The 72,089-nt window shown below is 38.9% G+C and overlaps 4 protein-coding genes across 4 annotated transcripts; 1 reads left to right on the top strand and 3 right to left on the bottom strand.

The window, feature by feature from the left end:
• The first annotated feature begins 6,789 nt into the window (after positions 1-6,789).
• Positions 6,790-10,093, top strand: LOC144666871 (failed axon connections homolog). The gene is made up of 2 exons (XM_078528278.1): positions 6,790-7,217; positions 9,619-10,093. The coding sequence occupies exons 1-2, from the start codon at positions 6,790-6,792 to the stop codon at positions 10,070-10,072; spliced, it is 882 nt and encodes a 293-aa protein (XP_078384404.1). The 3' UTR covers positions 10,073-10,093.
• A 16,002-nt stretch (positions 10,094-26,095) lies between these two features.
• LOC144666010 (N-acetyltransferase 8F1-like) lies at positions 26,096-28,882 on the bottom strand. Its single transcript, XM_078527347.1, has 3 exons — positions 28,737-28,882; positions 28,586-28,651; positions 26,096-27,398 (listed from the first exon to the last, which is right to left on the bottom strand). Exon 3 carries the CDS (start codon positions 27,396-27,398, stop codon positions 26,673-26,675), a length of 726 nt encoding a protein of 241 aa, XP_078383473.1. The 5' UTR covers positions 28,586-28,651; positions 28,737-28,882; the 3' UTR covers positions 26,096-26,672.
• A 4,940-nt stretch (positions 28,883-33,822) lies between these two features.
• Positions 33,823-39,249, bottom strand: LOC144664930 (uncharacterized). The gene has a single exon (XM_078526128.1). It carries the CDS (start codon positions 39,247-39,249, stop codon positions 33,823-33,825), a length of 5,427 nt encoding a protein of 1,808 aa, XP_078382254.1.
• Positions 39,250-53,835: 14,586 nt separating this feature from the next.
• Positions 53,836-55,803, bottom strand: LOC144666031 (N-acetyltransferase 8-like). The gene is made up of 3 exons (XM_078527386.1): positions 55,497-55,803; positions 55,062-55,176; positions 53,836-54,783 (listed from the first exon to the last, which is right to left on the bottom strand). Exon 3 carries the CDS (start codon positions 54,730-54,732, stop codon positions 54,061-54,063), a length of 672 nt encoding a protein of 223 aa, XP_078383512.1. The 5' UTR covers positions 54,733-54,783; positions 55,062-55,176; positions 55,497-55,803; the 3' UTR covers positions 53,836-54,060.
• Positions 55,804-72,089: the final 16,286 nt, after the last annotated feature.

Raw genomic sequence — 72,089 nt, 5'->3', positions numbered from 1 at the left:
AACAAGAGTCTTCCTCCCAAAACTCAGAAAGCGTGTAAGCATTTACAATAATATAATTACGGCAAGACACATAGCAAAATATGTCACCAAAACGAAACTAAAGGGAACAGAAACAAGAAGCAAGCAAATGGACATTTCTAACTGATTGCTGGGGCCCGCCATGCGGGGTTTTCCCCCTACCAAACGCAATATCAGCTACCAAAAGATTAAAGCTCGAAAAAATACCGCAACCACAAGATCAAAACCGAAGTGAGCTCCCCGGAGTCAACCAGGACCACGAAAATAGTATATAAACGGTGTATCAAAGATAACATACAACGACTTGGAAGGGGAAAAACCAACCACACGGCGAGCCCCGAAATACCCCGTCTAGGACAGAGTGCAAGGTTTTAGATAACCCCTTTCGGGACAAGCCGACGCGGCGGTTAATCTCGCCTCCAGATACAACGATAATAAGTGATCTTTTTATGTCTTTCCATTTCATTTTTCCTCTTTTTTAGTTCTCTTTTCTTGTTTTGTTTTGTTTTTTTTAAGTTTCCCATTTCTCTCTCATCTTGTAATTTGAGTCTTCTTTCTCTCAATATCTTTTTGTTAATCTCTTCATTTCTTTTCTACTTTTTTCTTTTTTTTTTCCTTCTCGTTTCTTTTTCTTACTTCTTCTTTCTCTTATTTTTATCTCTTCATCTCTTTTCTTTATTCTTTTTTTTTTCCTTTTCCTCTTTTCTTTTTCTAACTTCTTCTTTCTCGTATCTTTTTTATCTCTTCATCTCTTTTTTTTCCTTTCTTTTTCTTCTCTCCTTTTCTTTTTCTGACTTCTTCTTTTTCTCATTTTTTTTAACTCTTCATCTCTTTTCTTTTTCCTTTTTTAACTTCTTCTTTTTCATCTCTTAATTTCCATTTTTTTCTTTTTTTGTACGTTTCTCCCATCTTTAAGCTTCTCCTCCTTCCTCCTCTTCCCGTTTTACGCTTTTTATTTTGTCTGTTCCCTAAATAATGTAATTAAACAATAACACAAGAAATGACAAACAATACCGACAGCTAACGAAGGGACAATAGGAAAGTAGAACAAAAGGTGAGATCGCAACGCAACCAAAAAGGTGTGACAAACTAGTTGAAGAGGTAAACAACAAGCAATGAAATATAAAATACCAGAAACCACACCAAAAATAAACTAAATACTGAAATACCATGCAAAAATACCGATAAATAAAAAATGCAGAACAAATACCAAAGAAAACACTAAGGGGGGATGAATGAAAACACGTGGCGTGAGACAAAGCGACGAAAACTAAAGGCCATGAAACGAAATATAGGGACAAAAAACCGAGTAATGAACAAAACCTTGAAAATAAACAAACAGACAATAAAACCAGATCGGATAAGTAGAACCCAACTAAAAATACAGAAAACAGGTAAAGGGAAGAAACGAAAAAGCGAGGGAAAGGCCGCGAATGAGACAAATACACCATAACTCGGGACGCGAAGGTAGCTTCACAAACACCGCAAACAACACAATGCAAAATAAGTAGAACAGGCTAAAACCGTATAACAAACTAAACCTGGTTGAGGAACGGAAGACTAACATGCGAGCGAAGACCCAGATAACAGACCTCGGACTCTTCTCTGTAGGAATTGCTAGAGCGCTAGCGGGTGGTGTATTTGCAGTTGGCACGCTTGAAATAGAGAAGCAGCGGTGAAGTGAGGATAAACATGTTGAACGTATAAACGAGTCAGACGAGTAGCCAAAACTCCAGGATAAGAGCACCAGGACTTGTGTAATGGGCAGAAGGAGGGCGCAGCGATGACGCTAGAGTAAACGAGGAGCCGATGCAAAAGTACGCCAGCACTTCACGAAAAGACAGAATACACGTGTACTGAGAAGCTATATATATATACCTGCACATAGTCAGCGGCATGGCTTGCAGTTGCCAAAGTAACTGGGCACGTGGAATAGGAAATTAGGGTGTTTGTTCGCGCGGGCCCCGTTGAGAATACTCACTTATGAACTCGCTTCTTGAGCACGTGTTTTCTATTAATTCAGCCATTACACGTGTGTGAACTGAGTGTAGGACAACTACTCCTTGAAGATTCACATCAAGACTTATTTTAGTCCAAACAACACGTCACACAAACGCAGGACTTGCCCCCTTTTACCTACTTTTTAGGCAGTGGCAGTATTTTTGAAAAAAAAGGCCGCTGACGAATGCACATGACTTTCCGAAGAAAAAATGTTTTGACCACTCTTGCAAATGCGTGTCTTTTATTGCACTTTTGAACAGTGTTGAGACCCAAAGCTTCATGGTTGTAGACAAGTGTTTTTCCTATAAGTAATATTGGTAATTGATAAGTTTGCTCATTTATATTCCAACTATTGTATTGTATTTTCTATATTTTAATATATTATTGTCTTTTTATCGTTATTTTGTTTACTGTAATGTTCTGTATTGTTTGGAAATCCGCCAGGACTTCGAGTAGTTATTGGAAAAAATTATGACCCAAAACTATTTACACCTGATTGCAAGCTTTTGTGTTACTGCTTCAAATATCTTATCGAAAGAAATCTTTTCTAACAACACCAAACATTATAAACAAATTTCGAAGTTCCACTGAATTCCCATGAATCGCTTAAAAGATGTGAGGTTTTGCCCATAGCTTGTGAACTTTGAATATCATTTTCTCAGACTCTGATAAGAAATTGTTGTACCAGAATTATTTCCACCTTATTGCAAACTTTTTTTGTTACTGCTTCAAATATCTTATCAAAAGAAATCTTTCCTAACAACACCAAACATCGAAAACAAATTTCGAAGTTCCGCTGAATTCCACTGAATCGCTTAGGCGAATTTACAAAATGGCTACACGTGAGATTTTGCCTATACCTTGTGAACTTTGAAATTCATTTTCTCAGACTCTGATAAGAAATTGTTGTTGGTGTTATCATGAATAATTACTTACATCTTTACCTTTTATTAAGGGTAGGAAATAACGCAATAGGATTTCAATTATTCTGGCACTTGATTTTTGTCCAACTTTAATAAATATTACTCGACTTCCTAGTGGATTCCGTCTTAACATAATTGTAACACTGGCAGCCTGCCATTGTTAACTCTATAGTTATTTCAGGCAGCCACCCCAGCCAGACCCTTAATACTTATCATTTTTTTCTTTTGTAAAATATTTCGGGGTTAATAAAGTTGTTGTTGTTGTTATTGCTGTACACTGTATGTGTAAGTCCGGGACTCTCGTAGATTGATAATGCTAGTTATGACCGTTATGCTCAGGATTTAATCCTGCTGCTTTCGCAGACTTGTTTTTGTGAAGCCATTACTCGTGAACGTCCTTTCACGTACACAAACATTTTAACTTTTAATTTTCCTCTAATCTATGGTACATTTATATTACCGTCAATTTAATCTTTATGCATGTATTATTCAATACGTTTTCGCAATTTTTTTGCAACATCTTAAGGGTGCTTTTTAAGTGATTTTTTTGTAATTGTATATCGTTTTTGGCATGGTACAGCTTCTAAGCCTTAGAAGATTAGAACCAATACTTGCAAAATAATTTGCAAGGATACAGTTTATGTCATTTGATTACATTCTGCATTTCTGAATCCAATGCAAAAATTTCACAATTTAAAAACTGCGGGGTGTTGTCTCGACCTACCAGTAAGGTGAATAGCACCAAATGTGGCCTAAAGCGTTTTAGTTATTTCGCCGCGAAACACTGAAACGCACTTCCTGAGAGCATATTGCAGCTTAGCTGGAACTAAGGATTTTATCCGCAAGGTTCAACGTTTAACGTTTTAAATTGTAAGTTTAATTCTCAGGGCTTTTTACCGCGATGTCAGTCCATTAAGGACGTTCTAATTTTTATATTTTTAATCATGGTAATGATATTATTTTTGTAGTAGTTAGCATCTTTGTATGTTATATTTTAATTAATTTAGATTTAAGGTTTTAACTTGTGGAATTTCTTTAAGCTAGCCGTATAGCTAAGTATATTTCACGTTAATAAAGTATCTATCTTTATTATCAGTTTTTCGCAGAATTTTGAGACTGTTAAAAAATTGTATTGTGTTTTAAGTCGTTTTTTATCACCAAAACTATTGATATCAAATTTTATATATATCTTTTTATAGGTATGATTCTTGCTTTTCATTATTCTAGACTCGTCCTAATGAATTGGCTTGGAAAGATTACAATTTTTGCATGGATTTGTGATTGTTTAAAAAAAATTATGACTTAGTCATGGTCAATTATTTGCGCCCATTAACTTTTAATTTTGGTCAAATCGGAGAGAAAATAGGTTAAGTGCGGGAGTGGCCCATCAGTCCGAAGATTATCCCAGCAGTCCGTAAGCACGGATCGGCGGATTTGCGTACCCCTATTAAGCCCCGTCCAAGTGGCCCATCAGGCCGCGGAGCTTATCCTGGATTCCGTGTCATGAAGTGACCAGGAGTATTTCTTCTAAACCAAGGATGGGATGCTAGTCCATCGAAAGTTACCTCTAGCATTTAATTCGCCGGTACCACTTTATAAATCTGTGAGGAGAGAGCGCTATGAGAGTTAAGTGTCTTGCCCAAGACCAAACACATTAACCCCGGCCAGCGCTCGAACCCGGACCGCTTGATCTGACGTCCAGCGCACTAACCATTACGCCACAGCGTCTTCCAAAGTGCAGGATATCCCTGTTATTATTCAATGAATGCGCGCGTTACCCATTTATGTTAAGAATGTTATTGTTATCCGTCATCCGCACATAAAAGATATCCTGCGATATACATAGTTTGCCAAGATTGTCCAAAGTCTTGTAAAGCTTTGAATAACCGCAGTTTCTCAAGCTGCAAAATGCGTCTCGTTGACAATTTGTTGAGCAATAAAACAATTATCCTGCTCAATCCGTGGATTGTCGTCTAAATATAGCCAACTCGGCCTACGACCACGTCTGCTAAGTATTAGGTGTTATTATTTTACTAGCTCCGTGAGCGGACAAGATGAAACGAATTCCGTGCTCTGATTGGCTACCCGAGCGGTCAAGATGGAGCCATCTTGACCGCTCGGGATCGCCCGCTGTGTTCCCGCAAGCGAAAAAACTTTTCAGTCCCGTCGTCGCTACTTCAAAAAGCTTTTCAGTCGTAAATTTGAGCTATGAAAGTATTTTCCGAAACAACACAAGTATTTTCTGTCTGTTTTTAGCGAAATGGAGTCCGATAACAAAGAAATAGGTATTAAAGTGAAATAATGAGAACAAACAAATTAATCAACAAAAGCTAACGAGTTTCGTGAATTTTATTTGCCACAACAACCACTTAATACAAAAATTAAAACGCAAAGCGACTTGAAGACATGTTATCGGTTTTTTTCGGCGGAAAAGGGAGAGAAGTCAGTGACATACCTGAAGAATAAAGACTTCGGCAAACTGTGAAAATCTTCAAAATGGAAGAAAGCGGACGGCACGGCAAACCAGGCACTGAAAGCTTTTAAAACATCCTTTCACCGAAGCCTGTAACGCTCACGTCGAATAAGGTCGGGTCGAACATTTATATCAACGATGTAGGAAAGCTCAAGCTTTTCCCGTGAAGTGAGTAAGTCCCAAACGCTTTCAACAATCACAATTTCAATATTCAGCTCGTGTCAGGGCAGGTTTGCACCACAAAAGCGCCAGAAGCGAGCAAATACTCTGCAAAACGTCCAATCTCTTGCCAATAATCAAAAGCTGGCAGCCAGATGGAAAGGACATTTTTGTTTTAAGGCTTCAAACTCAACGTTGATTCGCAATTTTAGCCATTTCAATATTTCAATGTTTTGTTTATCCGTCATCCGTACATAACACATGCCAAGATTTGTCCAAAGTTTTGCAAAGCTTTGAATAACCACAGTCTCTCTAGCTGCAAAATTGCGTTTCGTTTACAATTTGTTGAACAATAAAACAATTATCCTGCTCAATCCTTGGATTATCGTCTAATCTTAGCCAACACGGCCTACACGACCTCGTCTGCAAAGTATCAGGTGATATTCCACGTGATTTTCGCAGGAGCTGACAAAGTTGTTGATCTTCTAGAGGTCATTGGCAGCTACATGTGTAGGGACAAAGCCACATATCCATGTATACACACAAGGAAATGTACAGAAGGAGGGAAAGTCAGCAAAGAGATGCACTTTTAAGAGAGAAAATCTTATTATTAATCGACCTGGGTCGATAACTCGATTGATCTAATAGCTCAACTTATAGAGGCATCAGATTGAATTCGAAGTTGTTCTTAACTCGAAGGAGGGGAGGGATTTCACTAATTAAGGTATCGGAAAGAGTAGGAGACATTACATTCCGGTATTTCAAAGGCTTTTAAAGCTATTTTTAACTGACGCATCTAAAGTTTGATTCATCCGTTTAAGGGTTCCCCATGTGTAAAATTAGACATGACGAGCAGTACTCTTACTCCTTCGCCTAATCTGTAATCTATCAGCAAGTTACGCAAGTGATAAGTGTACTAAACCGATCGTTTTTAAAACATCAACAAAAAATAATAGCTATTCGCCATTGCCTGGCACATTCACTTATGAAAACTTTGTCGATAACAGTCCTCAAAGCCTCGCGATCGTATTAATAAGGAGGAACTGATTTTTTAAGCTGCCATTAAAAGGAAGGGATTAATTAGCACTTTAAGACAAAAATAAATATGCCCAAGGGAGAGTCGCCATGGTCACCACGAAAGCGGAGTACTCCACTGTCCCGTGACAGCGACTTAGAGCCTCCAGCTGCATACCTGCACGAAACGTGAAGATGAAGATGAAGATGTCAGCGTCTTTTCTGTATGCTGGCATTGCTGCTGTTGTATGTCTTGTTATCTATCTCCTCGTGAAGAGATTTACAAAGGCAAAAAAGAACAAGAGGCCCACCAAGCCTGGCACTGTTAACTTACATCAGTTCCCTGTGTTCGATGGATGCCCGGTGGTGAGTGTAAGTCCGCCATGTTTAAAATTGGAAACTTTCCTTCGTATGGCAAAGATCCCGTACAAAAATGAGTATGGTTTCAAGTTTTCCAAGAAGGGAAAAATGCCGTGGATCGAGTTTAACGGGCAAGAAGTGGCTGATTCAAATTTCTGCATTCAATTTCTGAAGAAAGAACTCCAAGTGGATATTGATTCTCATTTGAGCGCCAGAGAAAAAGCCATTGCTCACAGCGTCCGTACAATGTTGGAGGAAAACACTTTCTGGTAAGCCGATAGAGTTTTTATGTTAGGTGTTTAACCTCTTGTTATACTGTTTTGGTTTCGCACTTGATCTGCGGTTTCTCGAAAAACACAAAGGCAAACGACTTTGAAAAAGTCTATCTTGAAAAGTGAGACCTTCTAGATGTCTGGATAATTCAGACCCCCCAAAAAATAAAACTGTTTTTCCTATTTCCATCACGAGAATTTCTCGAAGTATAAAGACTTCGTCAGGTTCTATCAAGTTGCGAATATCCGCTTCTGTAGCGTGACGCAACCTCGATTTAACAAACTTCAGCAAGCGCTAAGTTACAGTAAAATGTATGGAACAGAGCTTCGAGATAACGATAATAATAAATAAAAATAAATATAACGAAATCCTCGTTTAACGAACACAATCCGGAAGCCCAAACGTAAAATGCACCCTGATATAACGGATTATAGATAACATGCGACATAAGATGAATGTAGAACAGATCAACAAGGATAAAAATATTTTAATCCAGTAACAGGAGAACAAATCCAAAGACTTGTGTCCATATCTATGTAACATTGAAGCACAAATGTTATTTTTGACAGTCGTTCAGATCTGTAAATGCATTATGCTGCATCGGTAGTACAACGTAGCAGCGTAAAAAACAATTATTAACTATACTTCGATATAACAAACATATTGGTTGTTTCTCCGCAAATTTGTTTATATATCGACTTTTTTGAAATAACGGACCCTCGATATAACGAAAAAAACTTCCCAGTTCCTTGGTACATCATTAAATCGAGGTTCCACTGTACTTGTTCTTTTAATTTGCAAAACCATGCGTATATAACGAGCCTCACGTTGAAGGATTCGTCCGACTGAGATGCTGTAACAATAAATTGAAAATGATCGAAAAGAATAAGAGCAATTTCAAGTTTATCGTTAAGATCGCGGGGGATACCTACAGCATGAATAAATTCATGAAGTGAAATTTTGCTTGACCTGCATCTTTTAAAACACTTACTTCTCAGCTGTTATTTGTGCGATTAAGCTCAAATTTTACAGACATGGAAAATGATAAAAGATTATGAATGTCATCTTTTCTTTGGTAGATTGCACTCAAAGGCGATGTTAGAGCCCCGTTAGTGCCAAATTGGGAAGAACATGATTTTGGGGCAGAGTTTGCAGAACGAGTAGCAGACAGCACAATTTGATATTTTCGGTCAATATCTCTAGGGTGTCATTACAGAAGCGGGTTTTTTAATTGAAAGTCTACCAGCAACTTATGGCGGTTTAAATGCGAAAATTTGAATTTAATTCCTTCTACCTCTTTCTAAAAGCGCTCTTTTAAAATTCCGCTTTTGTTATGACACACTGCAGTATTCATAGTTTACCAATCTGCAGTGAAAAGTCATGAAGTTCTGTATCTACACTTTATTCTCTGCACCAAAATTGTCGGAAAAGTCCAAACTTTGAGATTTCCGAAGGTGTCTCAACCAAAACACGATCAGTTTCCAAAGGAGAGATGTAAGGTAAATATATTCCACGCTTTTATGGTGAACACGATTGTTTATGCTGAATATTGCTGGCTTGCAACCACGTGACAAAGCGGCCATGCGGGGGGTCAAAACAATAAAAATAAATCTTTGCAAAATTTGCATGATAAAAAAAGTTAAGTCCCAACGGAGGGAAACGCTTTGTTCTAGTCTCCCAGGATGGCCGCCGTGACGTCAGTTGCAAGTCAGCAATTAATGTAGCTACAGTACTCTGAATGGCAGAAATATTCAAATTTGAATGAAAATTAGCTCATAGACTTCCTACAATCTATATGACGTGCACGGCAAGTGTTGTTTTAAATTGGTTAAAATAAAACAGGGATATAATCACGCGCATGCGTCCATATTGTTATCCAGTTATAAATATCTCGTAAAGTTGTCGATGTCAGTCATTGTACGTCGTGTAAACGCTTGAAAAAAATGCATAATAAGGTGTCCTAAGGTGTCCTAAGCCTGTAGTATGTTTATCTCGCCATGTAAACCTATTTAGCTAAACATCAACCACATCCCAACTGTCTCAACATTTCCCGTTAGCTAGACAATTTCTCGACAGGCGTTACATCCCTAATTTGCATTGCTTGTGACAGATATCCCCTACTGGCTAGACATCCCTTACAGAATGAAATTCCCGTACAAGCGGGACATCCCTAACAGGCCAAACATCACTTACAGCCTCGCCATCCACTAGAGGCTAGATATCCTACAACCCACGACCTTAATTGTTTGAATACTTTCTTAAACTGTTGTTTCATCTATTTGTTCAAGGTCCAAGTCACGTAAAAAAGACAGATTTCGAACAAAAGCAGACAAACAAAAAAAAGTCGCAATGGCCAGATTTAATGTATCCTTTTTCTGTTTTTCTGTCCATCTACAGGACCATGATTTACTGCCGCTGGTGTTCTGACTATGCACCGATGTTTAGAGAAAAGTTGTTTCCCAAGCTGTTCTTGCCAGTCAAATATCTGGTATTTAAAATTTTCCAAAGGCGGTACAGAAAATATATGTGGTCGCACGGCATTGGCCGACACTCCGAACAAGATCTGTATGGAATAGGTGAGAAAGATTTGCTCGCGGCGTCGGAAGTTTTGGGCCACAAGAAATTCCTGTTTGGAGAGAAGCCTTGTCTAGCTGACGCAGCACTGTTTGCCTTCATCGCTGGGTTTACCTGGGATTGTCCAGAAAGTCCGCATGCTTTACTCACCAAGTCTAAAGCGAAGAATCTTGACGAGCACGCCAAGAGAATGAAGGAACTGTACTATCCAGACTGGGATGAAATCATTTCAAAGAAACATAAATCTGGTCACGTAATTTTTGTTTTTTTAAATTAGCTTTCTGTCGTCCCAATGAAATCTGCCCTCGGTCTCTAAAGATACTGCAGCCAATTGCAAATCTCTATAGCTAGTTACCTGTGATATGCACTTGTGACCAACACATCATAGTGTAGGCTAGTAAGGAACTTTATGTAATGTTTGATTGCAGTTGCGTTTTATCAGTTTTATCAATATTATAGGAAAATTCATTACCTGACGAGGGAATTCCACGTTAAATTTCACGCGAAAAACCGATATCGCACGAATCGCGAAGCGATGAGTGCGATATCGGTTTTTCAAGTGAAATTTAACGTGGAATTCACGAGTCAGGTAATGGATTTTCTTTGAATCGCATAGCCTTTTTAAAATGTAAAGAAAGTTCAATTTCTTTTTTTGTTTATATGGCTGAATTTTTAACGCGCGCTCAGAAAGCCATTCCAAATCAACTGTCATGAGCCAGAGAATCGGAGTCAAGCTAAAATCGATCACAGAAGTTCATTTGAACCTCGCAGTTGACACTAAATCATAGTTTTTCAACGGTCCACACAAGCTTTTTTAACTACCATTTTAACTACGGAATGGTAGTATTTGACAGAACATTCTTGTTTTTCGAACATCTATTTCAAGTTTTCGTCTCATCAGCACAAGACAAACTTATGAAATCTTTTATCTCTTCGGCCTGAAAGAAGTAGACAACACGCATCCGTAGTGAAAAGCACTGAACATTTAACAGCATCAAGAAAAGGTTAGAAGGAGGCGTGGAACGATGAAGTAAGTACCTTGAAATAACTTACAATTAAAATTCGACATTTATAAGTTAAAGGTCTAAGTCAATCGCAGACAATTTCTAGGAAAGAGCAAGGCTGCTTTCAAAAAACCCGCTATTAGCGGGTCGCTATGCAAGCAAATAGTTCGCTGGTTTGCTGTGTGTACGTTTTGTTCATTTCCAGAAACCGCTTTTTGCATCGTGAGAATCAGTAAAAGAATGTAAGAGGTCATTCTTTATCGAAAGTTTGGAGCTTTTCACTGCATAACAATTTCTATAAAACTGTCTTTTGTTTTAATCGAGTGTACAGCACGCAGTAATTGTCATAATTTGTTTTCTTTCGTTTCGTGTAGATTTTATTGTACAAACACGGCATTACTGTCGAACTATCAACAGTATTTAACACTTTAACAGAATAAACAGCTGTTTTTTATACGAGAAATTTGTAGTTTTTCTTTCTTTTAACGTTTCTACAGTGGTCATGTAAGCGTAACTGCTATTTACTCGCGAGTTTGTCCATACGGTACGGACATTTATATTTTCCGTTTCACTTATGCGGTGAAAGAAAATGTACTAAGTAGCTCTGTTGTAAACATACGCCTGACTTTGTAAAAAAATGTAAAATCCTGACATAATGAAATGCCAAGGGACTGGGAAGATGCGTTCATTACAACGGGGTTCTGTTCCAATACATTTTACTGTACGTAACTTTGGCCGGGCTAAAGAATATAGCTCGTTATATATATACTGGAGACCTCATTATAAAGGTGTTTGTTATGTCCGGGATCGTTTGGGCTCCATTGTAACGAAATGCAAACTATATCCAAACCATTATAAATAAAGTGTGACATTCAACTAAAGGATGGACCATTATTTTCTTGAAGGGGGGGATGAAAAAATTTCCTCTGCAAACTTTTTTTTTAGTTTATGCACCTCTGCAAACATTATTTTCGAAATTCTTACTATTTTTTGTTATATATATCTTTTTTGCAAACAATTTATTTTGTCTTTCCAGGCCCTTCAAACAATTTTTTCAATATTTTTACACCCCCCCCCCCCTCCAAAAAATAATGGTCCGTCCCTAACTGTTAACAGGTGTCTGGTAGCATCAAGTTTTGTGGAGCCGGGGGGGGGGAGTGGTGTGCAACTTCATTTAAAGCCACGTTTAACCCATTTCCAAACTTGCAGGTTATTGCTGCGTAGTCCCCTAGGCCCGGTTAAACCATCAAACATTTCCATCCAACATCGTATGTCTCGTATAAAACGTAAAATGGCTACAAGGGCAATCGATGTTTTGATCAAATGTCCAACAAAGTGACTCCGCAATTTTAACCGCTAAAAACATGATGTGCACAAACATTTCCCCACCTCGCGCAAACTTTTGAGGGTAGAGCAAGATGAGACTAAACTAACTACATAATTACAGTCGACTCCCGATAGCTCGAACCCTCGCTAACCCGAACCTCGCGCTAACTCGAACCTCGCACTAACTCGAACCAATTTTCGTTTTCCTTCAGGTTATTTTCCATATAATTTTACCCTCGATAACTAGAACCATACCTGTGATTACCTGACAAGTCAAAACAAACTTGATTCTTCCGTTTTGCCCTGGCGTCCAGTTCTCTTGCTGTTCTCACTGCGCGCTCATCGATGGAAAAAACACGAAAAAATAGAGGGTTGTGGACAGTCTAAACAAACAGTGTACTGTAGTCCAAAACGTTGAATTAATTTTGAAAAATAAACGTACACAAGTCAGAGCCGTCCCCGAAACGAAACTGTGCCACGCCATTGACGTGCTACAGACGTTCAGTTTGTGGAGGTTAATACCGATTCTTTTGAATCCAACCTTAGAAAACTTTTAAGGATTATCATCAGGACGAATTAACTTACTATTTCCAGAAAAAGAAATCGCATAAACTCTGCAGCAGGAGCCTATAGTGTTGTTCTCTTTGAAACCTGCAACGTTCGCAGCTGATTCGCTTTGTTTTACCGTACGTTATATATTGTTCCTTTTTCCTTTGGCTTCTCTATACTCTACTTAAATTTGTTTAAAATGTACACTGGTCTACACTGTATGGATAGATAATCAGTAAACACCGTTTTCTCCCCTCATTTCCGGTCATTTGTTTTCAACTCTCAATAACTCGAACCATTTTCAATTTCCTTTGTAGGTTCGAGTTATCGGGAGTCGACTGTATTTATTTAATACGAATTCTTGATATCATGGCCGAGTAATTTAAAATAGCCATTGCTATCGATACTGTCTAAATTAATATGATTTCAGTGAGTTTATTTCGCTAAGACGCTCTACGATCAAAATACCGAAAGAAGTGAGTAATGCCATTCGTCAGTCTAAATTTGGGATATTTGTAAGGTGTCTGTTATATTAAAGATAAAGGGCCGATTATTTAAACGAAGTTTAAACACTGTTTATGAAAGTCATTGTCTAACCGATGTTTAAACCATGAATGCCGATTATTTAAACGTTGTTTCTCCATGACATTGTTTAGACGGCGTCTAAACACCGACTAAGAAACAATAATGAGTTAGACCTGCTAAGACGTAGGTTTAAACGCTGTCTAAGAACAACTTTGTTGGTCAGCCATTCTGAAATAGACGGACTGCTCCGCTATAAACAGTTAAGAGTGTACGCCAATCGACGTAATACACATGTGAGACAAATTCTACGCCTAAGGGACAGATTTAACCTTTTAGAGGAATACGATGGCGAAGAGTTTCGAATTCGTTTTCGACCACCTGTTTTTCTTGATACACGGCGTTGCAAATCATGTTCTTTCTTACTTTGGAGTTTAATTCGTCTCCAGAATCCTTGGAGCTGACTCATGTCCCGTTTGATTAATTTCGTTTGGATTTTGAGGATTTCTTCCCAATTAAGCTTTTGCCCTTTTAGTTAATGTTTTACTGTCGTATCCTTTGTTCTCCACATCGGATGTTCTCTGCCCAATCACCCTAATAAAAGCTTTTCTTCTTCGCTAAAATTGATTGTTCGACCGGTTTTAGAACTCATATTGAGTAAAACGTCTAAATTCAAAATGATAATGGAATTACGTGTGTTTAATTTATGAGAGAAGAACTCAGAAAAAAATTCCGAGTTCGCAGATGAGACTTGAACTCACGACCTTCCGTACACTAGTCGGATTTCAAAATGCACATACAAGTGACTCAACAAACAATGCACTCTCTGGTGAGACATTGTTTAGCCATTGATCAGAAGAAACACGGTTCAGTCGCGTTTTAATAATGCATATAAAACATCGTTTAACCGTTGTCTAGCCAGATAGCGGCTAAGCCGCGTGTCAGCCGTAAACAACGGCTAACTTAGACTTCGTTTAAATAACCGGCCCAAAGTCTCTCACCTGTCCGTGGTTAAGTCTGCGTTCGAGCCTGGTGGCCCATCAGGCCGAACTTATCCCGGTTTCAGTAGCATGAGGCGACTAGGAGTATTTCTACTCCTACCTGGACGGGATGCTAGTCCATCGCATGGTTACTTCCAGCATTAAATTTGTCATGATCAGCAGTCATTTATACGCCTGTGTGTAGAGAGGCACTATGATAGTAAAGTGTCTTGCCATTATTCTTAAAAATAAAGTCTTAACCCTAAGAACGGGCAGTTCAATGTTCAAAGAGCCAACCGAACTCTGGTAGGGTATCGTCTAACAGGAACATGTTTAATCTGGCTCGATTGGCTGTTAACTGAAGATTCAGCCACTGGACTTCATGACTGACAATATGGGGGGTGTCGAATGGTAAATGCGAGACTTTGCGAGACAGCGAGACTGATATCTTTTCTGCGAGCTCGAGACCTTTTGAGAGCCTTTTAGCCTTGCAAAACAAATCGAGACTCCGAGAAGGCGTCAAAGAAAAATTCGAGACGACGAGACTCTTGTAATTTGGCTAAAATTTTGCGAGACACGCATTTTTTGAAAGACCATTAATTCACCACCCCTAATATGTTTCGCTCGAGACAGCTTCTGTCTGTTCGGTCGGTTCAGCTACTTAGTCACCGTGGTTTTCGCCTGGGGACGAAAAAGGCAAAGGGTGGAGAACTGGCGTATGGCTGCCTGCAACAGGAGTACTGGAATCTTTGAGTTGATGTTTGTGTCGATGCCAATCTAAGTTAGGCCCAATCTCCACTTCATCAGACAGGCGTCCTAGTTCTGCGCGGACTATATTCCTGGTACCCACTTTTACTTTCCAGTGTAATTTCGTGCTATCACTCTCTGGCCAATGGAAAAATTTCGCGTTTCAGAACAACCCCTGCACATTTTGAAGGTAACAGATCGGTTCATGTCGTTAAGCTTCGTTAAGGTTTGCGCCAAAGTTGCAGTGGATTGTTAGGTCAAAACGTACGTTTTGATGCCGATCATGCTTTACATGATTGGCACTTGGTGGTTCTCATCGAATTATGGCTAAGCTAAGACTTTCTACCAAAGTAAATTATTTTTCCTGTGTACGCAGGTGACTATTCCTCATCTGACTGGTCTTGCAGCAGATCAAGAAGATAAACCTTACTTTCTCCAATTTGTTAAAGACACCCTTCATTGTAGATACGAGGACTAAAAGTACTGTGAATTTCAGGTGAACTAGCTAGAACATCTCCTCCATAATAACCTAAGAGATTGAAGTATGTAGAGTGTAGGTCAATTTTACCTTGGCAATGAACTTTCTGAAGAATGAAGGTGCGAACGAAATCAACGTCTATATATCTGAGAGAACGGTCTATAATTATTGATAAATGCACCTATGAAACACTGAAATATGCACCTAGCTGACCTCAACTTCTTCTTGCTGACAACTGCACTCAAATAATATATATAAGTCAGTTCTCTAAGTGATAACCCATTTGATACACGATGAAAAAGGCTTCCAAACATGAGTACATATATAATCTCCAGGCCTTGACTTCGTCAACTCAGGTCTCCGGAGAAATCGACTTCATGTTCTCCAAAGATCAATGAAACAATAAGCCGCACCTAAATTTGAATTAAGTGATTTGGTCGTTCCTTTAGTTCCTGAAATGTTTGTGGTTTAACGTGTAATTGTTTACAAGCGTTACGTAATCTGTTTTTTTATAGAGTGTGACTTGTTAATTCTTATTTTTCCTTACCTTTAAGCTGCAAAACTTACGTGAAATATCCCTGGGCGCGTTGGCTAGGCACAACAAAGTAAATTTGCCAGAAAGAATTCACCAAGAAAAGCCAGATATCAGAAGGCTGTAACATAAACCTGTTACATTCCCAAATTGACATTAATTCCATGTAGCCCAGAACGCGTATTACAAATGATATGGCACGACCTTGACGTTTAATCAAACGGTGTTTGAAATATAGGACAGTACATTGTATTCAACGTCGTACCGCAGGACATAGCTGCGACCAGTGGTATGAACAACTCACTGTCCATTGTACAGCGAACGGGATTCCATATGTCGAGATATTCTCGCGTGATCAGGTGTTATTCTGTCCAGGAAATCCTCTTGGAATACTGTCTGTGCCTTGTTTCGTTAGTTTCCGTTGCTTTAGTTACTTTCACCTTAAGTTTTCACAGGAGCGGATTACGTGCTGGAGAACGTGCAGCGACGAACCTCTCGAGTGCACTGGCATTACTCTAGCGTCGTGAGAAAGGGCGCGGATTGATTTGTTCTTCAATGAGCTAATAATCAGCAGGAAAGTACATTATATATACTGTACATGTTAAGGGAAATACGATGAATTGGCGACAGATTGGCGTAGAAGAAAATCGTGGAGCGAAACGGCAAAGGAGCAGTTCCACATTCTGCGATTCACGGACAAAGAAGCTTAGAGCAGCTCGGCATGGAAAGAAAGAAATAGACTAAAATTGGATTTTTTTGCCCAAGTTTTTTTTGAGTTAGTAGAAGAGACCAATAACTTATTTCAGGACACGCTAATGCTGGACAATATTGTTGGTTTAAATACACTGGGAAATATATTGAAATTTCAGTAAGTGGAATACCATGCAGTGTGGACAAACGGGTTCGACTCATTACCATGTTTAACAGCGGAGGATTTAAACACTGTTTGAGGTACTTTGAAAAGATAAAACGTTTCTGAGTAGATAGCCTGTCGTCCCCTCGAGAAAATATTGTTATTTATTATTTTAGTCCTTGCTGGAGGTAAGTGATGTGTCCGATGTTGTTCGCTTGAAGTAGAAACAAACAAACAAACAAACCAACAGACAGGAAACGCCCGCATGAATGAATTATCAGTTCAACGTAAAATTCTTGAGATATGTTAACCCTATTCAGACCGGGCTTTTTTGGACCTTAATATTTAAGCAATCACCATGAAACTTATAGGAAGTATTGTATGTCCGAAACCCTTTCTTTTGGTAAACGTCACGTGGGATGGTGACGTCACATCACCTGACAATTACATCATGATGTCAAATCAGCCGCAATCTTGGATCTGCCATCTTGGATTTTAAAATTTTTCCAAAATGGCAGAAAACCACCCAAAATTACTGCAAAGTACTCAAAATAAATAAAAATGTGCTTTAAACCCGTAAAAATGGTAAAATAATTCCATTTAAGTTGATTTTTATTAACAGAAACACGCAAAATTACAAATTTGGGAAAACACGCCTGTCAAAATGCCGTTGCCATGGTGATGTCAAGTTCCTGACACATCATCCAACCCAGCCAAATTGTTGCCAGATAAAGTTTAGGAAAACTCAAAAAGTTTGGCAGCGTTTGGTTAAATCTTAAAAAAGTTATAAAAGTTCAAAGTTAGCGCGGGCCTCAAAAGCCCCCCCCCCCCCCCGGTCTGAATAGGGTTAAAGTATCACATATTTTAAGTGAGATAGCGCCGCCACTTTCTTTGACGTTTTGTTGCTACTGTTAATGTGAAGATATTCCCACTTAGCACTCATGTTAATCATTCTGCTTTTGAGCTGATTCTGTATCCCAAGTTAAAATGAAGAAATAATCGTGCTGTGTTGACCTAAATAATAGAATATCAAAAAGCTGTTTTCTATTGTTAATAGGTGCAGAATGCTGCTCTAAAAAGAAGCCTTGATCTTGGAGTTTTCTAACACCCTTGACCTTTTTCTTTCTGATTATAAAGAAAAAAAGGATCATGAACCTTGTCAGTATAAGAAAGCATCTGCTGTAAGAAATCTGTTCAACATACAAACCATTAAGTGTAAGCTTCTAATTTCGCCATTTAAACCAAAGTCAGTTTGGCAGTGAATACCACCCTTGCTTCCACTATAAACAGTTTATATAATCATCGGCGTAGAACGTTCGATGAAAGAAAATAATTAATCAGATAATTAGTGTGGAATGATTCTCTGGAATGTAGTGTTAGTTTGATGACAAGTGCCATGGATTTTTTCTTAATTTTTTTTTAAGAAAACAAAACTTTACAACTCAAGCTTTCCACACCCATGACCTTCCTTCCTCTAGAATAATCTTCTTACACTACAAGTAATCAGTTTTAGTGACAAGCCGTCAATTGTCTTCCGGATCACATTCAGCAGTTCCTTTCGCGGATTTTTCCATCACCCTCTTGACGTCATTTAAATAAAACGTTATGTGGCAGGTCACAAGGGGGCCACGAGTAGGAACATAAAGAAAATTATTGCTATGTAGACATAGAATACCTCCAGGACTGGACTCTGGACTGGAACCGGCAGTCTGAACAGCTCTTTAACCCAGTCTCTAGACATTTGATTCTGGGATTTCGATTATAACTTGCCTTGTAACCTGCACGGCTTATTTAGAATAAGTTGGTTGCTTCTCGGTAACCTTCGAAGTGTGGATGGTCGACAAAAGAACGAAATCATATCACTTTGGCAACTGCGGCTGGCATTTGTAAATTTTGCATTTGAGAGACTACAACAACAACAACAAAGCTATATTACGGTGACACAAATTTTAGAATTTTATAATATGACACAACATAATTGCAGATAATTAGCCCCTTTTGAAATATGTCTGTGACGTACTTTCCTAAAAGCTTGGCATCTCATTGCTGTCAGGCTTGTGCCAACAATCAGCAACCAAGAAGACTGAGACCCAGTGGTAAACTGTTGACAGTCTGACGTTGAACCCCACTCAAAAAAGCAAACCTTGCGGGAAGGAATAGTTTAACGATTTAGTTGTATTTGTCAAAAAGCTGAATCTTGTGTAGTAAATAATAAAGATGGTAAATTTCAAGCTCGGTGATAAATAGTGAAGAAATTATTCAACATGACACGAGCGTGGGACAAAGAAAAAATCTGAGTCCCCGACGGGAATCGAACCCATGGCCTCTCAGATACCGGTCGGGCGCTCTAACCAACTGAGCTACGAGAGACTCGTTGTGAGCTGGGCCATTTACTAGGTTGATATGTGACACGCTTCCTGCATACTGCTAGGATCAGCAATGTCGAAATCATCAAATGTGTAGTAAATAATAATAAATATGGTAGATTTCAAGCTCGGTGACAAGCTGAATCTTGTTTACTTGCGATTCACGATCTGGCAAACATCATTTAATAGCAGTTTCCATAACTGCAGTCTATCTCAAAACATGTCACCTGTATTTGCAATCCGTCAATACAAGGTCAAGGACTTTTTCGAACGCTTTGAACAACGATCAAAGGGGCATGGTCACGCTTTTTCATGCAGAAGATAAAACACAAATGGGATGTTAATTACCCATTTTTAATACCAGCAAAAAACAAATCGTTTGAGACGAAGGGGGACGACATGCTACTAAATTCATAAAATTGCTAAAATTTTATGCCTTAAACATATTTTTAATGCATGCACACCAAAACTAACGGCAAACACCTCTCACGCTGCACAGGATATCACCAAGTTAACTTTGCGTACTACACCTTCTCATAATGACCATTCAAGTTTGTTGATCTGAAGTCTGCCTTCTCTTTTAGATCAAATATTTTTCAGGGTTAATCTGCAACAAGCCAAGGCGAGCTCAGCGAAAAGGACAGTTTAGAAGCTCGGGTACCTGATTCGCAACTGCATAGCCTTCTATAAGGCTTTACTTATATTACTATGAAATTTGATTATTTGTCATGGCTTCTGATCAGCCCAATATTTTTAGATAACGTACCGTGGAACAAAATGTCTGTTGTTTTTCTTCGCCTGCTAAACTGATACGTTATCATTTTATACGCGAATTCAGGCAAAAATCAACAGAAATCAACTTACGTTAAGAAGTATTAAAATAGAGCAGGATAAAATACATTAGCCAGCTAACTGGTTTCCAACAGCTCCAAACACCGAGAACGCAATTCTACGCACATGTTGATTTGGTACATGAAATATATTTACAGTTTGCATTGTGTTTAATGTCCCATATGTTTACGTCTCTTCCAAGGACTTGTCAGGGAAAAGGTCATGCGAGAACACTTGGTTTCTCTTGTCGAGGATTTATCAGTGATCGTCTCCACAAATGGCAACGCACTTGCCAGTACAGTATTTTAACAGGTAGGTGCTGATTTTGCAAAGATCCGGATTGAAATAAAAGCTGCGTCTAGGAGTTCATCCAAGAGATGGTTCCTTAAATAAGTTCTTCTCGAAATATCGAAGTTCACTAAAACATCTCTACATCCAGGAGATCTCATCTTCACAAGTGGTTAAGGCTCGAAGCCCCTTTATAGGTAGTGACACCAGGAAAAAGCACCCCAACAAAATGATAACCAAGCTGTACTCCAACAGCAGTTCCTGAACTGTCATAAGTCTCTGGACTCTAGAATGGTTAAGGGACGAGTTTATGTTATCACGTGGCATGTACTCCTCCATGGATTCAGGAGACTGTGGCGATGAACGCTCCAGACGTTCAAGGTCGTGATTTTCTGTGGCCGGTTTCATGCTTGACAACAGTTAACTGCTAACATGTACACCTGATGCAAAGAGGTCTTCATCTTCTTTTCTATCCATTCATTCGTCAAGTGCAATCCGGTGATCATATAATGGACTTTCACCCTGGGTGGGTGTGGAAAGACTATTAATTTAACAATTAACAGTAAAGTGAGTTCATAGCGGGGGCATTATCTTACTCTGGAATAATTGTTGTCAAGGAAATTTGATGCACCGTATCTGTTTATTTAGGCTAAATGCATGCAAAGTGGGAGGACCGTAATTGAGATCACGCGATGATTTTATTTTATTTTTTAGTGAAGTGTGAACACACATGCATGTAATATATTTTTGAAGGCTTCTCTGGAAAGCACTTATCTTTTTATTCCACTCTTTATTTATTTCTTTTGTGCAGAAAGCTTAACATCAAACCACTGTTAAAAGGCAAACGAACTGTTTGTCAAGTGGAATTATCAAAAACAGGCTTTGTTGACTTTGTCAGCAATGGCCTCATCCACTAAAGCCTGCTTTCAAAAAGTCTTTATAAGGTGATTAAGCGTTCAAACAAACTGATGATTGATTTTCTTTAAAGTGTAGTTTTTCATAAAAGCTAACAATGAGCTATTATAGCTGTCGTGCAACGACGATGTTTGCGTTTGCCACAATCAAGTTATGACAAAGAAGGTTACTTTGATAAAAATCTTGACCTGAAACCATGACTTTCTGTTATACGATGGCGAAGAACCATTTCAGGGCCGGGGTGTGTTACACATATGGCAGTGTTTCAAAATCCATTTTCTGCAGGTACAATCCAGGGTTTCGGCCTGGTACATCCAAAATCGTGGCGTCTCTGGACGATTTCATCGCGGATTATGCACCCATAAATTCTGTAAATCAAGATAGGAAGGTTAATAATTTAAAGATTTTGTTGACCTTCAAAATCATATCCGATTAACGATTATTTTCTCACCTTAACTGGCTAGCATCACGATATTGACTAAACATTCCTTGGTTAACCCTAACGTTCAAACAGTAGCTGAAACTAAGAAAATGTAAATCGCCTCCGTCAGCATTTACTTTACGTTAAGTACATTGAGGAACACAAAATAAAAACCGAAATGAACTTAATTAATGTGATTTACGTGATTGAGTGTCGTGTTCAGGTAATATGCCAAAAAGGAAACAGAAACTCTTAAATGGAGTATTTAACTTTAAACCTTTAAACCCCGCATTTGTATCCGATAGATGAAATGACAAGATAACATCGGTTCTCAATACTTCTTTTGGCACGAGGCGGAAGGATGCTGGGAAGTTATCAATGAACCCTTAAATTTCTTTAGTGTGGAAATATTCTCCAAATTCTGACCCCGTTTCAGGCCAAAACTCGTAAATTCTCTATACCCGATTTCAGACCTCTAAAATTCAAACCCTTTCCTGATCAGCCTTTACTGGTTTGCGAATCTGCTGAAAATTTCTCTTTCATCCTTTCTCCCTTAAAGTGCTCAGAAAAAAGAAAAAAAAAGCTCGTTTGCGTCGGTATACGCTGTTAAATTGTTTTCAGACAAAACATTGTAATCACAAATCGCGAACAACCTTACAAAATAGTTTTGAGTTTTCCCCGAAACTGTACCATTTATTTGTCTGCATTACTTCTTGAATATTTCATGCACGACGCCTGTTTTTTACTTTAGTTGTTTATAGATTTAAATCCACTTTATTATAGAAAATTCCTTTTCATCACAGCGCCCGGAATAAGATAAACATCATTAAGAGACTAATCGGTTTTCAAATTGCTTTTAATTACTTTAAATGGAGACAATAATTCAAATCAAATCACTGAGTAAATCACTGAGACGGTTTGCATTTTCTTAGTTTCACCCAAGGTTAGAATTTTAGGGTTAACCAAGAAATTCTTAGTCGACATCGTGCTGTGAGCCTGTTAATAGTTAATCGGTTTAGCTTTTTTAAAGGTCAATTAAATGATTTTATATAGATAAAAGTTCTGCCACGTAAAATATATCTCCACATATAGGGGTAGGGTCAACCTTTAGACTTATTATAAAATATTGGCTCGCTGAAGGTTATTTCGTTTTTTCCACATGCATGACAAAAAATAAAAATATTTTTCAGTAGAATCCCGATAACTCCGGCTCGCACTTCGCCACTCAATTTTGCCCTCGATAACTCGAACCTTTTCCGACTTTGAGTTATCGAGATTCAACTGCGGCTGCCACTAGACCGAACTTTCCCGAACAGTGGTGAAAATTCTTGTGGATTAACGAGCGGCCGAACTTTCCCGAATAATTACAAAAGACGGTATCGTCAGCTGTCGCCAGTGAGCTGATAGCCGTACGTGACACAGAGGTAGTCACGGAATTTTAAAACTAAAGAAAGAAAAATAATGAGGGACGTATTTGGTTAGAAGTTCGGTACTAATTAATACTGCATTTTTGATTTCCGGGCAGGACTTTCCACGCCGTGGAGAGAAATACAGAACAAAGAGAAAAAATTTCGCATAGCAGAATGGATTGCGGATTACAAAATGTAAACAAAGAAACTTATTTTTGGGGTTTATCCTATTGCCTTCCGTGCCCTCTATAAGTGAATTCTTTAGGGCAAGTTTATACTCTCACAACATTGAATTTAGTAAGGATTAGTAATTATCTTGGATTTCTCGGCTTTTCGGGAAACGTTGGTTGCAAATAACGGGAGGGGAGAGGCAATGAACATGTTTGAGATGTGCTTCCTGAAAGTATGGTTTTCTTAATGTTTTAGTCCAAAAAAATTGTCGCATTTCTGAGAAAAAACTCCTTCGTTTTTTTTAAAGAAAATAATTATTATATATCAAATTAAACTGAATGACCTTTACGGCAAATACCCGGTATAAAACACACAAATACTCTAGTGTGATTGAATGGCATTTTATGAAAGGGGAAGTGCAGATTGATAAGAGGAAATCGTTTACGGATACAGCATATTAGCTCATATTGACGTCGCATAAAGCCGAGGTTTTCTCTCCGGAGGCTATCTGAAATAGTTTAGTTGTCTGGCAGAATATTGAATTAAATTTTGATGGGGTACAGCGCCTGCCAAACTGGGCATCTTTTATCATAGTTTTAAATACTTTAAAATAGTACACCAGCACCCTTGAGGGTGAACACCCGGAACTCTCGACCATGTATGCGTTTAGCACAAACCACCAGCCTGAGCACGGACGTGACCTCACCCGGCCCGCAACTACGCACGTCACGCATCACAACATGACAGGTGAAAAATCGTATAAAAGGAACTCGAAGCCGGTGGAGGAGCATTAGAACAAATTAGTCCTATAGCGGCGAACGGAGGGCAATTCTGACAAGGAGCTTGACTTCGCTCAGTCTTACTGAAAACTGAAATGGAACTTTCTTTGTTTAGAAGACGGTACTCCGCATGGGAGGTAATACTGAAGTACAGTATTGTCACCATTGTATTAGGATGCTTTCTAGTGTTGACATGGTCTGCTAAACTTCTACGAACAGCACAGAATGGCTGGAATCTGGATTGACGAAGAAAGCTAAGCTGGGAATTTTTCTGGATTATCGGTTTAAACAATGAAGACAAGAAGATTCTGCTGCGCAAGATTTTTATTATATTAAAAACTCCAGATGTTTGTATATATTTCTGTGATGACGGAGTTATTTGAGAATGATGTCCTTTTAATCAAATTATTGTCCACAACAAAGACCCAAGATTTTTATGGGGCGGCTTTGATGGAACAAGACTGAAGCCAGCCAGCTGAGCCAGGCTCAAGCAAGCTACTAGACAAGCTGAATGTTACAGCTTACAAGAACTGATCGACAAGTACTCCTTATTCAGTACGCATTTTTATCTTTGGTAAAAGTGATCTTTAGAACTCGAGACCTGGAAACCGGGTCGTTCTCGTGAAAAGATTGAATAATTGCTGTGTTAATTAATGCTTTATTTATGGAAGTGCCCCTAAAACAGTACTAATTACGCTTAATGTGATTTTTATATAGATGGGTTAATATCTAAATATTTAGCTAAAAAGGGAATTTCTAATCTTATCGATCGATATATAAGCTGACATATCCGCACAGAGAATGCTCAAGTGTTTGTAGCGTTCAAAGTAAAAGGAAATGGGAAATCGTGAGTTTTAGGGAAGAAGTGCAAGATGTCCGAAACATTTTTTTCGTGTTTGGTACACGATGCTACAAAAAATGTAGATTTGAGCATGTAAGTTATTTCCGTATGTCGGACAAGGATTTGGTAAAAAGAAATAAGTTGCATATATTATTTTAAGTGTACTGAGAGTGTGCTGAAAATTAAAATTTATAATTAAACATGTTTCAAAATCAGAAGCTTCAGTATCATTCTCAATAAATTCACCGGCACAATGAAGTACTGCGAGGAACTCCTTTCGTCTCAGCTTCAAAGGTAAATATTATTTTCCATGCACCCTCCTCCCCCCTCCTACCCCAAACAATTCGCACAAAGCATTTCCTTATTTTGCGCCTACGGTGTGAAGAAATTGGTGAGTCGGAAATGACGCCATCAAACAAATATTGTGGTCCTGGCCGAAAAATATTCTCAGCCCAGGAGGTCATAACTTGTCCCGGCATGCTTTGCGGCCCTGTTATAGCAGATATTTCTATCATTGTAACTAAATTAATGAAATGTAACACGTGCTGCATGAATCGTCCTCCTCAGAAGAGATGCCAGTCCAAGGGAAAGTATGTAGAACCCCTCTTGGTTGAACTCAATGTCACTGGGTACTGTGCAACCTGTGATGGCTGCTCAGAAACTTTTGGCGGGAAATAGTTTTATTGATGTCATGTGACCTTGAAGTCAAAAAGCGCTGAAGTAGTGAGGCCCGTCCGATATTAAAGTATTAAAGTATTTTCCGCCCAGCCCCTGAGGAAGGTTTGTATCGCAAACCGGAATATATATATAGGGCAAGGCTTTTTTAATATATTTTAGTTTTTTAATCCAATTTGTTTATCTTTGACCTTTAGCCGTCAGGATCAGTTTGCCGTCTATATTTTCCGTTTTAAAGCATAGAAAATATAAAATGGTGATGAACGACAAGACTTTCGTTGAAATGGTGTTAGCGAAGAAAAGAATTAAAAAGGACAACTACCGTGCGAAACTCTCGGTTTCTTAAATCTTCGACGGCGAACTGATGTAGTCTCAAATTTCCTGAATCATCAACAAGACTATTGTAGGTCAGTAATATTCCTTTAGACTGCCCTGGCAAAAATTCATGTTCTACCAATGTTCTTGTAGAGGGTGTTTTTTATTAGATTACTACGGGACTCGAGCAGTGACACTATTTTTTTTTCGGGGAAGAAACGACTCTTCCCTAATTATAGAAGGCAGGACGAGGTCCCAAATTCATGGAGCGAGAACTGTTGACTGCACAGCAGACTACTTTCGTTATCATTTGTTTTTATTACGACACATACGTCAAATGTATTTTCTCGAAGTTATAAAGATACCTTTATCAGAGAACTGTGCTAGTTTGATAAAACAGCCGGGATTTCTCGCCTATATAGTTGTTCTCATAACCAACAAATACAAAGAGGAATAAAACCAAATATAAATCCCAACCTACTGAAAAAAAGAAACAAGGAATAAGTTTGAAAGTTTCTGTGCACTGCACAGTACATAACTAACTTAGATCGCGTACATCAACGAACCCGGTGTTGAACTAATGCTAGGGGATCTAATAAATCCCATTGCCTAAACTGCATCTACATCTATCATCTTGAGAGAATAAACTTTCTTTTTGACAAGTCCGGTTCTTAGTAAGTGAGAAGCAGCCCAAAACTGACTTCTCTGGCAAGCGTCAGCCGAAGAGTGGGTCGACTAGACTGCGCTTATGGAATATTAGATGTTTGCCATCTTGCAGTACTATCATCAGCGACTCAGTTGACCTGCTCGCTGCATCAGTGCTGGCAGCATTTCCTTTGGCTCGGTTCAAGGACAAAGCACCATGCAGGGTAGCTCTAATCGTTCAACCGAAGATCAAAGCAAGTGTATTGCAGATCTGCAAGAATCTTTTGAGGATAAGGAAAGACGGTCATGAGTTTGAAGCCGTATTTCTTGTACAACCGAATGGCTGGTGTTTGCGCACTGGTGGTAGTCAACACAATCTTTTCGTAGTGTTGATCCCTGGCGTGGTTGAGCAGTGCATCAAGCAGTTTCCTGGCGATTCCCATTCGTCTACAGACTGGTGATACAGACATCCTCTGAAGTTCAGCGACTCCTGGCTTGTGGCTTTTATTATGAATCAGTCCCACCATGCCCACAACTTTGCCGTTACACTCAGCTACCCACATGTGAGTGCCATCGCTGGACATGTAACTCTTTTTAATGTTCTTTAAATCCATTTCTAGGCAGGAGTTGATGTACTTCCAGCACTCCAGGTACACATCGACATACAACAGCGACAGAAGAACGACGCAAGCAAAGATGTACAGAGGAGCAATCCACAAGTTGTATTTAAAAGCGGCAAGGAAGACAAACACGCTAAGAACTGCAAGAAGCCAACAGTATCTAGGGAAGACTACATGTGTCACAAGGCTGATGAGTTGCTCCATTCCTTGTGTAAATATTTCTCTACAATCTTGATAATCAGAGCTGTGGTACGAACGTATTTTCACCTCCTTGGAATCTGCTGTTGATGGGGACATATTCTTTTCAAGAGGAAATTCGTTGGTGGATGAAGCCATCTGCAATAAACAAAGAAACGAAGACAATTAAGACAATGTGGTTGTTTTTTTAACCGCCTCGTTGCCTTTGGGCATGCACCTTGTTTAGATAACATTTGTGTTTCCCTTTATAGCCTTTACAAACCTCAGACAAGCTTGCTATAATTTCCTTTATCTGACTCAATAGCAAGGCGTCAGATTAGTGCGTCTGGCTACCCACGCAGTTCATGCTCCTATATTTAACCAGTGTGTCGATTTGCTGATAACATAGCGTGTATTCCTCATGCCTGCGGTTTCCAACTGCAGTTTTTGACAGAACGGTCAACTTTGTTTTTTGTTCGGAACGAATATTCGTACATTTTTGCCCGATAAAGTGGTTCTTTTCCTGATTAATTAATGTTAACGAAATGATTTCTTTCTTTCCATGTAATAACAACCGAACAGTTAGCTGGTGTAGTGAACGTACAGACCGTAATACGGTATATCTTTTGTCCTGTTCTCAAGAATCTTTTCGCGATAAATTTATTCGACGAGTTTTGTTTTCTTATTACAGACCTCCGACAAATCCAAAAATGTATTTCCAGTACAGACGGAGTTGCAGTTCAAGAATTGTGTACCTATGCTCTCAACGTAAAAAAAAGGAATAAAAAGCAACATAATATTTTCTTTTCCTCGTCTAGAAATATTACAGTTTTACTAAATGCGAAACTCGTACTGAATACAGTTACTAATTTATGAATAAAAGAAAGTGTGAAAAAAGTTTGAAACATCAAATACTGAAGTGGAAGTTAAAATTTGCAGAACGCTAGAAGTCGCTCTTTCTTTGTTTTGTAAAAATCGAATTATCTGGAAAGGGGCTCATGATTGTCCTTTCACCATATTCATTTCTCGTTCTTGTTTCACACAGATACAGTAATTAAAGCTTATTAAACTTCTCTCGTGTTAAGTTCAGGGTTTGTAAATCACTTGAATCCAGTGTGGCGGCACGCAAACTTCCCCAAAACGTTTTCCTATAAAGCACAAATGACTTTTATAGAAAAGTCCGCAGTCTGCAAAATTGGCTTTTGCTGAACCAACAATAACTTCTTGCTATTTCGGCTACTGATATGCTACATAGTCATGTTCGCATCAACCTTATGTTCGCTGTATTTTTATGTTTAATGTTGTAAGAATATAGAGAAAATCTTCATGAGTATGTATTTTTTTACCTTTATGGGATGTTCTGTTTGATTCCAGAAGATTGCGAGCGCTTTGTCTGGTTTGGCTCTGATTTTCTGCAAAGGAAAAGGAAAATAAGTTCCTGTATCTTAATTTGTCAACAAAAGAACAGTTTTTACCCAGAGAAACTGACGTACTTACAAGCTTGAAAAGCCCTTTTTTTCGCTTTGTACACAAACAAACTCGGAGTTTGCACTAGCAGCTAATGCAAGCACGACAGCTATACATGTAGAGCAAAAGACAGAGTTCGCCTTTTGTCTTCCCGGTTATAACGCTGGAATACGTGATCTCGATGTAAGCTCTGTTTACAATATTTACGACTATACGTGTTGGTATTGTAAGTAGATCGGCTCGTGATTGGCTCCTCATCACAGCTTGAAACACAGTGACGTATAAGTGGCGCCTGTGGACCAATCACAACGCTTTATGATTTCAGACGTGATGTTGATTTCGAAATACATAGACCGACGATTGTCTTTTTGTCGCGTGCGTCTCTATTGCTTGTTTACTTGTTTTCTTCAATGTTAGAGATCACGAATACTCTATTATTCTAGAACATCGATTATGTTACATGTTTTTGTATCATTCAACTCTGGCGAAATGAGCAAACCGTGATAAGTCAGACATTTCGAAGGACTGTGACGTGTATTAAATTACGAGTGGGACGAGTTACCGCTTGGATGTTCAGACTATTTCGTCAGTCAAAAATTTGTACTTTAGTTAATTGTTTGAAGTAGTGCACGTACAAGAGATTAACGAGCACAACAAGTTTCTCGCTGCTTCAGCGAGTGATTTGATGTTCTTTTCCATACACGGTCATATCTACGTCGGCAACCAAGTCTAAATTTTAAATGGAGAAAATATTACATAGGCCCGGGGGGGGGGGGGGGGTACTTGACATAATTTTGGGTAGGGAGGTGCGGTCCGGCCTCCTAAATCCTGACCCTGTTTAAGACACGAACCTCTGATTTTCCTACCCTCTTTAAGACAGAATGCCAATTTTTGATACCCCGTATAAGACATAAACAAGTACCTCACTGGCTTGTTGTGATCGTGAATTAAGCTAAGTATCAATGCCAAAATCAACGTGAGTCAGTAATACGGAAGAATTTGTGAAAATTCGGTTTGTTACACCTCTACAGGCATATAAGCCTATCCTGTTGGACTTTGGTCCATGCAAAGATACCCTGTTTAAGACAAAAATGAGTGAAATATATACCCCGTTCAAGACAAAAAAGCCTGAAAACCATACCCTATATCGTGCCGCACGTCCCCGTTAAGCCCTAATAAGGGAGTGCCCCCCCCCCCGGGTACATAGGATACGAGGACCAACGGTTTAAGGTTTGTGACACTGGCGGCTAGTCATGTCCGTTTTATCAAGTTGCACTATTTATAACTTTTTCCGCTGCCAGATCCTAATAGATTTGGAACGTAACCTACCATATCAAGCAATATAATATTTTTGTTAATGGTCAATAAATTATGCAAACGAAAGGAGAGAAGAATTAATACTTCATTTGACCGTTTTGTTAAGTTAATTGCGGGCCCAAGAGAGGCCCGCAACCCTAATCTTGACAGTGACCAGCGGATTGCGTATTACGCGTGCGCGCCACGTTTATAAAGGCTATCTGCAAACCGGAAGTTGAAAATTTTGTTCTTCCACTAAGAACGATCGGAATGCAAAAAATGTGTCAATCACGACAGTTTGTCGTAACACCGGAAGAGAACAATCTTGTCTCCAAGAGCGATAAGAATGCGAAAAATCAACAGTTTGTCACATTAGATCGAGGCTTCTGTCTTTCAGACATTACGTTTTGCAGACGTTGTTTTATAGGTGTTGCTTTTGAGAAGATCTGCTGTGATTGTATCACAGAAAAACTACGGCAAAGCGAATGATTCCAACAACGGTTATTCTCGAGAAATTCCTTATAACACTGACAACAAAGCGAGTTTGCCGACGGAGGAAAATCACCTCTCAATTCACACCGCATGCTCGACTACAGCAGGAGGGCATTTTGCGTGCGCATGCGTCGATATGGGCTAGTGCGCACAGCAGAGAAGTTCTGCTATCGATTGTTTACATATTTTCCACGATTTATGGCCTAATTTCTAGCTTAGAATGAACGGTTTTTAAGTTTTAGTTGCTGCATACGATACTAAGAGTCCTTGCCTAATCCTCTGACAACAACAAGCGTAGTTTGGTGTTGGCGTGCAGTTCATCAGATCGACTTTGGCTACGTGTATTAAACATTGCGGGTGGACAAAATGGCGACCGAATGTCGAGAACCCAAATGCCTTGCCCATGTTTTTAATAACCGGGAGATCTAAACGGACAAAGCGCTACAGCAACTTAGTACTAAGATGTAATGTAACATTGTTAACTATATGATGTTATAATCAAGTATCCCCGGTTTTGGCGATCGGTCATGGTTTATTTTAGATTTGTCATAAAACTGCAATTTCATCGTTCTCACGATGCGAAAATCTCAAAATCTAGCCTTGATCTCCAGCGTCTACTGATGATATATGGAGCCTGAAGTACTTAAACTATCATCACATGCTGCAAAGGTAGCGTTAAAAAATGGCCAATTGTGAAAACTTTTAGCTTTCTTTAACATACGTTCTCGCTGGTTTATTTAAACAGAGAAACTATCCTTTGTGATTTTTTCCTTAAACTTGAGCATTGCTCAAAATAACTTCACATTTCGATGATGCCACAATATTCCGTAGAACAAGAAAAGAACGACTGCGATCGGTCTTAATTCTAAAGTTTTATGGTAATTCTTTGCCGGTAGACTGTTTGTTTACATTTTACTATGTTAATTAGTGCATTTTTGGCTCCTTTATCAAAATCTAACCTTGATCTCCAGTCCAAAAATAGCACGAAACGAACAAGCGATATATAAATTTTTCAGAAACGTTCTAATAACTGCTGCCTAAAATGTCTTTAGAATTTTTTTTAACTATAAACAATGTTATTTTCAATTTTCATTCAACGTTTATTTCTTTAAGATTGATGTTCATTCTGTTATAACGACTGTTTTCTTTCTGTGTCGCCTAAATGTGTTTTAAAGAACTGCAGTGCTTGTTCCAGGAAACCCTGTTTGCCAGTCGAGGGCAAGTTGGCTTTGCTTTGGAGTCATGTCCTTCCCCTCAGGGAAAACCCTTTCTTTGGTGGCCGTCCCTTAAGTCGGAAAAATGTCCCGACAAGCTATAATATTGCGCGTACTCTGCATGTATTACAGCAATTGATTTGAATGATGTGAAGTTTCGATCCCAGCATATCACATACACGTGGATAATTTTTTTCATGGGCTGTTTGACGTTTGTCGATGAAGGCTTTCCTACTTGTCTCACACATTTTTTCATGATTTGCAACAACGATTCCAGAGCTGGCCAGAAAATCTGCTTGATTAGAGCCTTGCCACACGCAAAACATTTTCCCTTAGCAAAATTTACATCTATATTAAATTTTGTACTGATAAACAGAATAAAAAAAAACACAATTTGAATCTTCGGCACGATTTTTTATTCCTAATGTACAGCGGTTGCACGCATGCGCACGCAAAATGCCCTCCTGTTCTCGACTACACTTCGCAAAACTGTCAATCAAAAAAACATCTCTGATTGGTTCGTGGCAATAGGAAACGATAAAAAACATTCGTGACTTAACCCTATTCAGACCGGGGGGTGGGGGGGGGGGGGGGGCGGGGCTTTTGAGGCCCGCGCTGACTTTGAACTTTTATAACTTTTTTGAAGATTTAACCAAACGCTGCCAAACTTTCTGAGTTTTCCTAAAATTTATCTGGCAACAAATTGTTTGGGTTGGATGATGTGTCAGGAACTTGACATCACCATGGCAACGGCATTTTGACAGGCATGTTTTCCCAAATTTGTAATTTTGCGTGTTTCTGTTAATAAAAATCAACTTAAATGGCAATATTTTTACATTTTTACGGGTTTAAAGCACATTTTTATTCATTTTGAGTACATTGCAATGATTTCGGTTGGTTTTCTGGCATTTTGGAAAAATTTTGAAATCCAAGATGGCGGATCCAAGATGGCGGCTGTTCATGATGTAATTGTCACGTGATGTGACGTCACCATCTCACGTGACGTATACCAAAAGAAAGAGTTTCGGACGTACAATACATCCTATACGTTTCATGGTGATTGCTTAAATATTCTGGAAGTTACATAGGGGGGGCTTCCGAAGAAGGTCTGAGTAGGTCCAAAAAAGCCCAGTCTGAATAGGGTTAAGCGTGACGCGTTACTCGACCTCACTCGGAATAATTTTTTTTTGTCCAGTGATTTATCGACACTGTCTGAAACACTTCCCTCCCAGTACCTTCTCTTAACTTCATCGAGGCCCGCACTTTCTAACCTGTGGTTACCACTAGTAAGTATGTTAAACAAGCCAGAACATAAGCCCGTACGAAAAATTAAGAGGCCTCCGCGGAGGAGAGTCTGTAATAAAATTATCGGTATACAGACAAAGTATCAGACAGGACTGGACTCAGCAATTATACCTCAGTAACTGGACTGTGGACTGAACTTTACAACATATATCACCCTTGGAATTTGCAATTCGCATGTTCAGAAAGGCCAAATTTCGAATGCATTTGTTAATACTCGTAGAATATTATTTTTTTTAATTTTTTTTTTTTACTGCCGTAACTTTTTGCACATAAAGGAATATACAAAACATCAAAAGGGTAAGAGTCTATTACCTTATTCTTACTAATTTTCGCGCGTAATTAATTTCGCGAAACTTCGGGAACCGAATTTCGCGGGTATTAATTTTCGCGATTGCAAGAAAAAATTAAAGCAAGAGCGTATTAAATTTCGCGATTTTCCCAGGAAGGAACTACTGGAAATACACACAAAGGTCTGGTTCAATGTAACTACTGTTCAAGGAGCCTGTTGCGAAGATAGGCAGGCATCTTGAAATAACACAACTTTAATCCACTAAAGACACTAAACTTGTCTTGTTTTTTAACATCATGGCTCAACATGGCCGGAAAACTACTCGACTCGAAACCTTACACCTCACCGCATGCACATCCAATCTTTTGACATATGTCACTCAAATAACACAACGTCACGGTCACGCTTAAGTCACGCTTTCCTCCTGAACATTCCCCCTCCCCGCACTGAGGGGACCGCAGTGTGTATAACACGAAAAAATGTAACAATAAATGTTTTCAACTGAAAGTTTCCTAATGTTCTACGAGAGTGGTACCAATTTATGAATTGGTCGCACCACAGTCTTCTCTCCGCACTGAACCTTTGCGACTCGAGAATGTCCATCTCTCCCTGGATAGGTTTCAATGATACGGCTCAATGGCCACTTCCCCCGTGGCAGCTTTGGATCCAGAACCAGCACAACGTCTCCTTCCTTAAGGTCCTTGACAACTTCGGTCCACTTTGGACGAGTGTTTAACATGGGTAAGTACTCCTTTAACCACCTGGACCACACTCGAGAGATCAGCTCTTGAACCTTGCGCCACCTCTTCCGTGGGTTGAATCTCGTAGTATCGACACTCTCTGGCGCGAACTGTCCACCCATCTGCCCGTACAAGAAGTGATTGGGTGTCAACGGCACATCATCTTTAACATTTGCTGACTGATAGGTGAGTGGCCTAGAGTTAAGCAAACTCTCGGCACCTGTGACGACTGTGATTAGTTCCTCATCTGTGACATCACTGCTACTCAGCACAGCATAAATCGCCTTCTTGGCTGCCTTCACCATAATCTCATGGGCCCCACCAAAATGAGGACCTCCTGGGGGGTTAAACTTCCACTTTATCCCCGTCTGTGCAGTCGTTCGCTGAATCTTGTCCTTGTCTAATTGACCCACAAGTTCCTTAAGTTCATTTACTGCTCCAACAAAGTTAGTGCCATTATCACTAACCATTTCCTTGGGAACTCCTCTCCTACTGGTGAATCTGGTAAATGCATTTAGAAAACTATCTGTGTCGAGCCCCCACGCCACTTCGAGATGAACAGCACGAGTTGAAAAGCATGTAAATACACACAACCACCTCTTTAACCGATGACGCCCACGCCCTTGTATAGTGGTGAACGGGCCTGCGTAATCCACCGCTGTCTGGTCAAATGCCCGAAATGTGAAGCGCAGCCTTACTTGTGGCAATGGACCCATTATCTGTGTGGCTGGTTTGTTCCTTCGTCTCTTGCACTCGTTGCATTCATTCTCCCGCGCTCTTATTTCCTCTCGGGCTGCGACAATCCAGAATCTTCCACTAATCTGTGATAACACAAAATTTGTCCCAGCACTGTGGTTAGACAACTCATGGTAATACTTGACTATCAGCTTTGTCACCCACTGACCCCTTGCTAGTATTACAGGAAACCGGACATCGTAAGGAAGACATTCAGCAAATTGAAGTCGACCCCCACACCGCATTACACCTTGATCATCCAACCAGGGACATAACTTGCCCAGTGAACTCTTCTTAGGAATTTCCTTTCCCCTCAGCAATGCCTCATATTCTTCAGGAAATGCCTCCAACTGTGCTCGACTAATGATTTCCTCCTCGGCATCTTCAATTTCTTCTGGCAACAGTTCCCGCCCATTCACCCTGTCCTTTGGGTTACGCATATTGTAGACGACTCGCCACACCCTGGCTTGTAGCCGTACCAACCGTATCCAGCTTGAAAAACGGGTGGTTTCAAGCCTCCAATCCTCACACTTCCCTTTTTTCTCTTCTCTATTCGTCAGACTCTGTACACGACTGGTAAGAACACTTGCAACATCTTCTACCTCTTCCTTGCGATTTGACGTCTTCATTTCTGGCAACGAAGTGGGACGACTCCTAAGATCCATCTTAGGCCAACTTTGCTTATCCTTTGACAGTAACCACTCTGGTCCATGCCACCAAAGTGAGTTCTCCATTAGTTCCTCTGGTGTTGCCCCTCTTGTACATAGATCAGCTGGGTTTTCTCCTGTGGCTACATGTTGCCACTGCGATGGCTCGGTCAACATCTGTATCTCCCCGATGCGATTGGCAATGAAAGGACGAAAGTTCCGCCCATGACCCCTAATCCACCACAACACGTCCATACTGTCAGAGTAAAATGTTACAGTTTGCATGGGAAGTCCAAGTACATGCGCTAAACGTTGTGTCAAGCGCAAACCAAGTACAGCTCCCATAAGTTCCAGGCGAGGCACAGTCACTGGCTTTAATGGTGCTACCTTGCACTTTGAAGCAATTAACCGACTTGTAGTGGTAGCATCATTGTATACACACTGTAAGTATACAACAGTCCCATAAGCTTGTAATGAAGCATCGACAAATGTAACAACTCTCTTAGCAACTACTTCCTTTGCTTCACGAAGACACCTAGGCACCTTCACATTACCCAGGCTCTTAAGCTGCTCATACCAGCTCCCAATTCTACTCGCGATTTCGTCATGTATGACATCATCCCAGTCATATCCCCGCGACCACAGTTCCTGAAGCAGAATCTTAGCTTTGACGACAAAAGGGCTGACAAAACCAAGTGGGTCAAATATAGTAGCAACCTTCCTCAGCACATCTCGCTTTGTCGGCTGAATCTCCGTAGGTACCTCTGCAGTCGAAATAGTAAATGTGTCCTCTGTACTATTCCAGGCAATACCAAGTGTCTTAACAACAGGTTCTTGCCCCTCAGTGATCTGCAACTCAGTCGCTCTGTCAGCTTCAGGCGTGGCTGCAACAACCTCTGGAGAATTGGATATCCACTTCCTTGCCTGCATGCCTGCTGTTCCCCACAGACTGTCCAGCTCTTTGTACAACTGAATACCCTCCTGTACAGTTTCCACACTATCAATCGAGTCATCCATGTAAGTTGATTTGAGTACAGTTTCAGCGGCCATTGGATACACATCCTGGTGCCTTCTAGCATTCTCTTGAGCGACAAACTGCGCCTCCATTGGTGCAGAGTTCTTACCAAATACTACTCTACTGAACTCATAGACATCAGGTTCACGACTGGAATCGAGGTCTCTCCATAATATTCGAAAATAAGGACGATCTCCCTCTTCGATCTCCACTTGCAAATACATTTCCTTAATGTCACAGGCTAAAGCTACAGGGTTCCTCCTGAACCGAATAAGCACATCAAACAAATCCTTCTGCAACTTAGGACCTGCACAAATGACATCATTCAACGAAACCCCATCTGTTTTCGCAGAACAGTCAAACACAATGCGTACTTTAGTGGTAGTTTTGTCCATGCGGACGACTGGAAAGTGAGGCAAGTACCAAACTTCCGGTGGCGATGGTTCATCTGGTTTAACTCTTCTCAAGTACCCCTTCTCAACATAACCCTTGATAACTTGAGAGTACTCTGTCCCAAGAGCACAGTCCTTCTTCAATTTATTTTCTGTGTTGCACAACCGAGATAATGCTGTCTGACAATTATCAGGTAACCGAGGTTTATCCTCCTTCCACGGTACACCCACTTTGTACCCTTTCCCAGTGTAACGAATTGATCCCTTAAGTTTCTCCAACACTTCATTCTCCTCTTCAGTAAGAATCACAGTGTCATGCCCCTCGATGCCACAGTTTTCTATCTCCCAAAATCCCTTTAAAGTACGATCAATGTCACAACAAACACCATCAACGCTGACATTGGGCTCCCGGGCAAACAAAGTGCGACTAACATGTGCCCTTGCTCCTGTCCACTGCTTTCCTTCTGGTGATCCAATGCATGTCCAACCCAAAGGTCCAAGGCGAGCAACTGGGCCTCCTTCCTCACCACGTATATCGGCTCTAGAATAATGCAGCTCTGCATTGTCCACACCTATTAACAAATCCACAAGTCCATCTTGAGCAGGCTCAGCAAAGTCACATTCCTTAAGATAAGGCCATCTGTCCTTACTTTGTTTCCAGTTCTCTACCTTGTAGTTTCCAGTTACCCTTTTAGGGCAAGTCTTTACTTTAATATCCTTACTAAACTCCCCATCAAGGCTCTCAATTGTCACATCTAATGGCATTGATTGAAATGTTTCCACTTCATTGTTCAAAACATTAACTGTAACTGTCTGGTATCTCTCCTTGAGACCAAGAACTCCTGCGACTTCTTCGTTAAGAAAAGTCTCGTTAGAACCATCATCCAAAATAGCATTCACCTTTACTTTGCGATCATTTGCCTTCAACCACACTGGCACTGTACGAAGGGAAAGGGCCTCGGTTGCTGTCTCCTGCTTGGCGGTCGATGTGTGTGTATGAGTAGGTGCCCCCTCCCGTGAAGTCACCACTCTCCCATCCTTTGTATTATCCTGTGCGAAGCCATGCAACAAGTAGTGGTGATTCCGCGTGCAACCGTTAATGTTACATGGTCGAGTCTTGGTACAAGCTCTTCCTTCATGATCACTTGCCAGGCAACGAAAACAAAGCCGTTTTTCCTTTGCGATATTCCAACGCTCTTTCACTTCCAGATTCTGAAAGCGTCTGCAGCTCCACACTCCATGGTATCCTTTACAGTATGCACATGGTGGCTTGCTTCTCAGAAAGGGTGTTTCTTTACCAAAGTTACCATTTTCACCGAAACAACTCCTGCTTCCACGACCTCTATCACCATGCTTACCACCATCCGCAGCACCTCCAACAGGCTCAGCCTCAATGCCATGTGCCATTTCCACTGCCTCGACTCGGACCCTCACTTCCTCCTTCAACCAATCCCTCAAGGTTAACACCGACTTGTCTTTCTTATGTTCTCTCAACCAGCGACTGTAACTTTCAACCTGACTGTCGGCCAACTTCTTAACTAACAAACTGTGCAGTGTACCATCACCAAGCTCTCCACCACGCCCTTCTGCCTGCAACTTAACAACTGCTATTCGAACAAGATCAGCAAACCGCTCAAAAGATTGGACATCAGCACTCTTCAATGGGGGCATCTTTTCGATCTGGTCCATGTATGCCTGTAGCTTTCTTCGCTCTCCACCAAACTTCGACTGAAGAATATCTTTAGCTTCATTATACTCGGGTTCTGAAACCCCTAGACCCCTAATGGCCTCAAGGGCAGTTCCTGTAAGACTCTGTCTCAATCTTGCCATTTTAATAGTTGACGGCTCCCCTCCCTGGTCGACAAGACTCAAAAACATCTCCCAGAAATCTTCGAATTTACTTTTCTCACCATTAAACACTGGAACTTTTAAAGGCTTAAGTCGCTGACTACAGTTACCTGAGTTTTGAGAACCTGACAAGTGGCTGTAAGCAGGCGAATGTCCTGACGGAGGAGGTAAATTCATCAAAGGAGTTTGCGGCAATGCCTCTTTACTTGCGTCCACGTGTTTCTTCTCCAGGATTTCCTTCGCCACACGTTCGGCCTTTTCGATGGCATTGTTTATTTCGTTCTCCACAGCTTCTATTTCTTCCGCGACCGACTTTTTGTTGTCGTTGTCGCCCAAGTGTAAATAAGCCTTCTGTAGCTCGTCCATGACAGCAAGGCATGCTTCTAGTACCTTCCATAAAGTGTCAATTTCGTTTTGAATCAACTCGGGATCTTCGCCACTCGCGCAAAGCCTTTCCACATTGTGTCGCGTTTTCGTAAGTGTAGTCTTTCTGTTCCTCTTTTCCCGTTTAAGTTCTATAATTCGCTCTTCATTATCGTCAACTTCTTCTGACTCTCCTGGGGGCGGCATTATCGTGCGACGTAAAACAAAACCCTTAACACACGCTCTACAACCTCGAAGACCTTCTTGTTGATTTGATTTCCTTACGAACGACTCCGACGAATAATTGTACGTCAAGATAATAAACAACCACAAAACCGTGAAACGAAAATACATGCGAAGCGATAAGAATAACAAACGTTGACCTCAACTTTCCTGAACTTTTACCACCGAAAACAGTCCAAATCCTGTACGAAGTTCCACAAGCGAACGCGAAATCCAAAATGGCAAATCGAGACGATGCGATGCGATGCGATGCGAATAAATCAACCTTGAGCTCCCCTTGAGCAAGACAATTCCTCGAATTTCCACTAGCTCATGTCTCCCGTCGTGGTCGCCAAAAAATGTTGCGAAGATAGACAGGCATCTTGAAATAACACAACTTTAATCCACTAAAGACACTAAACTTGTCTTGTTTTTTAACATCATGGCTCAACATGGCCGGAAAACTACTCGACTCGAAACCTTACACCTCACCGCATGCACATCCAATCTTTTGACATATGTCACTCAAATAACACAACGTCACGGTCACGCTTAAGTCACGCTTTCCTCCTGAACAGAGCCTGCAAACGGAAACTTTGGTGACTGTACAAAAGAAGTCTTGGCCGATTAAAAACAGTAATCAGGGAAAGGGTGCTAGTCGAAAACAAGACGGAAAGATATTTTCAAGGATAGATAGTGTAATTTTCAAACATTTCAAATTTTTGTTTTGATTTAAAGTTATGGTATTAATTTTCGCGTGTTTAAATTTCGCGCAATGTTTTGTTCGCGCGTACTAAATTTCGCGATTATTTTTAAATCGCGAATATCGCGAAAATTAGTGCTCGCGAAAATAAGTAAGAATAAGGTATTTTACGTTTTAAAGGTACCGTATTTACTCGATTAAGCGCCCTGGGCGCTTATTAAATTTTTTAGCCTCTAGAGTGGGCGCTTATTCGAGGCTTGGCGCTTATTAAATTTTCACCATTTTTAGTAAGAAGTAAGTTTATTTTGTAACAAAACAATAAATAATAACAAAACTTGAAGATGTACCAAAGCAGAATTGTAAAATACTAAGAAAACTCGCTCTTTGGAGAAGTCTCTTAGTAGTACTTAGTCAATTTCAATAATCATTACTCCCCTTGCGCACTTCTCTTATTTTTGTGGGGAGGGGGTGGGCGCTTATTCGAGGCTGGGCGCTTATTAACTTTTTTTACCTTCAGGGTAGGCGCTTATTCGAGGTGAGCGCTTAATCGAATAAATACGGTATTTAACTTCTCTATATTGAGAATAATGTGGTTGCTCCTTGGAAATATATTAAGTCACGTCAATTTAACCCTGTTTTTAAGACTAATAGTTTTATTATCTTTAATGTACTTAAGTTTGGATTTTAATCACTCTTGTATACTTTTTTGTCATTATTACAACATAGTGACGTTGTCATGGAGAACCCAAAAAATGTAAGCCTGTCTCCTGCTGTAGAAAAAAATTAACATGAATCTGTCGTTTCTCGAACCAAAAAAACGAAATAATACAAATTCGTGACTGCCGCCTGTAGCAATTTTAACCCTTTTACTTTTTTTGTTCGGCTGTAAACATTATTATTTTGTAAGCTAATGCATGATATGCAAACAAAAGCAACAGAAATCAACGTACATTGAAAAGTATAAGAGCAGCATCGCATTACCTATTTGTACAGTTTGACAGATTGTCACATGAAGATACTGATTTTGCAAAGATTCACATCAAAATAAAAGCCACGTCTAGGTGTTCATCCAATTAATTATCCCATCTCGAAACATCGACGTTCACTTAAAGATCTCTGCATCTGGGAGGTCATGTCTTCACAAACGCTTTTTTAAGGTAGTCACGCCAGGTAAATGCACCCCAACACAAGGATAACCAGACTATACTCCAATAACAGTTTCTGATCAGTCAAAAGTCACTGGACTTCAGAATAGTTTTGAGATGAGTTCTTTCCATCACGTAAATGGGGTGCACTCAATCGCTACAGCGGACTTAGCTGCTGTTGAACGATGGTGTCGTCGAAGGCGTTTTGCGGTCAGTGTCATATTTGACAGTAGTTATCTGCTTACATAACCACCAGATAAAGCAGCGGATGTATTGCCTTTTCTATCCATTCGTTCTTCGACTGCAATCCAGTGATTTACAGTAAAGCTAGTTCATAGCAAGCGGTATGAGGTAATTTAAGGCCCGGGGGTGGGGGGGAGGTACTCCCTATAATGGCCTATACGGGGAGGCTCCGCCCGAAAGGCTTCAGGTATATAAAAAGGTAGGGATTTCACGAGTTTAGGTATATGAAAGGGTATGGAAATCTGTCACTTAGGTATTTAAAAGGGCTTTTAATTAAAATATTTCGAACGGACGCAATTTATGGCTGTATTATTTTAATTTATTAAGCGCTACATGAAAATGACAAGAAAACGTCCTCGTTTTAAGTCCACGCCACGTCTTTTAGGTATATGAAAGGGGTACCTTTTTTCAGTTAAAGGTATACGAAAGGGGTACAATTTCTGTAAAAATGGTATATAAAAGGGTAAGGGGTTAAAACTCGGGGCGGAGCCTCCCCGTATAAAACTTTTTTTGAGTACCCCCCCCCCCGGGATTTAAGGCATCTTATCTGTTAATTTCTGCAATTGAGCTCACGCAATGATTTTATTTTATTTCATTATTATTTTGTTTTTAGCAACGCATTCGAAATGCATAAACAGACTTACATGTGACATCTTTTTTTTTAGATTTCTTATTTTAGTAAGTTCTCTTCGTTTCATTTTGCTGCTTTATTGCTTTTTTCCGTTGTGTAGAAAGCAAAAGCATAAGACCTGGGTCAATTCATAAGGCAAACGAACAGTTTGACAAGTGGAACTACCGAAGACAGGCTTTGTTAGCAATGGCCACATCCTAAACACTAAAGTCCGCTTTCACAAAACCTTGTAAGGTGATTAGGTGATCAAACAGGCTAACGATTGATTTCCTTTTAAGTGCAGCGTTTAGGGAAACTCCAGGGGGGAAACTAACAATCGGCTATTACGGTTTCCGTGCAGTGATATTTTTATTTGGCAAAGTCCAATTATGGCAAACAAGAGTACTTTGATATAAATCTTGACCTAAAACCGTAACTTTCGTTTTTATGATCACGAAGAATGGTGGATCCACCTTCCAAGAACACTGCAATTACTGTTCAGGGATTAGGTTTACATGTACACTTTTAAAATCGTGTCTTCTCTGACTGTTTTATCGCTACAGTGCAGGCCCAAGCGTGCTAAATGATGAATTTTAAAAGCTGACGTGTAAAGTGACCTCTCCCGTAGACTATTGTTCTTCATGCAACCAAATGGCTCGATCCAAAATTGTAATCCTCCTACTTTCCACATGAATCTTATAGCCGTCTTATTTCGTTTGCTTTAAAAAAAAAGAAAAGAAAAGAAAAACAAGAAAGAAAGGGAGCGTTTATCGAACAACTCTTCGGGAGTGAGCAGCTTAAATACTTATCAATTAATAATGTACCTGTAAGTACTCGAACATCAGACAAAAAATTTGACGCGAACATTTTGAATTGCTAAATATCAGTAATACAGAAAAAAAACCAAGAGACTATATTCCAACGTAAGAACTCCTTGATCGAACAATACTTCTTTGCAAATTAATCATTAAGTTTCTCTCCGGGTTTTTACCGAGAAGTCAAACAGTACGGGTGAACATAAGCTAACATAAAAATTCAATTCAAGGCTAAATTGCTGTTTGCCGGGACTTGAATTATTGTTTCCATTTGAAAAAAGTAAAAGCAATTTGTAAACCGATAAATCTTTTAATGCTGTTTATGTTATTCCTGCTGAGTTGAGAAGAAATTTGCTATAATAAAGTGGATTTAAATCTATAAACCACTAAAGAAAAAGCAGGCGTCTTGCATGCAATATTCAAGAAGTAATGCAGACAAAGAAATAGTACAGTTTCGGGGAAAACTCGAAATTTTCTGTAAGGTTGTTCACGATTAAGGTGGCCCGCGGGTATTTATGAGGCTGACAGTTCCCTTTTTTAAGCGCGTTTTAAAGCGAGAAAACGTGAATCGATTGCTTAGATTTTTGAGAATCTGAAAGAATAATGCTTAAATTATATAAAATGATAAATTTTATGGCGATCAAACGCGATTAGTTTAAGTTATGGGCGATTTTCGGAAGCCTTCGTTTTTCATAATTTTTCTATAATTACCCCAAAACGCTGCCAAACAGTTGAAGTTTACTCACAACAACTTACAGGAAAATCCACTCCTGAACGAGCGACATCTTTATTTTGCCTTTAAAAACTGTTGTGTTATGCGTCTATCTTGACCGTCGCATAAATTTAAACAAATCCTAGTTTAAACAAATCGCGTTTGATCGCCATAAAATTTATCATTTGATATAATTTAAGCATTATTCTTTCAGATTCTCAAAAATCTAAGCAATCGCTTCACGTTTTCCCGTTTTAAAACGCGCTTAAAAAAGGGAACTGTCAGCCTCATAAATACCCGCGGGCCACCTTAAATGATTACATTTTTTTGTCTGAAAACAAGAGCGTTTACCGCCACAAACAAACTTTTTTTCCCCATGAGAACTTGAGGGATAAAAGAGTGAAACAGAACTAACCAAATTTGATTTGCGCAATCAAACACAATTTACTGCAGCAGATACGCAAACAACAAAGTCTGGTCAGTAAAGGATTTGGATTTTAAGGGCCAGATCTGAAATCTGGTATGGGAAATTTACGAGTTTTGGCCTAAAACGGGGCCAGAATTTGGAGAATGTTACCACAATAAAGAGTTCACTAATTACTTCCCAGCATCCTTCCGCCTTGTGCCAAAAGAAGTATTCAGAACCGATGTTATCTTGTCATTTCATCCATCGGATACAAATGCTTTGAAGGTTTAAGGTTAAATACTCCATTTAAGAGTTTCTGTTTCCTTTTTGGCATATCACCTGAACACGACACTCAATCACGTAAAACACATTAATCAAGTGCATTTCGGTTTCTATTTTTTTGTTCTTTAATGTACTAAACGTAAAGTAAATGCTGACAGAAGCGAATTACAAATTCTTCGTTTCAGCTGCTGTTTGAACGTTAGGGTTAACCAAGGAATGTTCAGTCAACATCGTGATGTTAGCCTGTTAAAGTAAGAAAATACACGTTAATTGGATATGATTTTGAAGGTCATTAAAATCTTTACAGAATTTACGGGTGCATAATCCTCGATGAAATCGGCCAGAGACGCCACGATTTTGAATGTACCAGGCCGAATTCCTGGATTCCACCTGCAGAAAATAGATTTTGAAACACTGCTATATTTGTAACACACCCCGGCCTTAGAAACGTTTTTCGCCATTGTATAACAGAAAGTCGTGGTTTTAGGTCAGGATTTGTATCAAAGTAACCTTCTATGTCAATATTTGACTTTGAAAATGCAAACATCGTTGCACGACAGCCGTAATAGCTTATTGTTCATTCATGAAAAACAACACTTTAAAGGAAATCAATCATCAGTTTGTTTGAACGCCTAATCACCTTATAAAGGTTTTATGAAAGCAGGCTTTAGTGGATGAGACCATTGCTGACAAAGTCCACAATCTTATTTGATAATTCCACTTGCCAAACAGTTCGTTTGCCTTTTAACAGTGGTTTGATGCTTAGCTTTCTGCACAAAAGAAATATATAAAAAGTGGAACAACAAGATAAGTGCTTTCTAAAGAAGCCTTCCAAAAAATATATTCATGTGTGTTTATTCTTCGCTACTGAAATAAAATAAAATCATCGCGTGATCTCAATTGCAGTCCTCCCATTTTGTATGCATTTAAAGCCTACATAAACAGATAAGGTGCATCAAATTACCTTGACAATGCTTCCATAGTAAGATAATGCCCCAGCTATGAACTCACTTTACTGTTAATTGACAAATTAATAATCTTTCCACACCCACCCAGGGTAAAAGATCACCTGATTGCACTTGACGAATGAATGGATATAAAAGAAGATGAGCACCTCTTTGCATCAGGTGTACATGTTGGCAGTTAACTGTTGTCAAGCATGAAGCCGGCCACAGAAAATCACGACTTTGAACGGCTGGAGCGTTCATCAAGACAGTCTCCTGTAGCCATGGAGGAATACCTACCACGTGACAACATGAACTTGTCCCATAACCATTCTAGAGTCCAGAGACTTATGACAGTTCAGGAACTGTTGTTGGAGTACAGTTTGGTTATGATTTTGTTGGGGTGCTTTTTCCTGGTGTTACTACCCATAAAGGGACTTCGAGCCCTAGCCACCTTTGAAGATGAGATTTCCTTGATTTAGAGGTGTTGTAGTGAACTTCCATATTTCGAGAAGGGCTTATTTAAGGAACCATATAGTGGATGAACACTCAGACGCAGCTTTTTTTTTTTCAATGTGGAGCTCTGCAAAATTAGCGCCTACCTGTTTAAAAAACTGTACTGGCAAGTGCGTGGCCATTTGTGGAGACGAACACTGATTATCCTTGACAAGAGAAACCAAGTGTTCTCGCATGACCTTTTCCCTGACGAGTCCTTGGAAGAGACGTAAACATATGAGACTTTAAACACAATGCAAACTGTAAAAATGTTGCATATACCAAATCAGCATGTGCGTAGAATTGCGGTCTCAGTGTGTAGAAGTTGGAAACCAGTTAACTGCCTTTAATAAAGCAGGATCATGTATTTAATGCTACTCTGACTTAATACTTCTTACGGCAAGTTGATTTTTGTTGATTTTTGTCTGAATTTGCTTACAAAATAATAACGTATCAGTTTAGCAGGCAAACAAAATTTAAGCAGACATTTTGCTCCATGGTATGTTTTCTAAACAATTTGGGCTGATCAGAAGGTAACAAATATAATAATATCAGTAAAGCCTTATAGAAGGCTATGTAGTTGCCAAGCAGGTACCCGAGCTTAATTCTAAACTGTCCTATTCGCTGAGCCCGTTTTAGCTTGTTGCGAATTAACACTGAAGAATGTTCGAACTAAAAGAAAAGGCAGACTTAAGATCAACAATTTTAACAAATGGTCATTATGAAGGTTAAAGTTAACCTTGTGATATCTTGTGCAGTGTGAGTCGGTGTTAGCCGTTAGTTTTGGTGTGCATTAAAAAAATGTTTCAAATTTTAGCAATATTATAAATATAGCAACGTGTCGTCAACCATTAAATTGAACGAAGCCTTCGTCTCCAGCGATTTGATTTTTGCTGGTATCACAAATAGGTGATTCACATTTCATTAGTGTTTCATCTTCTGCATTAAATAGCGTGACCAGCCCCCCTTGATCGTTAAAGCGCTCGAAAACGTCCTTGACCTTCTGTATTGACGGAATGCACATACAGGAAAAAAAATTTGGAGATAGCCTGCAGTTATGGAAACTGCGATAAAATGATGTTTGGCGAGATCGTGAATCGCTAGTAAACAAATTCGGCTTTATGAAAATACAACTAAATTGTTAAACTATTCCTTTCGACAAGGTTTGCTGTTTTCGTGAGGTTAACGTTAGACTGTCAACACTTTACCACTGGGTCTCAGTCTTCTTGGTTGCTGATTGCAAAAATTTAGCACAAGCCTGACAGGAATGAGACTAAGCTTTTAGAAAAGTACGTCCCAGACATCTTTCAAGAGTTGCTAATTATCTGCAATTAACTTATTTTGTTGTTGTTGTTGTTGTTGTTGTTGTTGTTGTTGTTGTGGTAGATCCTACCAACTCAACATTAACTTGGGCAAAAACGTCTTTCAATGTTATAATTAGTTTCTTTTGCTTTGTTTCCATGCCGAACTCCTCTAGTTTCTTTGTCCCGTGAATCGTAGAATGTGGAACTGCTCCTTTACCGTTTAACTCCACGATTTTCTTCCTTACCAATCTACCGCCAATTCATCGTATTTTCCTTTACATGTACAGTTTAATATACTTTCCTTCTGATTATTAGCTCATTGAAGAACAATACAATCCGCGCCCTTTCTCACGACGCTAGAATAATGCCAGTACACTCGAGAGGTTCGCCGCTTCATGTCCGCCAGCACGTAATCCGCTTCTGAGAAAACTTAAAGTGAAAGTAGCCAAGGCAACGGAAACTAACGAAACAAGGCACAGACAGTATTCCAAGAGGATTTCCTGGACTGAATAACACCTGATCACGCGAGAATATCTCGACATATCTAAACCCGTTCGCTCTACGATGGACGGTGAGTTGTTCATACCACTTGTTGCAGCTATATCGTGCGGTTCGACGTTGAATACGATGTACTGTCCTATATTTCAAACACCGTTTAATTTAACGTCAAGGTCGTGCCATATCATTTGTAATACGCGTTCTGGGCTACATGGGATTAATGTCAATATTGGAATGTAACAGGTTTATGTTACAGCCTTCTGATATCTGGCTTTTCTTGGTGAATTATTTCTGGCAAATTTACTTAGTTGTGCCTAGCCCAGGGATATTTCACGTAAGTCTTGCTGCTTAATTAAAGGTAAGAAAACTAAGAATTAATAAGACACAGTCTCTAAAACATAGATTACGTAACGCTTGTTAACACTTAAAAGATAAACCACAAACATTTCAGGAACCAAACTCCAAGACCAAATCACCTAATCCAAATTTAGGCGTGACTGATTGTTTCATTGATCTTTGGACGACTGAGGCAGCCGATCTTTCACGAGACCTGAGTTGATGAATTCAAGGCCTGGAGATTATAAATGTACTCAGGTTTGGAAGTCTTTGGTTAACACTTAGTGCATTGCTGGCTAATATTATTTGCCTGAAGATGTCAGCAAGGCAAAATGGGGTTGAGTTGGGTGCATATTTCAGTGTTTCGTGTGCATACCTGCATTTATCAATAATTATAGGCGCAACTTCATTCTTCAGAAAGTTCATTGCCAAGGTTAATTTGACCTACACCCAGCATACTTCAGCCTCTTACGTTATCATGCAGGAGATGTTGAAGTTCACCTGGAATTTGTTAGTACATTTTGTCCTAAGGCAATGAAAAGTGTTTTTGACAAAAGGGAGAAAGTGGGATTTATCTTCTTGATCTGCTGCAAGACCAGTCACCTGCGTATAATTTTGTCAAATATCCCGCAACATTAATCAAATATCAATTCGGGACTTTTAAAAGGGGCTGTACATTTTATCTGACAAATCGTTCCTCGATCTCGCATAGACGATCTTAATCCGAAGTTGAACTAACTATTTATCGGTTATCATTGGAAGAGGTTGAGCAGGATAGCGAAAATTCTCAAATCCATGTCACAAACACAGAGGCCTTGATAGTTTTGCCATGGAAAAACCGACACCAATAACTGTTTTATTGTACATTTAAACACGTATTTGTCGTTTCTTTTGCGTTACGAAAATGTTGCAATTTTATTCACGCTGCCGCTGATGAAACAAACAATGTGTGGCATGCGCGCATGACGCCATCTAAAAAAAAATTCAATGACTGGTGGTAGATGTGAGGTACAACCCTCGCTTAGGTGCCAGCATGAATTAGCTCTTTACTCTCCGCCGATACGTATAGAAATAGTGATCAAAACGTACAACAATAAGCATTTATCAAAACGTCTCCATTGTGATTTCAGAGCGGTAATACAAACGAAAAACACACATCTGAATTCTGACCGGAGCTAATGAAAAAGCAATGGATGAACTGCAGGACGTGCTAGCACTGTGGACTGTGTGAACTACGAACACTGTAGTCTACACAAGCTGCACGACATAAACAACATAAACTACACAAAGTTAACAGCAACCTTCATTACGTAATACATTAACTCTGCACGCGAATTGCAGGGACAATATGAATTACAGAAACTATGTATCATTTAAAAGGAACTTCATGAGCTACACGGAAACAACAGGAAGTACGTGAACTATATAAAAAAAAACACAGAAACTACGTACGTATGTACGTATACAGTCTCATAAATAACGTAATTATCAATGTTTCAACATGGACATTCTGAGCCTGACATTGTAATAAGAGTTCTATGTAACCGTCCACATCTTTCTCCATGTTATCCGCAATAATTTAAAAGTAGTTAACCGGAACTTCGCTCAGTGCGGCGAATTTGTCCTTTTTGTATTGTTTTATTTGTTTATATTAGTGGTTTTAGTTTCAACAAAAGGCAACAAATTTAACTGTTTTTTATTTCGTTTATAAGCTGTAAATCTGATGTAAACACGAATAAAGCAGAGCCTTTCTTTAAAGCAACATTTAGCCAAGTTTAAATTCCAAAATAACGGTTTCTTAGCTGTGTGTTAAACTTAAGGAGGCTCGATGTAGTTTTTTTAGCCGAAAGGGGGTTGTTTTGAAAATTAAAATTATCTAAGAAGCCAATGTTCGATTTTTGCCAAAATACACCATAATGATCAGATATGACCAAATTTTAATTTTCTACCCGTCACTTGGTCACAAAGGTTACCATAACAACCACTGACGTTTTCTTTTGTTCTCAAACAAGCTTGATTTTCTCGAAATCTAGATTGACTCTTGGTATTCATTTTTTTGATATGTTTAAGTATGGTAGATTGACTACCTGTACACAAAATTTTAGGAAAATCTGTAAGAGCGTTTTAGAGTAAATCGAGAATGGAGTTTTTGGTATTTTCTTATAATTTCCTACAATCGGCAGTCGATATATTTTAACAAATTAAAGCAAAAAGGCTTTCGCTTTTAGTTAATGGTCTTTGATGGTGTAAGTATTTATATTTCAGTGAGAGTAGCTGTGCTCAAATAATACGAAACAATTTTAACGCGCCTATTTTATATTAAAACGGTGTTTTTCTGAAAATTTCAATCCTGATTTACTTGAAAACGCTCTTACAGATTTTTCTAAAATTTCGTCAACAGTTAGTCAATCTACTTAACTTTAACATATCAAAAAATGAATACCAAGAGTCAATTTAGATTTCGAGAAAATCGTTGCTATGGTAACCTTTGTGACTAAGTGACGGGTAAAAAATTAAAATTTGGTCATATTGGATCATTATAGTGTATTTTGGGAAAAATCGAAGATAATTTTAATTTTCAAAACAACCACCCTTCGGCTAAAAAAACTACATCGAGCCTCCTTAAGCAGTTTCACAGACGCCGGCGCATATAGGAAAATGATACTCATTGATCCCGAATTTACGAGATTGAGAGACGTACGCATTAAAAGCAATTAAAAGTAGAAAGAACTGACAAAAACATGGCCTATAGAAGAAACCGAATGCACCTCCTGCTCTCTTATGGCACGTTATAAGGGTCAAAATTAAATGTGCAAACTTTTTTTAACTCATCTGGGTAAGGCCAAAAAACAGTCAAAATTGACCACATTTTGTTTTTATTTATTTTCTCAGGAGATATTTACAACTGAGAAGAAAGACATACCTCTTTTGAAAAGTTATAGAACAGGCTTTCAGGAAAAAAATGTTTTTGTCCGAAACAAACCATAATATTTTTGAATATATTGATTTAATTACCTTAAATTACCATAAATTGGCCAAAAATTTTGGACAAAAAGCAACAAGTTTCACAAATGTTTAAGGTTATAAGAAAAAGTTAAACGCAAATATGTTCCTTGTTATTTTGGCAACATATCCAGCAATTCTGGCTGAAAAAGAATGAAATATAGAATTTATTACAATTTATCTAAGCAAATTTTTAACCTAATTTGCATAAATTAGCATAAATATTTACGTCAAGTAGTGTCACAGAATTTCGAATATTTTGATACTTCTGTTGTCCTAAAAACCCCTTTCCTCAAAATATTACGATCTCCTTATACTCAGAGATAAATTCAGACATCCATTCTAAGCAACAAGCAAGCTTAAGGTTTCGTACGCCTAAGCGTCTTTTTAAAAAAGGCGCTTAAAACGGCCCGCGCAGGCGAAGAAATGCAAAAATTGAGTCGATAAACGTTTCATTCAACTTTATTGAGATATTTAGAGCGAAATGTAGTTTAGATATGTAATTTCAAGAGCTTTATTTCAGTAGCCCTTATCGATTTCAAAATTTCTTTTGTTCGTCTCATGTCAACAACAATAATTAACTACGAACACATAGGGTGGTCTGCCTGTGGGATTAAAAATTCATAAAAATTAATGGAGCAAGAAAAGAAAAATCTGAGACACCGTTTTTTTTACCAACATATGTTTGTGCGTGCGTTTCTTGTTTGGACTAAAATAAGTCTTGACTTGAATCTTTAAGGAGTAGTTATCCTACACTCTGTTCACAGGCGTTCAATGGTTGAACAGAAAACACGTGCTCAAGTAGTGAGTTCATAAGTGAGTATCTTGCTTTATAACCCCCGAAGACAGCTTGCTCTCAGGCTTTCTTGCTATAATTTGGCCTCCTGTTTCCATGCCAATCAAGAACCGCTGTGTGTTCTAAATTATTTGTCTCCTATCCGAAAAAAAAATCGAGAGTTTGTTTTACTCCGAATCAGTGGAATGAACATAGTTCAACACCATCCAGCCAACGGTTATGTTGTAGTGGACATGTTTAGCTTGAAAATTGATGCCTCAAAAGACCCATCGCCAAAGCGATTCCCAGTATCACGGTAAATACGGCGAGCTCTAGCAGCAACTCTTGAGCTCCATACAGCCTCTGAAGTCTCCTTTCAGGTCGTTGCTGCGACTCTTCTACAACGTATTCGGTAGTATATGTGTTTACTCTCAATGTTAAACGTTCGTGTTTGGCACGAGAGGCGTCCATTCTTGCACTTTGGATCTCCCTTGTTTGTTATCTCTTCGACAAGTTCACTTTACATTACCTTAGTTTTACTGCCGCTCTGTATTTAAATGCTTTGCTGTTGACCGGAAACTGGATAGGATTACCATACTTGCGTCATGCAAGTGAACCTCTCGATCGTTAAAGGTCATGATTTCCATCAAAACAAGATCGTGTTTCACGATTCCGCCCACCCGAATCTGTTTTTATCAGTGTACCGTAAGTGGCTTGCAATGGATATTTTTAGTCTTGGCGGTAGTTTTCGTGACTTCTTTGGAATATCAAGTAACGTCACGGGAATCTATGGCACCATAACATTATGCTGGACTTTACTTTACTCTGACTTTATTCTATCTCAGTCACTCAAATACCAAGTAAGACTGCAAATACGACTGTTTACGTTAACTTTCCGAGGGTATGATGCCCGGGGTATGATGTTATATATATATGACCATATACCATTATCTATAAATAACTGCTCTTTAAACCTTTTCTAACGTCATCGTAACTGACACCACTGTGCACTAAAAAAAAAACACAACTGCGGTGTTTGGAACTCGCACCGTAAGCAAACGTTGTCGAATGCAATGCTCTTAAGAAAGACAAAACACGCCCATAAATGAATGTATACAATCTCTGGTACTCTTTAAGGGAGAAAAACAATCGGGACAACTGAAAAGAGAACCTTGAATACATCTGATCCCGGAAAGAATAAACTCAGCAAGGTTGACAAGTCAAGTTTACGTTTTATAAACATTCTATTCTATTCTAAGAAACAATATTGCTTTGCGGAGTCCCCGGAGTGCTCGATGCAAATACACGCTAAGCGAAATTCAAATTTTAATACGGAAATTTGTTTAGACATAAATAGAATGGTTTTGGAACCGGACGTTCGTGTGACGTTCTAGGACAAGATTAAAATTTGCATTGCATTCCAAAAAAACAGACACGAATGAAAGGGAAATAGACACGCGGAGAAGTGCATCAATTCTGCGGCAGTAACAAATTCAATTAAATTCACCGGCAATCTTTACGCGATTAAAGTTAACTTGTCTATGCAAACTCGGCCATACAGAAATCAACCCCGGGGGAACCCTGGTGTGAAACGGACGGGGATACCTTTTCGGAAAATTAAAATTAAAAACCAAAATGAGACCGTTCTAGCTGGGCGTGGTTCAAGCTTTTTTGACGCCTAAAACAGACATTTTCATGTCTGATCACTCGAGGCCGCCAACACAGTATGACGGTGATTGTTGCTGTTTCTTTTTTGCCACGTGCAGCCCTTAACGAGACCTTGACATGACAGCTAAAAATATTGGCGTTCTGCCCTGGACACCCAGAGTGAGACCAAAACTGACTTAATTTACACCCTTAACGAGACGACGTTCATCCCCATCCCATCCAACCCCTCCCTCCCTCTCTTCCCCCCCCCCCACCCCTAAAGAAAAGACAAAACCTTGGAAGCAAACTTTGAATGAAGGTGTTGTAACGTTCTCGTAATGATTCCAACCGTATTTGACAGCTTCAAGCTTCAAAAATACGTCACCAAATAAAATAAAAGATGGGTAGCAACATGAGCGAGGCAAATTAAAAGAAAAACAACTTTGTCAGGGGTGGGAAAAGCCAGCTTTTAATCTGACTCTGGTGGGATGTATGTTTAAAACCAGGAGGAGAAGTTTTAAAATTAGAACGATAAAATGAAGAAGGAAAGATATGCTTTAGTGAGTAGAACGGGTGCTTGAGATAGATTGTGAATCATGCTATAATTCTGCTTATATTCTTGTTTTGAGCAAACATCTATTTTCATTCGACATCTTTAATGCATATGGGGTAATTAACAAATTACAAGTTTGCTGCACTGCTCACGCAAGAAACGTCCTTGAAAGTTTCTGTCGAATCGATCAATATTACAGTTAACGTTATTTCGCAGAATCTTGTTTTCGCACATAGCGCATCGCACACAGTACTCGCTGACCGTAAAGCGCCGGCCTACTTGTTGCATACACGCAGCATTTCAAAGAAAACAGAAGCGATATAACTCACAGCTTAATCTCAAAGCAAAAATATTGAAGATCTGCAAGAATCCTTTGAGGATGAGGAAAGACTGTCATGAGTTTGAAGCCGTATTTCTTGTACAACCGAATGGCTGGTGTTTGTGCACTGGTGGTAGTCAACACAATCTTCTCGAAGTGTTGATCCTTAGCGTGTTTGAGCAGTGCATCAAGCAGTTTCCTTGCAATTCCCATTCGTCTACAAACTGGTGATACAGACATCCTCTGAATCTCAGCGACTCCTGGCTTGTGGCTTTCATTATGAATGAGTCCCACTATACCCACAACTTTGCCATTCCACTCAGCCACCCACATGTGAGAGCCATCGCTGGACATGTAACTCTTCTCAATGTTCTTTAAATCCATTTCAAGGCAGGAATTGATGAACTTCCAGCACTCCATATAAACACGGATATACAAGAAGGCCAACATAAAGAAACAGGTAAATATGTAAAGAAGACGTGTTGTCACCGTCCACTGTAATGCAGCAAGAACGGCGAGAACAAATACGCTCAGTGCTGCAAAAAACCGAAGGTACTTTGGGAAGATAACACGTGCTACCAGGTTGATCAACTGCTTCATACCTTGAGCGAAAATCTCTTGGCAGTCCTGAAGATCTGCGTTGTTGTACGCCCTTATTCGGACAGTGTCGTTTGCCATCGAAGAGAGTTGTCCACCACTTATTACTTCAGAAAACTCCGCAGATAACGTCTAAAAGATAGATGAATAAGGTTTTTACAGAGAATGAACAGAAGAACTTGACTTAGATATCACTGTTGCAAGATCAAAACAAGTATCATGTCTCAATTGCTTCTGGCACTTTTAATTGAAAAAAAAAAAAAAAAAAAAAAAAAAAAAAAAAAAAAAAAAAAAAAAAAAAAAAAAAAAAAAAAAAAAACCACCGAGACGACGGAAACAGCTTTAACCTGTAGTATTTCTTCAAATCACAATTGGCAACTGTCATGGCATATTGCATATTTTTACTGTACCTTGATGTTTGAGGCAGCGTCGCATTTGCTTCAGTTAAGACTCTATTCTTACTGTAAATGGCATACAAAGGACAATCAAACGGAACCATGATGTTCCTCAACTCACAGCAGCAATCTAGGAAAACAGAACGAGTTTCAAATCGAACACCTGAGCATCTAAACAGACAACAATGAAGTTTTGACTAAACGGTGTTCTCGAAAGAACGTTAAAAAAAGGCGGCTGATGTCCTTGTTTCTTTAGCAAATTACTGCAAACAATAAACTTGTTAACAAAAAAAGATACCAGAATTTTGTTTTGTTTATAGGCAAAATCTTGATCTTGAGGGAAGGAAAAGCCTTAAAACATGAATTACCTGATTAAAAAATGCTATGGAGCTATGGACAATTGGCAGTTGAATCGACAACGAACTTTAACAGTTCAAAAATTGTACTTACATTCTCATTTTATTCCATTATGCTAATGTATTTGTCCTCTCTGGGCTAGCATATGCATTCAACATCTCCACAGTGCTGGCGGAGACTGTGTTGATATATTAAGAAAGTTACAATGACGACTTGTGCGAGATAAAAATGTCAGATCGGAAACGTAAATAAAGACAAGAAAATATATATAAACTCACTTTGCAAGCTACTCTTGAGCGAAAAAGAGTTTCACTTCTGGTTGACGAAAAAAGTGCAGCAGGCCAAGATACGAAAAGAGAAAAAAGCGTCCCAGTTTCTCCCGCCCTGCGGTACGACAAGTTAGAAGGCGATGTCGTCAAGATTCCTAATTTGCATTCCCTTAATAAACTAGTACGTGATGATATTGTAACTGAATACAGGTCGCTAATGATTCCTCTTTGAGGTTTAAAAATAGCTCGATACCATGCATATATCCGGTTGCAATTGTGTTTTTGCGATATTTCTGGCTTAGTAGATAAAAACAGACCAGATTTAGAGCACAAAGATACTTGATGTCCTATTTCTGAGTAGTTTATAGAAACCAAGCTATACCAATCCCGGAAATTAGCACGTGTTGGACAAAAAGGATCTCGTCCAATTGCTTTTGCTAAAAACGCGGACAGGAGTGGTTTACCTCTACATGCTGTTCGTCCGAGCAAATTAAACGTGGCCAATAATCAATGAACGCAACGGAAAAAGGGCTACGAGAGAGCGTAATTTTCGTTAGGAACGTTAGTAAAAAAAAAAGGAACACCGATTTTAATGCTTCTTATCAGTTTGATGAAAACCGTGAGCTGCGCACACAATAAAACGACACAATAAGATTTCCAAACAAGCATCTTTGCTTTTGCTATCCATATCTACTGTAGACTCGAAGCCGTCCCACTTTTAGATCGCAGAATAAGGGAACTTTTGGGCTTCGCTTATTCAGTACTCATTATTCTCCCATTAAATGTCCACTGCGGAAACATATCAGTCATACCATTTATCATACTCTTCTGGATGCAGGGAGAGATTTGCCTGGTAATGCCTAGAGCAGGGTGCTACGGCAAGGTGTGTTCAATTCACGTACATTAGGTTCTTGTGGACTTCGCCTGTCTTTGGGTGTGGGTGGGCTAGTGGAAACCTAATATTTTTGCATTATATCAGCAAAATCCACAAATTTATTTCCATGCCTCCAACTTTAGTCCGGCGGCTTAGCTCGAAATTTTAGTTGAATTGTGCACTTTTTGATACAAGCATGAAACTTGGCACAATGAAAGTAGTCACCAACAGAAGTTTTTTCAGATATAGTGCCAAGCCCGAAAAACATCGGTTTCCATGGAAACCGTAATTTATCAAAATCAATTAAATTTCGTGAAATATTTGTTTGTCCTGGTTTATAGACAAATACTATTATGTCAGGAAGTGATATCAAGTCGCACGTACAAAATTTAGAATGAAATGCTGTAATTTAGACTGTTCACAGCCCTATATTTGCCTATTTTTCTTCTGTTAGCGAACGGTTCGCCGATCGGGAGAGACCTGGACGCTAGCGCAAAACGAAAGACGCCAGGGAGCAGAGGGCGGGGAACGAAAAATCTTTTCCCATGCAATAATTTCCTAGTAAATTATTGGTATCAAACAGATGGTAAAAAATGACAATTATAAGGCCAATTTAAAGCATTCACATCTGTATTTATGAATAAAAAATCTACAATAAAAGGTTTATAAAAGTACAAGAAGAAGAACTTCGTGGGGGAGGGGCCTCTCGGCTGAAAATTTCATTGCTGTTTACTAAATGAAAATAGGAAATTGACGTTGGCACTATATCAAGAATTGATTAGTACACCAATGCTTGTAATACCACAAAGTTTGGTGCTTGTATCAACACAGGCAGCCCAAGCTAACGAGAGAGGACAAAAACCCCGGAAAAAATAAGAGCCACAAAAACTCACGTACACTAAGACTCGAATTTATAAGGATTTGTATGGGAATGAAACAGTTTTATTTTACGACATAGAAATTCGAACGTTTTATGAAATAAAATTGACTTACACTGTTGCAGTTTCGTGTTCTATTCTTGTTTGCCAGCTCCTCGAGCCAATTTGAAGCGATTTGGACGAGTTATTGCTTTGCGAAATTTTGAACACGTTGTACTTTAAAAATATTTCCAAGGCTGGAAACTATTTTCGACAGCATTTCACTCGAAGCGAAATATCTTCCGTGAAATTGGTCAAATCGCTACAGAATTTCCAGGACCGTAATCTCCGGTAATTTCTCTTTCCTGTCGTTGTCCATTTAGTTCCGGGTGCCCCAGTAAACATTACGATAACAACACAAAGAAGCGTAGAAAATTCTTCCAAAGTGCGAGTTTTGCTTTTCTTGTTATGCGCGGCCCATCAAACCACACACACAATGGCGTCAGGTCGACAAAATCGACTTCAGCGGTGGGGGGCATGGAGTTATTGTTACTTACTCCAAAATACGCTGTGTGACCCGGAGAAGGCGGGAATTTTTCTACCGGAAATAAAAACCGGTGTTTAAGGAATCACGTGCCAGGTGATTTTCTATTTCCTGTGTGACAAATTTATACAATTTACCATTTCTCTATCTGGCGAATGTCTGAGAAATTAATTGATAACACATTTAGCACTGGATTCAGAACAATGCAAAGTTGCACGTTACTATGTAACGAGAAGCGTTTTCTTTCTTTTTTTTATTATGATTCACGTTTTCGTTTGCAGTCCAACCGTTTCAGGACCGGAATCGGTTTTAGTTGATCCAATAAAATCATTATATTTTATTTGGAAACGTTAGGTTTGTTGACTCGATTGAGACTTTTATATTAGGTTTTATTCGAAAAAATATGAGTTGCTTTATCAAAGAAATTTCAGTATTGTTCAATCGCCTCAAGTACATATATTTTTTTAGCAAATTTCAGTCACTTAAACTGAGTTTGGTGAAGAATAAAACCAAATTGATACTCGACTAGCCAAATGCCGCTACACTTTGTTTTTTGCTTTTTTGTTGTTTGTTTTTGTTTTGAATTTTTTTTTTTTTTGTTTAATGAAATTTGGCGCATAACCGATGAGACTGATAAGACAGGCGAAGTACTTACATTTATTTTATATTTTCTCTAATCCTGGTACAGCTGACATACATCATCTTAACACTATTGTTTTCACACAATAAAGAAAAAAAGATTTGAAAAAGTTGCCACTGAAGCGAACACAATCTATTATCCATTGATCATAAAAATTGTTCATTACTGGACACTTTTAGGCCTGTTTTGTTCTTCCTTTCATAACAGCAGGATAAATAATTTATTGAACGTATCGAAGAATTCAAACGTTCTCTATTTTAGCGATTAACACTTTAATATACCTGTCAATGCAACTTCCTTCAGTATTCTTGTTTCAGCCTTGTCACACATGTAAAAATAAAGCTAAAGAGTACACGAAATGAACTTCCTTCCCCTCAATTCACGTTCACTACAAACTTATCCAGGATACTCTATCTTCAGGTGCTCCAGGCAATCGAACTATTTTTGAAGTCAGTGAAACCACGACAAAGCCAGTACAATGAAACTGTGATGAGTCTCTGAGTTCTGGACTGATTAGTAGCAAATGTAGTCAAGGTAAAACGCAGTGGTTGGTCCATAGCTGCTCCTCAATTAATAAACTTATCTGACCTCTGTAAAGCACTTATTAGCGTGGAAGGCAATTAAAAAAAATAAATGCCGTTTCAATAAACGTGATAGGAAGGAAAGAAATGCATTTAACTGTATTACTGAAACTGTATACATGCGATAACAACTACCTTTTTAGTAAGAATGTCAACGCATACTCAATGCAACCGAAGAAGTGAGTCCCCAGTGAGTCTTATCTTGGCCACCAACCGCGAAAAAAAAATGTAAGTACTATGGATGGATCCCTGCAAAAACCAGTTGAAAAAAACATACAATGGTCTACAATGCAAGGTAAAATACCAAATTATTTCTTGACCGTTCAACAGAAAGTACTTTACTTATCCATTGTCAGTTTTCATTGCAAATACTGTCGATAGAAAGCTTCAAGGAAACTGTAAGAGTTAAATTGCTACAGCTGGGATCCTTGTTATGTCTGCAATAAAACAGGCTTAACCAACTATTTTGCAATCAAATAACATAAATGTTTTTGTTGACATTTCCAATTACCGAAGTGGTCCACCTTACATTCCAACCTTTTGCCTACTACTATTGTACTTTGTAACTGTATAGCATACGTCCATACATCTTTTGTTTCCACTAAATGAAAATGAATATATATAAATGCAAGTAGATAAAATGCACAGAAAAAGCAACAGGGCTTATAGTGAAAAGAAACCACAGTTGTTCTAGAACATAGCGTGGCTGTGGGTACAGGATTCCGAAGTTTGATGGAACTCATGTAGACTCGCTCAGATTGAACATATGTATCACTTCGTTACACTGACAGGATGTTTGTTGCGACAGCTGTAATTCACTTCTATCTAATTTACCGAATTTAATAAAGATCTCGAGGTTTTAATTTAGGACGTGTCCAAAGCTTCGAAAATGGGAAAATAATAGAAATTTATTAAGGGAATAAGCCTGGTAATTGTTTTTTTTTCTCGGGACAGTGCTATGGTCGTGATGTGTATAAATGCAATAATAAATGAAATTTTTGGAAACGCGGACAGACACAACATCAGTCTCTCTCAACATTAACCCATTTATTGGTAGACACAGTAAAAAACACTAGTACGTCTCAAAAATGATCTTCTCCTGCGATAATGAGTTCAAAAAACTCCTAAAAATGCACGACCTTTAAAAGGTTGTTCAGGTTACAAAGCTACTAGACTATTGACGTCATTGCTACATGATAGAACGCTAAATAAAACGCTAAATGATTGACATAATGTAATGTCACACGACAAAAATCGTCCCTTGTCCATAATTATGTATCTGTTCTTTATTAGAAATAACTTTCAACATTTACCAATTGTCAGTTTTCCCCAGGTCTTGACCACAAAGACCTGTGGTTGTGGAGGACCTCTCACTACTTAGGAAACAATTTCACCAGAACACGTACTAACATCTTCACCAGTTAAGCACATAATGAGATAATAATGAATGAAACTTTATACTTTTCACGGGTGCCAAATTAAATACATGGAAAGTCCTCACTGTGAAGTTGGGCGAATGTTAGAGGAATTAACTGCTAACACAATGACCAGTGAATTTAGAACAATGCAATGTTTTAAGTATCTAGTACACATAGAGTATATGCTAATATTTTCCCATCGCCCTAGTACAAAAGTTATTTATTGAGAAATATTTTGACCATTCAAACCTTTTAAACCATGTTTGACATCGGTTGATTAAATTCCTTTCCTTTCCGAAACAATCTAAATAGTGTAAACGATTGATAACAATTGAATACGGTAAAAGTCTGCTTTTTACAGTCAATAGGTTACTCTATTGTTCTCACTCACAAAAAAAAAATTATTATAATACTGCAAAAAGTTATCACTGAAGCCAAAACAATCGACAGTGATCCATAAATTATGACAAAATGTTCCAATGTTACACAGTTTAAACTGTGCTATAGCCCCAAGCGTTCTTCATCATGTGATTAGCCTCCTCTAGTGTTTCCGCAGATACTTTATTAATGCCACTTGCCAAATTAAATGCCGTTTTCAGCGTTTTAATTTATACACGCGCATTTGCACCATAGCAGCCCTAGACAAAATGCAATTCATCTCACGCAATTCAAGTTCACTGCAATCTCTATAGTCCAGGATACTCCAGGAGTCTTCGGATGGAACTCTGGGACTACTTTTTAAGACAGTGTTCGCTCACGGAATTCAAGTTCACCTCAATCTGTATAGGCCAGGATACCCTATCTTCAGGCGCCCCAAACTCTGGAAGTGTTTTAAAAGACAGTGTTTGCTCACACAATTCAAGTTCACTGCAAACTTATCCAGGATACTCCATTTTCAGGTGTTCCAGGCACTCGAACTATTTTTGAAGTCAGTGAAACCACGACAAAGCATCCCAGCACAATGATGACCAAACTGTACTCTAGTAGCATCTCTTGAACTGTGATGAGTCTCTGAGTTCTGGACTGATTAGTAGTAAATGTAGTCAAGTTTAGACGAAGTGGTTGGTCCATAGTTGCCCCTCAGTAAATAAACTTGAATTATGTCTGTGCAGCACTTAGTCCGGAAGGCAGTTTGGAAAAACGTTCCTCTCTCATAAACGTGATGGGGGAAGAGCAGTGCTTTTAAAGTGTACCACTGAAACTTTATACATGTGATGACAGGACTACCACTAGGTGTCAACGCATTCTCGTTGTAACTAAAGGAGTGAATCTAACCTTCGCCACCAACAATGAAAAAATTAAGGATATTTAACTGCAAAAACTACTTTAAAAAACGTAAAATTCACGGCGAAATAGCACATTATTTTAAATTTGCATTGCATGCATAAACAATATAGCACATTTTGAGTTTTTATTGCATGCATGGACAAAACGGAAAGTTTCCAAGGAAAAAAAACTGTGGAAAAACCTGTGTTCCTTGTTATGTCTACAATAAAACAGGTGTATCCAACTATCCGTTAACCTTTCTATTTCGCAATCAAATAACAAAGATGTTTTTACTGACCTTTTCAATTGCTGAAGTGATACCCCTTAACTCCAGATCATTAACATTCCAATTCTCTACCTAGGCTTGTACTTTGAACCAGTAAAACATAGTCAATTCATTTTTTGTCTCTCTTCTCACCCTTATACTAAAAGAAATGGTCAATATTAGTGAAAATGAAATACCTACAAAAAGGTGTGCTTGTAAATACCCATAAAAAAACTTTAGTTCGTAAAAATCTGTGGCTGTAGGCGCATGATTTCTAAGATCGATCAAACTCAGACTGTACCAAATTTACTATGTCGTAAAATGACATGATAGTTGCAACAGCTGGGAGACTTGTAATTTCTTTAATAATCTATGTCTAGCCAAATGTCCATTAAGGTACTTTTATTTCTTAAACAAAAAGATAACAAAAAACTATCTGTAGACCTTTTCAATTGTCCAAGTGGTTCACACGACCCTAAGCATTCCAACTGTTCTACTTATCGTAATGGTATATCTATTCTTTCCCCTTTGTTTGCCTTAGTTGTAACAAGAATTAGTGCAGGTTAAAATGCCTATAAAAATGGTTGTGTCAACAGCAGTTGAAGAACAGACTGTGGGGCATAATGTCCAATTAATTTAAGCAAACTCGGCCTCGTCATTTTTAAGAGATGCACATTCTGACAGGACGTGATGGAATGTCTGCTGAGATTGCAATTGTCTGTTTGCATGTTGGAGGCGTGATTAGTACTCCAAATAATTTTTCTCCCTTAATTTCGGACAAAAAGAGACACACACCTTGCAAATTCAAATCACTGAAATGTGTTAACAAAGTTATCTCAAGTTATTGTATTTGGAATTTCTTTCTAATCGATAAGCGAAATTTAATGCATAGCGTGTCTCTCGTGCCTGCAGATGGTCAATAGCTCAAGAACTTGAAAAAATTGAGGTAAAGGGAAACGGGTGACGGATAATAAAGGTCAATATCGCCTACCGTGCTGCATAAAATAAAGCAGAATTGTGATGGGCAGCAAAGCTATTTCTCATGAAGATCTGATGGATTTTTAAATGTTATTTTCCGTTACTAACGAAGCAGACAGAACTGAAGAGTTACAACCATGCAATTGAGCTCAACTGCCCCTGTTATTATAGAAGGTAACTGCACTAAACACAATATGAGAGAAAAGATAGGCTAAACCTTTGACCTACTATATTCATTTCACTCATCGTGATTCAAGATTAAGTTGCACATAACCTCGTTACCAGAAGAATGGATCATTTGCCCACAACTCAAGCTGATTAACAGAATCTTTATGTTGTAATATCATTATCTGTCTTACAGCCAAGATTAAAGTTTGCGTACGTGCTTGGCGCAAGGTGACCGGTGCTCTTTATGTAAGTTCATCCAAAAGTTCATTTAGCTACACGAGTTTCTTTCATGTCTTTTCATCCCCGCATGCAAGCATAGTGTTCAGTCTCTTAAAATGAAACAAGATTTAGAAGGGAATAACAAGAAGTCAACTTAGCATTACATCAACGTAAATTGTTATTTTAAATGTTTTTTTTTTTTCTTTTTTTTTTTGTAATAGTGAAAGAGTTACAATCGCGTGTGAAATCATAGTCGTTTAGCATTTGGGTTATTGTCTGCCGTCAGTAATCTCCATCTGGACTCTCAATAAGCTTCATGTAGTTCTCAGGGTTTATTCATTCATCGATACTAATTTCCATCTCGTACTGAGATGTTCACAGCAAGACTGAGCAATCCACTTTGGAGAAATATCACTTATTTAAGTAAGCAGAAGCCACAATCCCCGCCCATTATAGCTCCTGAAGTAAGAGAAATTGAGCTATAGAACGTTGACATAATGTACGTCACGTGATTTAACTTCTTTATTCAAGTTTCACTAAGTTTGTTACAAAAGGTTGATGAAATACAAATTAATAGATGATGCTCGTCACTGAACAATATTCTGAATATTGTCTCAATGACCAACTAATAAATTATCACAAGTCCTTTATAGGAGGCACAGTGTGTGACCAGACTTGCTTAAAAGTCGAGCACACAGAGCGCGAAGCGCGAAAAAAAAAAAAAGAAAGACTTTTAGAAAATCTATGTGTGACCCCGTATTGAAAGTTCCATGCCCCAGTCCTGATATGTAGCTGTCACAGTGCTACTCTACACGGCTGGTTTATAAATGGGAACCTTTCAGTTGTAAAGGCAAATTGACAAATGACTGAAAATGTGGGGGCATCCCACCATCGTAAGCAAGTGTCCCATTTTTCAATTATACAGGCGATGGATATAAGAGACATAAGGTTATTTGGGAAGTAAATGTCTTGATATCAAGAAAATTGGTAATTCGTAAATTACTTGATGTCATCACTGTCCTGCTATTATGGTAACATCGATGCCATTCAACCCACCTTATAGCAGTAAATGGATATAAGGTCGATGGTCGGGCAGAGCTTTAACAGTGACGTATTAGCCGTTTAAATTCGGGAAGGGGTGCCATTAAAATATCCATACGTGGAAGGTACGATCTTCCTAGGTACAGATTACTTTGAAATTAAAAAAAAAACGACTCAAGTAGTTAGTGGTAAGAGGGACACAAGTGATCAAACAGCTAGAACTGCTTATGAAGAAGCTCAAAACAAAATAATTAGTAGCAAATGAATGCCACGAGTGCCATGGCCAACTGTATTAAATCGCGTGGGTGTTGACTAGACCTTTCACCAAATGTATATTTCACTCATCGATATTCGAGATTAAAGAGCATTTACCTAATCTTCAGGAGATCTGAAGGTAATGCTATTCGAAAGCATTGCTAATTACTCAAGCTGGTCAATAAAATTCTGTCTGGATGCCAAGATTACAAGCGACCACATTAATCATTACTATTTAGCTCTATATTGTTTTTGTTTCATGTAAGGAAAGAACTTTTGTTATCTCTAAGTGAATATCTTTGTGCGAAACCTTTCAAAAGGCCCCCCCCCCCCCACACCCCCCCCAGGTTTTAATTTTCCCCCCCCCCAATCTCCCTATTACAAAAAATTATCGTCGGCCCCCCCCCCCTCAACTTTGCCCCCCGACAGAAAAAAAAAGGCTTTTGTTTCAAGAGCTGCGGAGGAATTTGATACCGAACAATAGAGCATTTCTTGATACGGTTATATCTATATTGCAAGTGAGGGTTCTTTTGACTTGAGCTTAAACAAGGCTTTAAAATCGAAACGAGTAAGCTGAGTAAGTACAGTGATCTAGGCCAATAACTGTCAGCACTGATTTGTTCAATGCTGATTTAAAAAAAAAAAAACCCATATTTTTTAATTACGATTCGTACATTCGTCGTTAGTGATAGTTTTCGTTTTCGCCATACATTTCTCCTCTACGCCTTATAGTGTCGGACCAACTGATACACAGTAAACGTATAAACAAAAATTAAAGTCTCAATTTTTATTATTAACTGTATTTCTTTTTCTAAGCATATTGTATTCCTAGTTTTGAACCTGGAGTGGTCCTAATGGTTCAAAAATATTTAATAAAAATTTCATTCTCCATAATTTTCTTTGTAATTCTTGCGTTCGCTTCTACGGCAATGTACCGCAGGACATACTATTCCGGACTCGGAGGTCCGCGATTGCGAGATGGATAAGCTTGGCAGTGGTCTTTGTGTAACCGCCACTTTAACGTCTCTCTTTATCGATATTTTTCGGCACCAGTCATTCCGATACCTGCAAAACACCTCCAAGACATTTAAGGCTCAGCAGCATTCACGTCTGTGTTAGAGAGCCTGCGTGCAGTTTTCTCCTATTTGCACCCACGATAATGTTGGACAATCCTAGGAAATAAACAGGGACAGATTACTGGATTATTATTTTTTGATCATAGACTGCGACAGGTACCAACATCGAAAGTCGAGCTAAAAGAGCTATGAAAAAAATGTTTTAGATATTAGAATTCATTATTTGGTATATACAAAATAATCTTCAAATAATTGGACGAAAACCGTACAGTTATCGTCAGTTTCAGGTTGAAAACACCAAAGAAGTGAAATAAACCGAACAAACTAGTTAACTATAGAACACGAAACACAAACTCGCACCAGTTAAGTGTAGCTTCTGATTAGTTTTCAAACAACACCACCTTTGAAATGTTCTCAGAAATCGTATACTTTTTTTAATAGCCTTTAATTTAATAAATTACGATTTACGTGTTAACTGTGAGACCTGCAGCAATTAGTAAGCTATGTATGACCTAAAGAAACCGCTCAACAATGCAGAGGATTTCGGGGGGGGGGACACTATCCGACAATGTGGGTAGGGGTGTGAGGCGCGCTTCCTGAAACTCGTACCAAAATATACGATTGTTTTCTTTTGCACCGTGTTTCAGGTTAGTCTTTACCAAGGAACTGCCTTGGTTTGTGTAAACATTTAAGATGAATATAAATTACGGAATTTTTTAAATCGCACTTCATAAAAATGATTTCTTCCAGAGTGCGCAAACCATACCCCATTTCAGACGCAGTTGGCCAAAATCTAAACCCTATTTTAGACCAAAACTGTTCGAAAACGATACCCTTATATAGCTTATTTAAGAGCAGTACCCCCACCCCCACCCCTCTGGTTGTTGTTGTTGTTTTTACGCGCAAGAGATAACTCTGCTTAAGCTTAGCTGTCTCAGTCGCCTTAGATTCTCACTTATCATCAGTCACGCAGTAAGCCGGATATGTTTACCTCATGGCCAGGAGATCAACACATTAACATGTTCTAAGGACTTGCCGACAAGGGTTAATCTTCATGCTATTACTACACTGCCATAAGCCACTTATAATGGTGTTTTATATTTCTACACCCGACACAACAAAGCTCGTTATCTAATAAGTCTAGCTATTTCTAGATCTCTTACCAGAATATGCAAGATACGAGATAAACATTACCGCCCCAATTTTAACACTTTTCTGTTTTCTTCAGATCCAAAACTATCACGTACACGGTATAGCAGAATGATTCTGTTCACAATTTCCTATTTCATATGCTTCGATGACGATAAAAGTAAGGCATAAAGGGCGTATTATTTAAAGGAAGGGCAACAAGATTTGCGTTAGGCTTCACAAAGAAGGAAGTCTTCACTTTACACTAAACCTTAGTAAGCTGTCAGAACTACGGTGCGAATAATAAGGAAAAACGAATGGAAAGTGTAGGTCCAAACTTTAACATTTGAGTTCTTTGATTCTTAAATTTGACCACCGTGCGCCTTGTAATCGTGTTTCCTTCTTTCCAAGAAGCGGAAGTTTGGTCGTTTAAAAAACACAAAAAATATTTGCTATCGCTTTCGCTTTCTTTAATAGAAATATAAACAGATAGAGCCTTCCTTTTTGAATGAAAGCTACATTTCCTTAACATCCACTTCTCGTTCCGCTAAATCACGTTGATCGATACAGTTAAGCGGGAAGGTCAATTATTCCACATCCTTTATTAATAGTCAGTTACTTCCTTAAGCGTTGGTGTCGTTAAATCTTAATTTACCCAGCTAATAAGGTTAATATAAAATAAACTACAATAAGAGCAAAGAGCAAAAGCAATCTTCTCCACCAGAGGCCATAATAAAACACTTTTCTAATTTAAAATAAAAATGAGCTTCATATTTTAGGGTGGAACCACGGTTTTGGACCGGTGTCTGAATTTGCCAAATATTTGTGGGCGAAAAGCCTTGCTCTTGGAGTACCATGTCCCCTTTCACGGTACTTAGAATATCTTTTAAATCAGTGCGCAGCATCACGTGACATGACATAGTTTTCTGCTCCGATTACCTACCAGAATTCAAATTAGCGTGCCTCAGGTATTTCTGTATCTTGACAAGTTGTCATTTCCTGCTATACTTGCCTACCAAACAATAAAGGGGTGTAGCACGAGCTACCAAATAGCCTTCTGTGTGGATTGTTCTAGGTCAGAGATGATATAAACTAATGTTAGTATCAGTGCTACAGAAACGAGTTGAATTAGTGCGTGACTCGTCTATGTTTTTCTCACTTTTACAGTTCCATCTTTATATTTTTATTATTATTTATGTTTTGTAATCGCGTTAAGAATAGTTCGCACGGAAACTTCAGTTACATGTACGTGACCAGTACGTTAGGAGATATATAAAGGAGATATTTTAAGGTCATCATCGGACAATCTAGAAACCATGGACTTTCCATGCAATATTTTCAATAAAATGCATGGAAAATACCTATGACACAGCTGTCCATCTGGGTTATGGTTTACTGAATATTCTTATTTCATATTTTTCTCTAAATTGATCATTTGGAGTAGTTTTAGACCTAAATTGCATTGCGTGTTTGTTTCAATTGAAAGTGATGTCTCGGCTTTGATCATACATGACCTTATCAGTTTGCGTTTAAATGCCTGAAAGTATTTGCATAGGTTTTCATTTAAGGAATATAACTTGCCAATAATAAATAACAACAACATTTTTTTTAGAATATTGTTTTATGGTGAAAAGTGACGATTTAAGAAGGGAAGAGACTAACTATTCCGAACGTTTACACGTTGCAATAATAACTTTAAAAAGAATGCAGAGGAGGGGCATCATAGGCACGTGCTTAAATAATGTATTAATTGAGTAAGGTTCAAGTGTTTATTATTTTAGTCTTGAATAAACACATGCAGTCAGAAATCCAATTAATATTTAATAGTTCTTTGACTAATAATACAGATCCAAATACCTAGTGCTTTTATCAGTCCCTGCCGCGGAAGAAACTTATAATTTGGTATTTAAGCTGGTCTTAAAATATGTTTTCCCTTTATCTGACACTTGCTTTTGAAGAGCATCTGCAAAGTAATATAGCGATCGGCGGAAGTGGATTTACGTCCGGTGAAGCTATAATACTGTGACCTGTGTTTCCTGTTTTTGTGTTATAAAAAGACTGAAGCAAAACATTAACCTCCAAAGTTACAAGAATCAAGCGCTGGCAACAGATTGAAGCTACAAGCACTGCCCAGAATAACAGATTCATTTCAAACTTAGGTCCCCGTACGTTTAGTGAAAATGGAAAGGTCGGTGCCTTGGCATTCATCCAACGCAAGGAATTCTCCTTCTTCCCGAGATTTATACAGATGCCGCCACATCAGAGACTTTTCAACACAAGAATTTATTTTGGAATATTGCTTAGTGATTGTCACTGTGGGATTTTTCTTGTTGCTTTCACTTTTGTTGAAGTTGATGAAGTGCCACTTTACAATGTCAACATCGTCCTGGGCGCATCTTCCATAAGATAATTAAGACTGCAACTAAAAACTACACTGAAATCAAGAGAACTGTAGAGCGTTCCCATGGCTTTGCAATTGGTTTGAACTTGAAGTTTGGGACTGCACCAGAGCAATACAGAATATGAAACCACTATTCACACGAAACCCGTGGAGAAAAATGGGAAGTACTGATCACATACTCATGATCAACTCTGGAAGAAAACAAACTGTTTAATTAGCAGGAAGATAAGTTAAAGATATTATATACAGTTATTGGATCACGGACTTCTAAAGTTGTAATACAGACAAATTTCTGCTGCAAGCTTAGTCTTTTTGTCTTACTGTGATTATTGAGCTATTCAAACTATATAGGTCAAAATTTGGTAAGACTTTTGAACGATAAGTATTTTAGCCTCTCACGCCCCCAAAAAATCAGATGAACATTTGTCGTTTAAGAATCCCAGGAGAATCCATACCTTGTCAAACAGACTGTTGACAAGAATAGGTCAATAGTAAACTTCACGTGGGGGATGTCGGCTGTATGTAATACCACGTTTTCGAAAAGAAGATTAGAATTCTACCAGGATGGAATTATCTGATCCCGTAAAAAGACAAATAAACGAGACAAACGAGACGACAGAAATTGCTTGGCCAGGCGATTTCTCGTTGTGGTCGTGCATTAAGACTTCGGAGAGATTTCTGTCTACATATTAGCTTCAAAAACTCGTGTTTGCACCGTTTGTAATATTGTAATTTTTGAAAATAAACTGCACATCAAGACCTGTGAATTGTCATTTTTTATCAGAATTTTTCATTATTCGGTTGTTATCCAAAGCAAATTAAGCATGCTAAGAGTTTTCATTTGTGACGTCAAAGTTTGTAAAAAAAAACCCGTTTAATTAACCTTTTTTTTTATTTAACAGGGTAGACCAGGGCTTTTAGTCCAGTACGGTATACAACATGATTTTAAATTGGGTATCCAGTATTTTTACGCTAAAATTGGAACTTTTATGGATATATAGTATACTGTTTTTTTATTTTTTTTCAAATTTTGGTATTTTGCATGATTAGGAGGGGAAGTTTTGGGTATACTGGGTACATGTTTTCAAGTATATACTTCGAAAAAAAAAAAAAGAACCACAATTTATGTATGGTATAAATATATATATTGGTATACCACTTGCCACCCTGGCCGACCCTGAGTTAACAAGAATGCCCAAATCATTTTGCATTCGGAGGACTTACATGGGAGTACTATTGAATTTCTATGGTCTTGGCCTTTTTATCACCAACGTCTAGAAATTTTGTATGTATAAGGGCCTGATTATATGAGCCGGGCTGGCTCGTTTTGCCGAGCTCTCGGCACGTCTGTTAAACGCAACAAAAATCAACTTTGCGTCATACCGGCGCCCGGTAGCCAGATCTCGTTGCGTGCCGGTCTCGCGGGCTGTCTCGGTCGGCCAGCCCGGCACCTCCGCCGCCTTCCTCAGGGGGTCCCCTCGTGCTCCGGCTCCCCCCGCGGCCAGCTGTCATCTGCCGCACGGCCGGTGCCCTAAGTCAAATTTTATTATAACTTTTGTGTGCACACATTTACGCGATAAGTATTTCAACCGCTTGCGCCCAAAATATTAAAAAAAACTCAGAAAGCTAAAACTGTTAACTTAGTAAGCTAAAGCTGGGGATTAGTCGTGTATTACAAAATTCTTAGTAAGAAGGGTTATGACTGGATGGAATCATTTGCTCGCCGACGAGAAGAACAACAAAACGACGAAGTAAACTGACGAGACCGCAAAATTGGATCAGGCGATTTGTCTCAAGTGGTATGCGTGTAGGTTTTTTTCCTTCGTATGTTAGCTGCTAAGACTGCAATAGGGATATCAAAGGAACAGTGATGACTGCCAGCATTATAGAGGTGACCCTTGTAGAAGTAGAGATTATGTGAACTCGATCAATTCACTCTGGGACTAAGGGCCTCTTCATATGATCCCGGTTGACCGGGCTGGCCCAGTTACCGGATCTTGTTCCTCCTATTTTCTTGTAAAATTTGGATGTGATCATATGAGAGGTGGGCCGCCCGGTTACCGTCTCGGTTTCTGCCCGGTCCGACAACCGGGAAGAATATTTCCCTGACGCTCCAGCCCGGTCGCCGGGCGCAACTTTTTTGAGAATGCTCCCTTCGTATTGGGTGGTCCAAATGGTTTATTGCCTTGTATCTATTCCACTTCAGAAATATGCGATTAGCTTTATAAGTACAGGGTCAATAAGCTACGATGTCGCGGATGCAACTTATGTGTCGCTTTTGCTTTCGTTTCTTGATTTTTCCCCGTCAACCGGGCTAAATCCTGAACAGGGTCAAATCCGTCCTGGTAACTGAGACAGCCCGTAAACTTGGCTCATGTGAAGAGGCCCTAAGTGAAATGTTCCAGACATGTAGGTGTCCGTAAGGAAAGGCTAGACTGATGGTTATTTGGAAAAGTTTTCATTATTCCAAGTAAACATTCCTAGCTAAACATTTCAGCTCTTGATATCGGAAATGTCATGCCGCCAATGTGACGAAGATGAAAATACCCAGCCTCTTCATCTTCTATACAGTTGTTGGTGTTATCTATCAAAGGCTGTCCACAAGTTGCTCGGCAACGTTTTTGTCAACTTTTCAAATTTTGAGAAACTTTTTGCATTCTAAGCAACTTTTATTCAGTCTGTGAGGTCACAGCATCTTTTTAAAAG

This window comes from Oculina patagonica, chromosome 9, assembly GCF_052425735.1.
Source record: "Oculina patagonica isolate OP01 chromosome 9, crgOcupat, whole genome shotgun sequence".
Taxonomy (NCBI): Eukaryota; Metazoa; Cnidaria; class Anthozoa; order Scleractinia; family Oculinidae; genus Oculina; species Oculina patagonica.
This window is presented reverse-complemented; position numbering and strand designations above follow the sequence as displayed.

Bases quoted from the DNA above. Each gene is read 5' to 3' on its own strand.
- LOC144666871 (XM_078528278.1), top strand. From the start codon at position 6,790: ATGAAGATGTCAGCGTCTTTTCTGTATGCTGGCATTGCTGCTGTTGTA. The intron at 7,218-9,618 runs GTAAGCCGATAG...GTCCATCTACAG, and splicing joins TTGGAGGAAAACACTTTCTG to GACCATGATTTACTGCCGCT.
- LOC144666010 (XM_078527347.1), bottom strand. From the start codon at position 27,398: ATGGCTTCATCCACCAACGAATTTCCTCTTGAAAAGAATATGTCCCCA.
- LOC144664930 (XM_078526128.1), bottom strand. From the start codon at position 39,249: ATGCCGCCCCCAGGAGAGTCAGAAGAAGTTGACGATAATGAAGAGCGA.
- LOC144666031 (XM_078527386.1), bottom strand. From the start codon at position 54,732: ATGGCAAACGACACTGTCCGAATAAGGGCGTACAACAACGCAGATCTT.